This window comes from Labeo rohita, unplaced genomic scaffold, assembly GCF_022985175.1.
Source record: "Labeo rohita strain BAU-BD-2019 unplaced genomic scaffold, IGBB_LRoh.1.0 scaffold_30, whole genome shotgun sequence".
NCBI classification, from domain to species: Eukaryota; Metazoa; Chordata; class Actinopteri; order Cypriniformes; family Cyprinidae; genus Labeo; species Labeo rohita.
The window spans coordinates 1,921,469-1,993,557 of record NW_026129217.1 but is presented as its reverse complement, the minus strand read 5'-3'; the positions used below and the strand labels follow the sequence as shown (position 1 = coordinate 1,993,557).

Genomic DNA, 72,089 nt, shown 5'->3' with positions numbered 1-72,089 from the left:
ATTTGGGTGGGGTTTTGCTACCCACTGGAAAAATTAACTTATGATTTACATCAAAGATCTGAGGTGTTCTGGCTAATTTGAGAGAATTCTTCTCTTTGGAACTTTCTTGAGGGTACTCAGTGACTCTTTGCTCTTAATTGTGAATGTCCAACAAAAACGCTGTGCTTGTTGTTACAAGATACCTGAACCACTACTGTTGTTTTATTGAAAAATTTGATCAAAAATAAAAATACAATTATATATTTATTAATGTATTTGTGTTTTATGTAGTTTTAAAAAGGCAACTGGGATTGTGTTTTTTTGTTTGTTTGTTTTTATAAAGACGACTACTTATTACTTGTTCTTTGTTGTATATCAGGACACATGAGGTCAAAGGGTGTGTGTGTGGCAAAACAAGCTGAAGATCAGATATAGTTTGATGTAACAAAGAACAGTTGTTCTTTTAGACTTTTGGTTGGATGACCTTGCAAATAAACAAGAAGCTTCCAGATACTACAATGCATTTAATTCTTGAAATGCTTCCCAAACAATGGCAAAGGACACTTGAAACAAACAATTTTACACAAAGGCCCCATTGCTGTTATTGTTGTACTAGACCTATGCTGAATAATATAAGAAATTCACTTCAATTCAGCTTGATAGTGTTTGACGTATTTCCTCAAACTAGTTCTTACCAACAGTTTGTCAGGTTTCTTTTTAAATTCCATTTTAAACAGCAATTCATCAGCTCGTGTTGTCGCGTGTTCCCAGGCATCACATGACATTTAAACAAATTTTGAACATCCTGCTGATGGCAAAATATAACTTTAACATAAATATAACTTTTTTTTTTTCTATTGATGTATTCATCTGTGCTTTCAAAGCATATTAAAGAATCAAGTAAAGCCTTTACTCCCACTTTAAAGGCTTTTTATATTCACTCCACATGCATTTGTTACTGTTTTATATGATATGGCCTCTGTATTTTGATTCAATCACTCATAAATACCTATAAATAATAAATAGCATTAAGATTAGCGGTTGGTCGTACACTTCATACTTCTAAGCCAACCTAGGTAGTACCGAAAACAGTTCCAAGATATTTGTGCTTCTTCACTCTATGAACTGTCTTGCCATGAATGTACACAGGCTGCACTTCAGAAGCATTTTTCCTAAAATGAATCACCATCTCTTTAGTTTTAGAGGTATTTACTTTCAACTCCACTCTATTGCACCACATTAATAAACTCATGGAGTGCGTGACTATCATCACACTCTGAACGTGATAACAAGGATAAGAAAACTGTTATATGTGTATTTAACTACATGATAAATATCCTGGGAACTTTATCTTTTATTTGTGTAAGTTAATCGATGACAGTTTACAGCCTTGTGGACAGTGGCGGTTCTACACTGATTGTAGTATTGTAGTAATACTACGTCATCCCGTAACAGACCAATTTTTGCAAAAAAATAAATAAACTGCTCATAACTTAAATAAATATACTGTGTACAAACAAATATTATTTAAGAAAAAATATTTTAAATTATTAAGAATAATAAACAAATAAAATATAGACTAAATGTAGAATAAATCACACTAAAGAAAATTTAATTATTTATTTCACTGTAGAACAGAAAACACAAACTGAAACTAAAATCTGACATTTCTGGCCTTTCTAGATGCAAAGTCATCTATAATGGCATCATATGAGATATGCTCCCCTATTTAATGATTAATGCTTATGACAGCAAGGCCAGTGAGCCGTTCCTGAGACATGGTTGACCTCAGGTGTGTTTAGTTTGGAAAAGCTCCTCTCTGCTTGAGCTACAGTCACTGGCAGTGTAAGTGCAATCCTGAGAGCAGTCCAAAAGTTGGGGTAGATCTCAGATAGATCCTTATCGTGCATAAAAGTAATACGCTCAAGGAGGCTCATGGTTTTTGATGGCAGGTGAGGGACGTTCTTGATTTCCTGCAAAAACTCTCTACTGTCCAAATCAGAATGCCCTTCAAAGTGCAGTGTGGTTCCTAGTGCATTGCACTGCTCTGCACTGTAAATATATTGGCTATAGCCAACATTAACATAAACAATGGAAATAAATAACTGTACTTGCAACAGTTTTGTTGCAAAGCATAATTTTGTGGTTAAATTTTATTAGATCTCATGTTGTATACACTGCTGAAAAATGCCCAAAAATAATAGAAAATGTAATGGATTTAATGGTTATAATGGGAATTGTATTGGTTTTAATGGTAAGTACAACAGTGTCTGCTGGTATATGATGAATTCTATTGGTTGGTGGGATGGTAAATTCTATTGGAAAAGTGTCCAAAACACACTACAATAAGGAATTTTGTAATAGTTTCACTGGAAAAAGTTAACGGTTCATTAGAATCACCATTAGAATTTCTGTGATGGTTTGTATATTAGGCTTTTATTGTGTTTTTTTTTAGCAAGGTAAGCATAGCAAGCATCATAAGCAAGAAGGCTAACAAACCTAAGAGTTAAGGTTATACCACTAATTAACATAATGACATGAATACCTTAATCATACAGAGAGAACATTGTTGCATACCTTTATCTTTTGCCCGTTTCTCCTCATCTTCTTTTCTTTTTTTCCTAAATAGGGCACCTGACAGCTTTGGCCTTTTTCTCTCCATCGCTGTGTTTACTTTGTAATCGACAATCAACAGATTTCCCATCCCCCAACGCTGTCACTCACGACCAGAAGTCAAGACTAAACCAATTCACCCCCACATCATAATCGTTTTTTATTACCTATTTTTATTAGCAATTTCACACAATTAAATAAATAAAAAAGTGCAACTTATTGGTCTGTGTTTATAATTTTTTTTTTCTCTTTTTTGGTTTTTTTCAAAGTAATATTTTGAATGAAATGTGCGTTATTTGTAATAAAGTCAGGTGTCACTGACATAGTTTAGCCCACCTCCTTGTCCGCTTCATTTGGGAGAGGTGAACTGTACTCTGCCATTCATATATTTATTAGTGTATTTGTGTTTTATGTAGTTTTGAAAAGGTAACTGTGATTGTGTTTTTTGTTGAGTTTTTTTTTGTTATTTTTTACAACAACTACTCATTTGTGTAGTCTTTGTTGTATATCAGGACACATGAGGTCAAAGAGTGTGTATGTGGCAAAACAAGCTAAAGGTCAGATACAGTTTGATGTAACAAAGAACAGTTTTTTGTTCAGATTTCTGGTTGGGTGACCTTGCAAAAAAAACAAGAAGCTTTCAGATACTACAATGCATGTAATTCTTGAAATGCTTCCCGAACAATGGCAAAGGACACTTGAAACTAAGGACAATATTTGCAATATATCTAAATTGATATTGTGTGTAGGAGGTCTGTTAATAAATAAATACATAAACAAGCAGGAGTGATATCTCTCTTAGCATGTATTCAAACTACGTACATGTTTACAAAACACAAACACCATATATTGAATGTCTTACACAAACATGTTCAAATATTCAAGCAGTTTGTGTGTGTGATAAATTGAAAGATTCCAACAAGTCATTGCTGCGGTTTGAGAGGAGAAATAGTTCAAAAAAAGTCTGTAGATCAGCTAAAATAGGAAGGTTGATGATGATTGTAGTCTTAGACTTCATGTAAGTCTGCAAAGACAATAAATGTAACAAACAAGTGAACACAGCAATAAACATTTTCTTAAATAAGACACCCTTAATGACGTGTGCAGCCTTCAAATGTGACCTCCGGAGGATGCAGCCTTCCAAATGAGACGCCGCTTATACAGGGCTGCAAGCCTCTGTCCTTGGCCACGAAGAAGAAGCTTGAAGCAGCAGGGGACTTTGATGGGCGAATATCGCCCTGGTGGAGAGCCTCCTCAATATACTCCTCCATGGTATGGAGAGGGGATAAATTCAATCATGGGTCGCTGGCTTACCTGCGATGAGGTCAATCACACAGTCCCATGGCCGATGTGGTGAAAGCTGGGTTGCCCTTTTGGGACAGAACACATCACTGAAGGGGGCGTAGCAGGTGGGTATGTCCACAGATTGTTTCTCTAGGGGACTTTCGATGGCGCAGACAGGTTGAAAGGTAGAGCAGGGACACATCCTGGGAAACATTCCGGGAAACATTGATCGCCCCACTTTAGGATCTCTCCAGTCTTCCAGAATATATTTCAGGTTGATGTTGAGTAAACCAAGGTCGACCCAGTATGATGTTTGTGGTGGAGTGCTCCAGAACCAGCAGATGAATGGTCTCCTAATGACAGGCTCCAACTCGAAGCAGCAATGGTCCCACTTTGAATCTTATGTCACTTTGACAAAGGGGTTTAGTATTGATTGAACTTGGAAGCGGTTTTGGATGACGATCTTTTGAAGCTCGAGTTGGCGGCAGAGGTTCCGAAGTTTCCGGCTGGTCAAGGAGAGCTGAAAGACAGATAGAGTTATCAGAGACAGAAAATTTGACTAAGGCAGTGGTTAGAATTTGAATCAATAAAAGGTTCCTGGATAAAACTTACCACAGGTTGTGAGGGGCAAATGGGACATGAAAGGATGGCATATCCAGCAGCTCCACAGTATAAACAGAGATCCTGAACCAGCCTCCTCTTCCGCTCAGTGAATGGTTGCCATGTGTTGCCAAGTTGCATGGGTTCTACTCACAGCCTAGAGAGGGTGGGGGGTGTGGGGGGGTTCAGAATCCAGCAAGGGAGCAATTTAATTTACCAAAAAAAAAAAAAATTGAATAAAAACCCCACAAGGCAGGCGTATCTCACCAAAAAGTTGTGTGGACAAGGACCATCAGAAGGATCAGCCATCCCTATCGCCCCACCCCTAATGCAAGATCAATGCAAATCTTCTTCAAGTTCAGACGCGGACCAGGCTTTAGGCCTGTTTTAGGCTTCTGCTTATTTTTATTGTAGTCTTAGACTTCATGTACTGTAAGTCAATAAATGTAACAAACAAGTGAACACAGCAATAAACATTAAACTTAGGCTGAAGCAACCAAACGCTTAAAAATAATTACCCCGTGATTCACTCACCCTCAAGTAATTTTTGGTGTATATGACTATTATACACCAAAACTGTAACTGTAACAGTATGACTCAGAAAGGTGATGGTTAGTTGATTTATCTACAGCAGGGAATGAATAAACAAACAGGTGAGTAAAGCAGCAATAAAAGGTAGACATAAAAGGATAAGGGAGATGAAAGGCGATTATAATAATACTGTCCTGTACTTTGCACGTCTGGAGATTGTGGTTGCTGCAAGGAGAAGGAGTAGCAGAATATCACAAGGGAGGACAGATATGATATAAGTTATAATGTAAAGCTTTCTATAGTTATATGCATCATGTCTGTGAGGTATGTATTCGCTGAGTTTTGGTTAATTTTTGTGAAGCGCTCCTGTTGAGACCACAGAAAGCGCATCATGTTTGTGTTCTTTAGTTTATAGAAGCACCGTTTGCAACGTTTTGTTGATATTTTGGGTGCACACAAACAAAAGTAGACCCTTTACAGTTCCAAATGATGCATAATTCTTACCTTTATCAACAAAAATGATGGAATATTTTAAATTGTTTCCCCTGACAAAAAAAAGCAAGGGATCACGCTGGCGCCTCCATGTCCTGCAAAACGGCTTTAGCTCTCTGCAAATATTATTGTATGTGCGCCTAATAGCACACATTTAGGTCTAACGTTTAAACCAACATTGTTTTATACTTGAACTGTTATGTATATCTATAGATTTTATTTTAGGCAAGTCATGTTGATTTGAAAAGACAAAATTGATCAAACAGACTATGATCAGTCTTCCACTGGCTGCTTTGTCCCTACTTTAAAAAACAAATTTAACAAACAAACAAACAAAAAATGCTTCAAATTTTTTTTAGCCTAGCCTAAAAAGGGTGCAAAGCTTCCTCCCTTTATTATCACATAAAAGTGTCACTCATCTCAGTTCATCGCGATCTCACAAAGTTCTGTTACAATCAATAACGCTCTCTGAACTTACACAATGAACTACACATCTTATTTACATCGCGTCTGCACTTAGTTAGTCATGAGATGATTCACGAGCGTGCAAATCTGCACTTAAAAAAAAAAAATCTGGCGCTTTCAGAGGTGGGTGAATTCTGACAAACGTTTCTGATTGGCCATTGCATTCATGAAATCAGCAGATATGTCTGTGATTGGCTACATTGCTCAATGTTGCAAAAACATGTTGCATAGTTTGCCAGATCTTCAATTGCCTTTACCTTTGTTTGAGGGTACTTAGCACCGTCTAGTACAGGGGTGCTCAACCCTGGTCCTGGAGATCGACCTTCTTGCAGAGTTCAGCTCCAACCCTGACCAAACACACCTGAACCAACTCATTAGGATCTGAAGGAGCACTTGATAATTACAGACAGGTGTGTTTGATTAGGCTTGTATCTAAACTCTGCAGAAAGGTCGATCTCCAGGAACAGGGTTGGGCACCCCTGGTCTAGTACCTCTGTACAACCGGGCCTGGGCATGGCTAACCGCTCCAAATGCAGCGTGGCTAACAACAGGATGACTGTGCCCTTTACACAAATAAATATATAAACATATTGGCAAAATCTACATTTGTGTGCATCAGGAGGTTTTAAAATGTGTTCAAACCATTTAAAGCATCATGTGATGTCAGGGAACGTGTGATGACAAAATACGGAAAGAACTGTCTTAGTGGAAAACACTTTGTACATCTATTGTATTAGATCTCCACAAGGCTGTATACTGTCATTGATTATCTTATACAAATGAGGGACAAAGTTCTCAGGATAATTGTCATGTAGTTAAATGCACACATTTTTCCACGCAGTTTTCCTATCCTGCTATCAAATTTAAAGTGTGATGATGGCCACACTCTGACTTTTATAAAGCATGTTGTAATATGTATTACATACAAGTATTATCTATGTTTAATATGGTTTGTGTTTTCCACATCACCATCAACAGTATCAACATCAATTTGTTTCCAGGAGTTATCTGTGCTTTTTTTTCCTTGTTGAGAGTTTGGTGTCGCACATAGATACGCATTCTTATTCTTTTCTCTAATGAAATGAATAAAACTATTTTACACGCGGATTTTTTCTCTGGTGCTGTTTTGCGGTGTTGGTAAATTCACTACTTCATTTTAAATTAAAATATGTTGTTGTAACTTGCGTTACTCAGATTGTAACGAGTAATATTATTACCCAAATTTGATTAGTAATGCGTTATATTACTGTGTTACAGCAAAAAGTAATATACTACTGTAATATTATTACTTTTGTAATGCGTTACTCCCAACACTGGTCCCCAAGGACTGGTGGTCTGTTTTGACGATTGTAGATTTCCCATACACATAATCCATAAATTTGGTACAGGCAAATACAACAGCAAGCAGCTCGGTACGACACACAACCGGTCTACCATCCTGCATACATGCAGCACCAAGTCCAAAACATGAGGCATCACAGTTATTGGGACTGGCTTTTTTAAAAAAAATAAATCATAGTATGACAAGACAGGTGGAGTGGTTAACTCTGTTAAAACCTGGCACATATAGAGCAAGCATCTGTGGCAGGATGCCCAAATCCAAGGTTGAAGTGCTGTCGAAAAACAGGGAGTGCAATACAGAGAGTATGTGATAATGAACTGGATTACAGGGTTATATTGTTTATTGATTTTTGTTTGTTTATGATTTAATGTGGGAGAGCATTTTGATGACTATATTCTAGCCTTGATTATCAGAATGTGTGTTGAATGTGTATGTTTTAATACTGTTGTTGAACTCTCCTCTGTTATCCCGATCTAAACTTTGCTGTATTCAACTTTTTCGTTCTCGTCTCAGGCCCTACAGCAAAAGTACACGTTACAATTCAGTCCAGTGGTACAACAACTAGCCAACAGACCTCTGGTGGCAGCAGTTTTGAGTCTTAATGTGGCAGTGGTTGTAGCGGCATTATGACAGAGTAGCTGACTACATCATGATTTTGCTGGTCAAATAGCTTGTGCATTCTCTTCAAGCTGTGGTCACTAGGTAGGTATTTCCAGCCAGGTGCTCCCCTTGTAAACATCTGGATGCGATCCATCACAAGCTGCCTCTTGGACTCATTTTCAGCCACCCTATGAGCATCACCCCTGCGTTCTGCATAATTCTTTGCCGAGACACAATCTTTTCAGATTCCTGCAATGACAAAAATTTTTTTTTGGAATTTATATCATGACATACAGTAATCATGTTTTGTTATTTTAGCTCTGTTATTAATATTAAGAACCTAAATGCAAGTAACAAACTAAAGGCCAACTACAATAAAACAAAGACAAAAATGAAATAAACATGGCCGTATGAAATCTGTTTTATTTTTTCCTAAATTCCATTTTAATTTTTCTAGACTCAAAAGGTTCTAGATTTTAATGGTTACATTAAAAAATATATATCAAAAAGCATGTCTAATTACTTGAAATCATAAAACTTGCAGAATTGAACAGCAATTTATTAAAAGATTACAAAATAAATAAATAAACGTTTTATTTAAAATAATATGTTTTATTATTTTCCTCAAATTCAGTTTTGTTTGTGAATCTTTGTTTTCCATTAATTTTCTGGATTCTATTTTAATTGTTTCATTACATTTTAATAATCAAAAGCATGTTTAATGAATTTATAAAGGATAATTCGGTTTGACCAAATAATTCGTTTATTTTAGGCTATTTATTTTTTATTTGTATTTTTTCAGAAATACTGTGTTGTTTGAATTTACAATTTTCTGCTAAATATATTTTGGTAAATAATTTGTTCTGGTAAATATTCCTTAAACATTGTTAGAGTATTATTTCGTTATTAGTAGTAATAGTAGTAGTATCATCTTTACATTAAGTAATATATTAATATATTTCTAGCTGTCAAGTTAAACCGAACTTTTATTTTGACGGGTTGGTGTGAACACCTTTAGGGTCATTATTATATAGTTTTCCGCAAAAAAAACTGTAAAATGCTTATGAAGTGACTCTCAGAGCAGTTCTAGAGATTATGTTCTGTGTTCATGTACTTATATATTGAGGCGGCAGAGGCTGAAAACACCACAAGCATCAAGGGTATGTGTGTAATAAACAAAACTGCGCACCTGCGCCATTCACTAACACAGACACGCAAAAATACCTCTCTTATTAAAATGCATTCTTAAAGTACTGGTACCTACTAAAATGTGGAATCGTACCATTTTTAAAAGCAGGTTATCGCGATACTTTTTAAGCACCGGTATATCGTGCAACACTAATCTACCCATATGAAATTCACTGTTTTTTTTTTCCAACCAAAACACTTGGTTAAGACTGTTGGGTAAGGACGCTGGTCTGACTTAACCCAATTTGGGTTTGATAATAATCGTTAATGATATCATGACAGCGCTGGTTTAGGAATGTGCATGTGATAGAGAGTATGCACATAACACAAGTTCAAACAGAAACGGTGTGTTGAAATCCGTGTTTGCGGTGCTTATGGCAGGAATATGTGTAGAAAATAGAAAACTAAATGAAGCTCAGAGGAGAGACACCTATGAAAATGTCTGGAGTGTCGGTAACACTTTATAATAACGTTCTGTTGTAAGGCATTTATACGTGATTAGTTAATGATGAACTAATTATTTACAAAACATTCATAAATGATTAATAGGTGATATGCTAACAGTTTGTGTATGATTTGTTAATACATTTACAACTAATTTACAAGTGGTTAGTTAATGACGAACTAATAATTTACAAAACATGACTGCATTCAAAAAGGATTAATAAATGATATGTTAATGTTTTTGTGTATATTTTGTAAATAAAGTTATAAATCATTTACAAGAGATGAATTAATCATTTACGGATTATTAAGTAATATGCTAATGATTTACAAATATGTCGCTATTTATCTTTAAAACAATAGCATATTATGAAATGATCAAACCGATCCTAAGTAAATTCTTATTAAGTTACTATTTAATATGCTATTAATCACTTATAAATCATTGAAATGTCAACATTGTATACACAATAAACGTGTCAATTACAAACAAATAATGATCAAACCATTATTAAATAATCAGTATATAATTTATGTATGCTTTGGTAAAGTTGATCTGATCTGTTAAAAAGCATAAAAATACAATTATGCTAAAGCTCTTTTTTTCTTTCAAGAATAATAAATTATTTGTTGTCAAGTGAATCAACGTGTGAATGACTTACAGTTAGGGGATTAAAGTGGGTTGTGTTAAACCCTTTCTTTCATCAGCATAGTTTTGGAGTGTGTGGGATCTAGTGATAATGTGAACCAGTTTCACTGTCCACTGAAGATCACATCAGGTGTACAGCGTTAAAATACTCTGTGTCAGAGAAGACATCTGTCTATAGTCAGCCCTTACATTGCAGTACACGTTTTACTCATCATTCGTAGATCTTTCTTACCTGTTACAAATTATCTGTAGGTGTGCACAAGGCATTTACAACCCTTTCTGCATCCCCTAATCTAAAGTGTAAACTACTCATCACTTTTAAATGTTTTACTCATCATTTGTAGATCTTTCTTACCTGTTACAAATGGTCTGTAGGAGTATAGGCATGTACAAGGCATTTACAACACTTTCTGCATCCCCTAATTACTGTAACACATGTACAAATGAGAAAAAAAAATCATTTTTGCTATTCCTCACCTATTACAATGAAATGTGGCAATGTGTAAATCTTCTGTAACTCTTTGTAAAGATGATTACTGCAAGCTGCAAAACAATCACTCTTTGTACAAGTGCAAGTATGAGGAAATAATGCCTAAAGGTGATAGTAAAAAAATAACATTTATTTCAACCATGCAGGTTCAAAATAGCATTTTCTATTGAATGTAACAACTTACAGCAAATGTTGTAAACCCCTAACCCCTCCAAACACATCCACACAACCTGTAACTGGTTGCAGGTATGCAAAATTGAGCATTTCTATAATCTTCACATGACAAATGGTAACTGTGGTAACAATCTTTGAACTCTCAACTGTTTAAGGGGAATTTGGTTCCCCTTACACTAGTATGAAAACATAACACTTGCCAAACTGGCACGGTACCCTACTTTTTACTTTCTCTTAATTATGGGGAGAAGCTTTCCATTCTTTTTCAACTGATCTACCTCTGACAAAAGTGAGGGATCATTGCTTAAGACATCTGAACACTTCTGGATAAAGGTCTGCAGCTTCTGGCCTCTGGAGTAGCCTTGTAGGAGTTCTTCATACTTTGTTTGAGACACAATGGCAAGTTCTGCAATTGCAGCACTAGCAACCACTGTGTTCCTGTCCACTCTAACCGCCTTGTAAGAACACCTCAAGTTCTTCCCTTGCCTGAAATGACGTAAGACCTTTTTGTATGTCTTTACAACGTGCTTTGGATTTACAGCTGCAAAAACAAACAAAAACATGTGTACTGCAATGTAAGGGCTGACTATAGACAGATGTCTTCTCTGACACAGAGTATTTTAACGCTGTACACCTGATGTGATCTTCAGTGTAAGGTGAAACTGGTTCACATTATCACTAGATCCCACACACTCCAAAACTATGCTGATGAAAGAAAGGGTTTAACACAACCCACTGTTATCCCATAACTGTAAGTCATTCACACGTTGTGTCACGAATCTGGTCGGTGCTCTGCGGACCGCTCACCACCAGATGTCACTCTCACCCCATCGTCACACTCTGACTGTTTTACTACACCCCAGACTACATCTCCCGTCATGCATCACACTGATTGCGTCAGCGCATGTGACCAATCAGCAGCACCATAAAAGCCCCGGTCTTTCCCAGTTCATGTCACGGATTGTTGTGATTGTTAGCGTTTCCTAGTTTCCTAGTATCCTAGTATCCTAGTTCCCTGTGTTTACGTTCCTGCCTGGCCATCTCGTTTACGTTTGTCTGCCGCCTACCTTTTTGGACTATCGCTCGGATTGTTGGATTATTCTCTTGGATTGCCCCGTTTCGGATACCGTTCGCCCCTGGTTTCACTCACGCCTGTTTTACGGACTCCCACTGTGCTTAGCCTGCGTTGTTCCTGTTTGCTTGTTCGTCTGACCCTGCCTGCATTGACCATATATCTGTCTCGTCCTGTTAATAAAAGCGTGCATATGGATCCGCTCGCCTCTCGTCTCTCTTTGCCCGTTACACGTTGATTCACTTGACAACAAATAATTTATTATTCTTTAAAGAAAAAAAGCTTTAGCATAATTGTATTTTTGTGCTTTTTAACAGATCAGCTTACAACTTTACCAAAGCATACATAAATTATATACTGATCATTTAATAATGGTTTGATCATCATTTGTTCGTAATTGACACGTTTATTGTGTATACAATGTTGACATTTCAATGATTTATAAGTGATTAATAGCATATTAAATAGTAACTTAATAAGAATTTACTTCATAATATGCTATTGTTTTAAAGATAAATAACGACATATTTGTAAATCATTAGCATATTACTTAATAATCATTTGTGAACGTATAGTCATGATTTGTAAATTATTAGTTCATCATCTAATCTCTTGTAAATGATTTATAACTTAATCTACAAAATACACACAAAAAAATTAACATATCATTTATTAATCCTTTTTGAATGCAGTCATGTTTTGTAAATTATTAGTTCATCATTAACTAACCACTTGTAAATTAGTTGTAAATGTATTAACAAATCATATACAAACTGTTAGCATATCACCTATTAATCATTTATGAATGTTTTGTAAATAATTAGTTCATCATTAACTAATCACGTATAAATGCCTTACAACAGAACGTTATTATAAAGTGTTACCGAGGAAAATCAACAAATCTGTAAATCTGTTTTTTTTCTTGTAAGTAAAGGACAAATCACCGGCCATTGGCAGGTGTGGCAAAAAAAGTTTGTTTTATGCCCTGTACATATATATGAAGAGTTTGGTTCCAAAACGCTATAAATCCATTTTGATTAATTTGAGTAAAAATGTGTTTTTCTTTACCAAGAAAGTGCCTAGATGAAAACCACTATTTTCTGTTTTAAACTTTCACATAGCATCTTTGGGTTAAAAATGTTAGCTTTTCACTAACCACACATAAACATAGTTTTCTCAAAAACACAAACATGTACATTAATGTTGCGTGCATATTATTGTAGCCCAGTTTGTGCTGATTACAATGTATTAAAGGGATCATTGGATGCTAAGTTTACTTTTTCATGTTGTTTAAACAGTAATGTGTGTTGGCAGTGTATGTACAAATCTACCCTATAATGATAAAAATCCATGCAGTGGTTTTTAATTAATCTGTAAAAATAATATCCCCCTTTTCAAATCGAGCCGTTCTCAGATGCCTGTGCCGTCACACCGACAGATGCCGCTCCCACAATTGTTTATTGACATTAACTCTCACCTCAGACCAGCTGTCACAGTCCAGTAACTTTCCATGTTTTGATGCCAGAGCAGGGATGCAAGTTAGACAAGAATATCTCCGATTGAGCGATTGAGGTGTTGTGTTGCTGGATGTAATAATGAACATAGTGGTCATCATTTATTCTCGACATCTGAGCCGCTGAAGATGCAGTAGATTACATTTGTTTGTGAAGGGAATGGGCCTCCCGATACACATATATCCGTCTACGTTCGCGCGAATCATTCATGATCCAGCTTCATTTACAGCAGAAATGAGTATAAGCGTTTTTTATGAATCTTTGCGATCGCCTTTCCTTATAACGTAGTAGTTAAGTAGTTTAGCAGCTAAACGTGGCTAATGTAAACAAGACCGTCTTTCCACAGAGTGAAGAGAGGGGCGGGGTGAGCAGAGCTCATTTGCATTTAAAGGAGCAACGCCTTAAAATGAGATGATTTTTGCAGAGCTGATTTTTTTTTTTTGAAATCACCGCTGCTGAAGTGCTGTACCGCCAACACGAGAACTGAACTCAGTCTTCCTCTAGTAAACTGGAACAGAACGATATGCTACCGCTTGGCTCCGAAGCGAAAAGCTGGGTATGCATTGTACCTGCTGCCTAATTTTATTTGCGCTGTGATCAATCAATTAGGGATAATTGCAGGCTGGAGCAATGGGCGTGCTGAAAGGTATATAAGTTTAGTAGTTATGTTCAGAAATACCAGTTGAACAGTTATTTTTCAAATGTTCTCAACTGCTGTGTGTTGGTTCTGTTCTAAATCATTCAGTGTTTTTCTTTTTCATTTATTTTTTTGTGTCTTGGTGGTTCTTATAGGAATGATGAAGTCTGAAGTGAATTAAATGAAGTCTGAAGTGTATTAAATCATATGTTGTCATTTCTGAAGTTGAAAATTTAAATGTGATATGCATATTTAAATATAATATTCATAATAATTGTAATAACAGAGACAATGTAAAACTCTTTCCCTTAAAACACATACTGTAGTACTGTTACTACTTAAGATTCAATTGGGCAATCATGACCTAATTGTTACAGAATCAGACTTATAACCCAAAGATCACAGGTTTGAGTCTCGGTACCGGCAGGGATAGTAGGTGGAGGGAGTGAATGTACAGTGCTCTCTTCCACCTTCAATACCACGACTGAGGTGAGACCTTTGAGCACTGCAGCAAAAAAAAAAAAAAAAAAAACACCTGCCTACTGCTCCAGGTGTGTGTTCACGACTCACTGCTGTATCTGTGCGCACATTTGGATGGGTTAAATGCAGAGCACAAATTCCAAGTATGGATCTCCATACTTGGCCACACGTTACGTCTTTGGCTTTTCTTTCCTTAAAGACACATTAAAATACAGTAGCATAGTAGGCCTACCTATTCAGCTACAGCTCTGCACAGTTAAAAAATGAGGCTGTTTTTTTCCTAATAAGAATATTTATTGTTGTCAGCCACTTTAACATTGTAAATATACAGTTTGACCATTAACACTGCACTGTGCTTATCAACAGGTAAATAAACTTCAATAAAGATTAAAGGTTTAGTTGTAAATTCTAATGTAAAATGGTTATGTCATCTATCATTTTATGGTCTAGGTTCACAGACAGGGCTTAGACTAAACCAGGATTAGGCCATAGTTCAGTTAGGACTTTTTTTTTTATAACGTGCCTTAGAGAAAAAACACATTACTGGTGTGCATCTTGAGACAAAACAAAGGCACTGATATATTTTTAAATCAGTCAGTGCAAATTTCTTTCAGTTGAAGCAGCTCAGACTTACATTTTCGTTTTAAGGTTTCAGGCTTAAGCCTTGTCTGTGAAACCAGGGGTATATGTTTTTTTTCTTTGATCCAGCTACCATCAGACCTGCTAAAACAGATTCATCTGGATGTTGTGTATGAAGAAGGATACTGGATACTGTGGCATTAGAAAAAAGGGTGTTTTCACAGCATTTTATTTTGATTTTGAGTGTTTGATGGCTTCTGTTCTATGGACTGCTACTACAGCATGGATGAATAAATTGATGTATTAATGAATTTGGGCGTGATTATTTATTTATTTAGTGTAGACCAAAAAAAAAAAAAAAATGAAAAAAAATTGTGTAGACAAGATAAAACTGAATAAATGTTTTATTAGCAATTAAAATTGTGTCTGTTTGCCAAACTGGTTAATGCAACTTAACAGACGGTTATTAAACAGTACTTATTCTACTGGCTCTTCTGATTCTTCTTCTTATTATTATTATTGTGTTATATCAACCATATGTTTGTCCTTGTCAGGCAAAACATTTTTAGTTTCCATGCACTTTTAACAAAAGTACAGAAAAACTGTAAAGCATGGTTCATAACAGTAGAAATTACTGATTCTATAACATTTTTTCTATCCTGTGTATGGATGCACTATAAGACCTTTGCAAAGACGCGGTGGTGAAGACGTCAGTAACCTGCGGCCATTCAGAATGAAATTTCGAAGGTACATTCGAAAGTAATATTTTTAATATCATGATCACTATTTTTACAGTGAAAGAATGGGATTTGGGTTTATAGAATTGTATTGGATTTGTTACTTAAACAGATTAAAGGGGTTAATAGCGTTTAAGATAACAGCCTGCCTTTATATTAAACGGGAAACTCGCAACCAATTGTAAAGACCTTTCGGCACGCCCACTGCTCCAGGCTGCAGATACCCCCCGTCTCCGATCAATGGCAGCTGGATGCAGTCATCGCATGCCAATGTGCATTGGCTCATTTAGTTTACACTCGAAGTGGATTGGTCTCTCTAAGCAAGATCCCAATTAGTCTGTCATACCGACTGAAAGGGAACACTATTTTGTTTGTATCTTTACTGTATTGTATTTATTTGTGCTGTTACTTCTAGTTAGACAGATTATTCTTATTTTCTTTATTTTTATTTGACAGTATAGTTTTTCCCTAAGAATAGCACATACCGAACCATACCGAAACCGTGACTCTAAAACAGTGATACAAACCGAACCGTGAGTAAGTTGAACCATTCCACCCCTAATATATATACATTTCATACAGTTGACTGATGACAAAAATGAGGCAGGGGTACAACTCACTGTGTGATGGACCCTTGAGAACATAGTCAGAAAGTCCCTAGAATTCCAAATATGGGGCAAAAATGCCCGTTTGAGTTTTTAGTCTCATATTTACGAGTATTTATGACTGCTAATGTGATACTGATCTTATACAACACATTGATAAATAAGAAGTTAATAGTGTCATATTTTAGCCACAATGTTCTCTGTTTTGCTAAATATTGCCAGCGAAAGTATAAAGACAAAGGCTTTGTGTGAGTATACATTACATAAATTAATAAAACATCTTTTAAATCTTAAGTTGTAGTTTATTTTAATTGTTGTAATTTCAAACAGAGCTATTACATCACTTTTCTGGTACTTGATTTCTGTGCCTTGGCTGCAGATCTTTTGTGGTGGAGCAAGACCTGCAGTGAATGGTTATGGCGGCATTTGTGGGGGAAAAAATGAAAACCTGATACAAAAATATAACGTAAGATCATTTAGTCACTTCTAATAGAGAGATCAAATGATATTGTGCTGTGACAGTTTTGTATTATATTTGTGCATCTTTGTATGATCTGAAATGTCTGCAGAAAGGTGTGTGCACTAAGAAAGGAGAAATCCACAGCAGCATCCTGGAAGTGGTCTAGAGCCACGGATGACACCCTCCATCACTTCACCTGCCATTGTTCCCTCATATGGGTTAGATGTTGCTGTGGCCTCTTCATCATCATCAGTGAACTAGCAAGAGCATCTCGAAAAAAGACTAAAAGAAGAAAAGAAAATGATGTGACTTTGGTCAAGTTTGTTCATCGGTCAATGGAGCCTGAGTTTCAGAACCTCAAATAATGTCATGAAGCTTCTGAATCTCAGGCTTCATTGACTGATGTTGTACGAACAGAAACCAGCAGGACAGATTTAACCAAAATCACCTTGTGTGTTCAGAAAAAAAACAAAACAAAAACAGACACAAGGATTGGACAGTGTGAAGGCGAGTAAATAATGACTGAATTTATATATTTGGATGAACTAACCCTTTAAAGCCCCAAATAGAAATTGTATGAAATGTATGTAAGCATTTATATAATAGTAGTACCTTGAAGAAATAAAGTTTAAGAAATGAGCAGCTTTTTGGCCTCTCATTTACACGAAAACCCCGTTTTTATCACAGAAAACGATTATTTCTAAAAACTCCGGCCAAAGTGGAGATTTCTGAGAACCTAAAACCCCGTTTCTCCCAGTTGACACGGCAACACATAACCGGCATTATCAGAAATCTCCACTTTGGCCGGAGTTTTTAGAAATAACCGTTTTCTGTGAAAACGGGGGTTTCGTGTAAATGAGAGGCCAAACCGCAGGGAAATATCTGCGTCTTCCCTTCGTGTAAACGGGGCCTTACTTACCTGACTCTTTACCTGTGTTTACTCACCTCAAAGATACTCCAACTCCTATATATATATATATATATTTATTTTATTTATTTTTGCCACACCTGACAATGGCCAGTCATGTGATAAAACGTAAAATTTACCAGCCAAATTTTTTTTTTTTTACTTACAAAAACACCTGTTTTACACATACTCTGTTTGCAGTATGTATGTGGTAAGTATTTTTTTTCCACACCCGTGTTAACGGATTAGAGCAGGGCTATTCAGGGCTATTTAGCTTCATTTGAGGGCTGGATTATCGAACTGAAAATTTGAAGGGGGCAGTCATACTTGTGTGCACAGGCCACCCAAGGGCAAAGATGGCATTTGCCTTGAGGCGGGGCTTCCGTAACAGTAACTGCCCTATTGGCATGACAAGCAGCACATTACCAGGATCTTTGTCTGTTGGATATAAAAGAGGTGTCACTCACCTACATGATCTAGATGAAACAAGCATATTCTACAGGGCCTTCAGCAGCGACACTGAGCAGCATGGAAACAGCAGATCATAATGCAGGTACATGACTTTTTATCATCTATTAATCTATTAACAGCATTTTGAGAGAGATTATTATTTACCGGTTTATTCTATACTAAAAAAAAATAATATTTTGGGGATAGATGCGCAAACATTTGTATGTGTTTTACAGCTAAAATGTGAAATACTTACAATATATATATATAGAGAGAGAGAGAGAGAGAGAGATGGTCACAATCGTATGGATTCTCATGATTTGAAATGCAGAGAATGAAGATAAAAAGATCTTTTGTGAATTAATTTACGGCTTTTGGTATATTATGTGGTTCTATTGTCAGTCACAGCATAGGACTATATTGGGCATTTTGTGTCTCATGACAAATAAAATAAACGGTACATGATAAATAACGGTCAAATGATTACGGAAATTATTCTGCCCACATAGAACAAGACTGTGCTCCATTAGACAGATAACAAACATTTAGAGTCCCAAGGCATACTTTTCTTGGTAAAATATAGGAAATGCAATATGTAAATAAACACTAGAAAACATAATTGCAGTAATGCTGTTTGATACAGTCAAATGTTTGCTATTATTTACAACAATTCTCTTTAATAATTCTTGTTACAACATCAAAGTCAAATCATTTGTTACATTCAAACATCCATAATAACTTGATTTAATGGTAAACTACTCGCAGTCAAATGTTTTCCAGGACTACATTGATTGCAATTTTGAGCTGTACTGTGCCATCATTCATGAACATCCATGCATCTGCGCTGCTTACAATGTAATGCATCTCGATTTCAAAATAAAAGTCCCAGAGGGATTTAATTCACAATATATACAAGTTAAATAGTAAAATAATACACAAAAACTACAATTACAATTCTAAGGGAAGCATAGAAATATTTATGTTAAGGTGTTACAATTTGCAGGAAACGTCACAGAGCAAAATGTCAGCATTAGGTGACTAAGCTGCCTTTAATAAATGCAACTGAAATCATTAACTGATATGATAGTAGAATACAACAGATTTAAAACATTAATGCCATGATTTTAATATTCATTAACTGGAGTTTGTACACATTTGTACATCTATAAAGTTGTTCAAGGGTCAAAGACGAAAAGGGTGTTTCAAGCATCAAAAAAAAAAAAAAAAAAACTGGTACAGCTTTTAATTTAGTTTTTTTCCCCATACATTAGATCAGGGAGGGGTGGCGAACTCTGATCCTGTAGAGCCACAGCCCTGCAGAGTTCAGCTCCAACAGTAATAAAATCTCATCTGCCTGTAGCTTCCTAGTAACCATTCAGATCTTGATTAGCTTGTTCAGGTGTGTTTAATTAGGGTTAAAGCAAAACTCTGCAGGGCTGCGGCTCTCCAGCACCCACCCCTGCATTAGAATGTGTCCTGTTTAAGTTTACATTTTTCTGAACAAAAAAGATCATTATCATGCGTTTTTACTATGTTTGACAAAAGACACACTAAAATGTCATTCAGAGTAACAATATTTATATACCAATCTTGTTGGACATATTTATAACATGAATCATTTCTTCTCCAAAGTGGTTGAATATATGGTATTCACACTTCTGATATGGGTTTCAGAAGAGGGTGTGGCAAAATGGCTTGGTAGCGCCACCTATAAAATTTCAACGGAGTGCGCCTCGCGCTACATTTCACGTACATGTACGAAACTCAGTACACACATGTAACACACCAATACCTACAAAAAAGTCTCCTGGCACAACATCCGAAACCCAACAGGAAGTCTGTTATATTGAATTTCCTGTACAATTTTTGTGCAATTTTCGCCATTTTCAGGCCTCATACTTTAACGAACTCCTCCTACAGTTTTAATCCGATCATCTTCAAATTTGGTGAGTGTTATCATAAGGGCTTTGCGACGCTAACGTGTCCCTGGTAGCCTGATAAAGTTTGCTGTTTCGCTATGAAAAAGGAAGTAGCTGTAACTCAGGCAAACAATGTCCGATCTGCCTCAAACAGTCCGGTCCTGAACACATGTCAGTGCCCATATTCAGTTATAGTCATAGCGCCACCTGCTGACAACAGGAAGTGACATGTTTAAAACTGTTACAAACTCCTAGCAACATATTAAAAAACGTTAGCAAGTTTTAAATAGGCTAGCAACATGCTAGAAACATGCTAAAGCATGCTAGCAACACTTAGCTAATATGTTAAAGCATGCTAATAATACAGTGAAACAGAAAATTACTGTATCTCAGGCATGCAATGTCCAATGTGCCCCAAACCTAACACGTTTGATCAGAGTCCTGGCCTGAACACATTTATGTGCCAATATTCATTATAGTCATAGCCCCACCTGCTGGCAACAGGAAGTGACATTTGATACTGTTATGGATGCCTAGCAACATATTAAAAAGTATCAACAAGTGTTAAATAGGATAGCAACATGCTAGAAACATTCTAAAACATGTTAGCAATACTTCGCTAAGTGATAATACAATGAAACAGGAAGTTACTGTAATTCAGGCATGCAATGTCCAATCTGTCCCAAACTTAACATTTTTGTTAGGAGTCCTGGCCTGAACACATTTATGTGCCAATTTTTTAGTTATAGTCATAGCGCCACCTACTGTCAACGGGAAGTGACATGTTTAACACTGTGATACCCTATTAGCAACACACTAAAATAAGCCATTGAATGCTAAACTTGCTAAAACATGCTAGCAACACTTACTAAGTGCTAAAGCATGCTTTTAAAGCCATAAAACAGGAAGTTGTTGTAATTCATGCAAACAATGTCCATTCTGCCCCAAACTTCACGTTTGATAATAGTCCTGGCCTGAAGATATCTACATGGCCATATTCGGTTATAGTCATAGCGCCACCTGCTGGCAACCGGAGGTGATATGTTTAACCCTTTCACTGGTGAGTTTTAAAATATTCTATTGGACCCCCCAGAGTGAGTTTTTTTTTACGCGACCGTTATTTTAGAACGTTCACTTTATTGTTTCCATGGCGACGCATCATGATTGACACCGCAGCCACTATAGCGCCGTAGGACAGACGTATCGCTTTTATTTCGTTTTTCCTTTTTTATTCAAAATATTCACACAGTTGCTTACCATGTTTTCAACTATCTGATATTCCGATTCACGAATACGTGTAAGTGAGTGTATTTTGCCGTTTTAAAATCTTTATAAATGATCTGGATCGTGATCTATAACGTGACATGGGCGCCGCCATGTTTGTTCGCGCTGCCCTTCAGAGAGTCCTGTCAGCCGGATTTACAGCACGTAAATTCACCAGTTTCTCCCGAAATACATGCAAGTAAGTAGCTGGTGAAGTGGGAAAGGACTGGAGTGAATTATATCATTACTTACATTATGTGTATCTGATATAAATCAAACACGTCGGCAAATTATACTTGAATGGATTGTTATTGCTGCTTCCATAGACATCCGTGTGTATTTTACAAACTCTAAATGTATTGTTTTACTAGTAATTATGTGTATTTAAATTCCTGAAACCTAAAATAAACGTTAAGTCGTTGAAAACACTGCTCAATTGTGATTATATGACAAGCGCAGCAAGGGTCTCTCTCTGGCTCAGCGCCAGCCAACGCGCGAAAACACAGTTTGAATTTGGCAGTTGCGTGACGTCACCGAACGTTCTAAATCCCATATGTGGGACCGTACTCCCAGGGGCACAGAAAATAGAATCCCATATGTGGGACCGTACCGCTCAAAGGGTTAACACTGTGATGGACTATTAAAAGCACAGCAAAATATGCCATTTTGTGCTAAATATGCTAGAAACATGCTAGCAGCACTTATTAAGTGCTAATGCATGCTATTACTGCATGAAAGAGGAATTTATTGTAACTCATGCATGCAGTGTCCAATCTAACTAGCCAACAATATAACCATTTGTACTGCATGCAAACACAATATTGGCCAAAAAAAAACAAACCAAAAAAATTTCTCCAGCTGCATGGTTGGAAAAGTTCTGTGTTTAAGTGCACGCAATAGGCTAAAGCTTGCCTCAAAGCTCCAGCAAAAGTAAGCCTGCCATGAATGCGTCAGGGAAAATAAAAGGAAATATATTGATTAATTATTAATTAATTAATTAAAAATTATTAATGAACTAGTGTTTTCTGTGTCGCAAAGATGAAGTTGACGATCCTAACTCGCCATCTCCTCATTGGACGTGCGTTTAGAGAGAAATGCATATTTACATAGATTAGTACATAATGAAAGAGTTTTTGTTTTCGATTTGAATTATTTAATTCTGAAGTAGTAATTGTCATGCCCACAGATTGTTTTGTTGTGTTTTCTCTCCCCATGTGCTCCCCGGGACTCCCTCTTTTGCTCTTATATGTAATGCGTTCTGGGAAAACCCGTCAGATGTCGCGCTGGGACGTTTTCAGGAAATTCTTTTTTTTTTTTTTTTTTTTTACAGAATTAGGTTTTTATTATATTATTATTATTCTATAACATCTTGCTTATCATCTCTGAAAATATCTCAGCGAAATTCACTTGTTTAGTGCAGAAAATAAAGTTGTTTTGTTTTGTTTTTTGCAGTAAGCAGAAATGACTGTCTTTCTCTTGTGTTAAGAACACGCTGCTGAGGTGTTTTCCCTTAACACCACAAAAACAGTTAACCTATCAAAATAAACTACTTAACATATTAAATAAAGGCGTATCAATTCTCGTTCTCCGCCAGTCCTGTGTAAACTACGGCAAGCAACGTTTTTTTATTTATTTATTTAATATGGTGAGATGGCAGAGCAGTCTAAAGTACTGCAGCTGCTTTCTTAAGCCATTTTACTCCTCTCAGTCTGCTCAGTCTGGGTGATGTCAGTGCCCTAAACAATGTTACAACAGACTATTTCACATCCAGAGATGGAGGATCGGATGATGAAGTTACTAAAGAGGAGTCGTCTGACGACAGTCTGTTTTATGCACAGTGCTCGAACAGTTGCGCTGTGCTCGCTTTTACTACAAGGTGCTGCATTATTCATGCTATCTAAACATAAAATGGAAGATCAAAAGTTCAGAGACTATGTCGATGATAAACAACAGAAAACAGACGTTAATCTGTTTGTGTAATGATGTAGTATTACGCTTCTAATTTAACAGACAGCTCTCGTTAAACCCGTAAAGTAAAAGTGAAAGCTGTTTTTCTCAAAATTCCATTCCTGAAAATCATCGCTATCAGCCAAATTAACCCTCTGGGGTCTGAGAGTGTTTTGGGGTGCTGGAGTAGTTATGACATGCATTACATTGTAATCAGCACAAACTGGGCTTCAATAATATGCAAGCACCATTAATTTACATGTTAGTGTTTTTGAGAAAACAATGTTTATGCGTGGTTAGTGAAAATCTATTTTTTTAGATCACTGAAATAAGACCAAGAAACACATACAGAACATTTGTTCACAAGAGAGAGATTTAAAAAATGGAGTTTTAGACTATTTGTATTTTATTTACAACACAGTATCACCAAAACATACATAATGAAGGTCAAAAGCACATTATTGACTACACTGATCTAACCATAGAGACCTGAACAGACTTTGTGTCATTCCTGAAAACAGTTTTCTGAATTCTAGTAATTATACCTGATATTTAAGTGATTGCTGCTTCTTTCTATGGATTTAAGAAACAAAACTCATCATTAGGAGTCCAGGAAATTGTTTTACAATAAAATATCAGTGTAGTTGAACATCTGATGTTGGTACAGCACTCTTCATGTGGCATTCATGTAGCACTTATCTGTGGTGCAGGTGTCAGATCACTAGGAAAAATATCAGGAGCATCTGTAATATATACATATGATTATGATTTTGTAGTCACAGACTTACACATGCTTTATACTATCCTAAAACTAATTATTATTGTTTAGAATGTTAAACATCAATTCATGAACAGAGTATTAATACTAAACTAATATTATCCTATTGTTATACGATAAATAAATAAATAAATAAATATGATTTTATATTCATAAACACAAGCATGCTTTGTATGTATTATACAATACAAAACCATTTTATGTCTGGGAAACTAATTTATTGTTGTTAAGCACGTCATAAACATCTATTCGTGAACAGAGTATATGACAGTAGTTTGGTCTAAACAAGATGCAAATAGCCGAGATAAACAATAAAGTCAAGTCTTCTGCTTTGTTTACGTTAATGTGGGCGGTACGCCGCTTGCGCCTCCACGTGGCTGATTATAATAACAAAAGTGTAAGTTGTAACAGATCCAGTAAGCTGTTACCTGTTTTCTGTATTTGAAGTTGTAATTTTACTCTCGATCATGAGAGGGCGCAAGAAGTCATTATCAAAGAAAGTTTATCTAGATCAGAGAATAAAAGGAGTGGGAAGTGTGAATGAGGATACTTGTGAGCTGGGAGCGTTTGCTCTCTCCATGCTTTTTCAAACCCATGTTGAGGAACTTTTGGGTTCTACATCTCAACGTGAGTTGCTTTATTGTGTCTGTAGATTTATCAGAGGTTTCTAGTGGAAAATGTAGTGATGGTGAAATGAAGCTTTCCGAAGCACCAAAGCTTTCCCTTCAAATGTATTGTAAAAAGGTTCATTACTCGAAGCTTTCCATCACTGTGCACACTGATGACATCTTGTGGTCAAAAGGTGAAGGTGTTGCATGTTTCAGAGGACCCGTTATTATTATTATTATTATTAGGCATTATTATTATATTTTGTATTGTTTCATGTAATAAAACACTTTGTGCTCTGAAAACAGTTTTTTCTGTGTGTATGTAGTACACAATAGCCTATTAATGAATTTATGAAAGAATGAATAAATGGGACAAACTAACTTGTACAGTTTTTATATATATATATATATATATATATATATATATATAAATCTGCCTTGATCAACACATGCAGCCTTATTCACACAAAGAAAAACACCTTAGTCCTATACCTATGAGTTCATAGGTAAGGCTCATGTATATATAATGAAAAGAAAAGAACATTATTGTAGAATTGTGAAGTGCTTGTGAACTGGGGTATTGACATTTTATTTTGTGAGTAAAAATTACTGATCAGAAGTGTTATACCATGGTTGCTAGTAGCTGGCCCACTTCCAGGAGATGTGTTCTCATGTTTAGCTCTAAAATGTCTCAACATTGAGGATGTGTTGTTATTATAAGAAAGCTGTTGAGAACAAATTAGGCACTCAACCTACAGAAGGAGGTCACATGTAGTGTCACAAGTATTAACATATTGGAATTATTTTCATAAACAGGCATAAAATACACATGTAAATATTTATTCATATTATAATTCATTTTTATTGATATTTGTTAATTTAAAATACCATTCTTAATAATAATAATTATTGTTATTCATATTATTATTATCTTACTTTATTTGTTGATACAATTTAAAAATGTTGCCAGACTTCCGAATGGCCTCTTTTCTTAGCTGGTTCCATGCTGAAGATTCAAATAAACTCAGTCTCAGTTCAATACCGATTACAGAGGTCCATGACACTCGAAACCTGCGCAAGGGGTTCGCGCTATTTTTGAATCAGATTACGAAGCAGTCACGTGGTTGTAGAGGAAAATGAAGCTTCGGACGTCATTGATCACGTGTTTATGGCAAAACGAATCAAGCTCCGGTACACTGCTTCACTGCCAGCTGTTTTGTTTTTTTGATACCAGCTTCGAAGCCTCGGCGCAGAACGTCACATCACTAGGAAAATGTATTTTGTTTACTGAGCCTCATGTTGTATTGTTTGGTTTGGTTTGTTTTGTTTAGAGGGTTTCTGTATCTACTTAATTTTGAGGGCATCTCAACTGGTTACTGTTGCTGACTTACTATTCACTTTGGAATTTCCTTTGAACTACTTTAAAGCTGCAGATGATCTTTGTTGTGGCAAACTGTTGGTTGCTCTTGCTCCACCCCCTCTAACTAGAGTGCACTAGCTAGAGTGCACTAGAGCTCACCAGTGAGAGAGCACCAGGTGAAATCAATATATTAATTAGCAGGGTAGAGCAGACTTCATGCAGAGCAGCAATGGCTTCTTTGTGCAGAGTTGAGCATTTCGCTACAACAAAATGAAGCAGCAGCCGGTGAGCTTTAATATGTATTTTTTGTACTTGGGTTGTTTTGTTGAATTGTGTTATATTTGAATATTATAGGGTTTTGTATTGGTTTGTAGTTTGGTTTGTAAACTAGGTTTGGTTTTCTATATTGAAACTATTTTAAAAGTAAAAGCTATAAATATAAATGTTCAAAGTCATTGGTCACTAAAATTACTCGTTTGAAAAGCATGCGTATTTGGTATATAAATGGATTTGAATGTTTAATTATCTGTTGTGCATTTATATGGTATCCTTTATGCTAATTTAAAAAGAATACATTGTGTATATAAGCTCTGTTTTGTATTTTGATTGTATTTATTTGTGCTCTTACGGTGGTGTTTGTATTTGTATTTAAAGGTTTTTCACCTGCTTGACCTAGTATCTGATTGATCATTGCATCAAAGTACTTTGAAATTAAAGAAGACTCAAAAAAGAAGTCTCATCAAGTGGGAGATGAATTCTGCACAAATTCTGTAATCCGCTTGACAATCTTGGACTTTAGCCTTTCATCATCCTAACAATGATGTGATGAACCAAGGACATTTGTGGTAACTCAAGACTTTAATGCTGGTCGGGCATTTAAAAAGCTTTTGCCACCAAGTACGAATGAACTGATTGCACTACTGCATATGGTCTAGACCAGGGGTGTCAAACTCAGTTCCTGGAGGGCCGCAGCCCTGCAGAGGTTTTTTCCAACCTTGCTCCAACACACATACTATGCAGTTTTCAATTAAGTCTGAAGGACTTGATTAGTTGGATCAGGTGTGTTTAATTAGGGTTACATCTAAACTCTGCAGAGCTGCAGTCCTCCAGGACTGGAGTTTGACACCCCTGGTCTAGACTGTTGTGATGTTCAATGTTAAAGTTGTATGCTCTTCTTAAAAGGGAAATATAATATGTTGTTTGATTGGTGATTGATCCCCCCTTCTTTTTTATGTAAGGTTCAGTATTGGTAACTGTTACAAAGTAACTTGTGGGTGTAATCAAATTAAAAATAATTAGGTCTGACGAGAAAGACTGGACGTGGCGTTGGTTTCGTACAGATTACTTTAACACATATTTGTTTTCAATAAAACTTACTTCATTTAAAAGTAGACATGTCAGGCTTTCTATAGATATATCTCTCATGTCTCTGTGAGGAATATTCGATGAGTTTCATTTTAGTGACGCATTTCTTAATGACGATAACAGAGAACAACGGAGCAGACTGCACACCCTGTTTGTTTTCTTTATTTCACAAAACCACAGAGTGTTGTTGTTGTTATGAGTGTACACAAATAAAAGTAGATTCCTTACAGATTCAATTGATGTATTGCTCTTATCTGTACGATCAAAAATGACGGAGTAATTGAAGTTCTTTTTGCCGTTATCAGAAAAACTGCTACAAACCGCGTCAACGCATTTTTCGACCCCAGAGGGCGTTACATCATTTTTACTTGTCTACATATTTTTTCTGCATTACAAATCTTGTTTGGATTTATTTTGTATCATTACAAGTTTATGATAGCGACATCTGTTTAATCTTGATCAAGAACATTAGATCATTTTAAAACATCAAAAAGCCTTTAATTTACAGGTTAGAACTGCATCTGTTTTGGATTTAGACTTGTTTAGATTTATTTTAATGCAAATCCCATATCGTAACCTAAAATAAATGTGCTCTACAACTATATTCATATTCAAGTAGTTGTGTGGAAAAGAATTAATGTGCATGCATGACAAGGAGGCGCCCACGTGATCGCTTGAATTTTTTCAGACAAAAGGTCAGAATTGAAGACGTGGTCGTGCTGGTATGACGTGCCGGCAGTGATGTTATAGGCTGTTGTCATCCAGTACTGTGTAGTTTTTGTATATAGGCTTCAGACACAGGTCACGTAGGAGACGTTCCCCATAGCAACCTCTAGAGGACGCAGTTTGAAGTTTCCAAAAAAAAAACCAGCAGCTAATTCAGCAGCTTTTAGATCTTGTTGGTCCGATGGAGCTACTGTAGCCCCTCAGCCCCGCAATTCAGCTGCTGTCAGCTCTCCTCTCTCTCTTTTCTCCACCATAGCTGTTGATTATTTAAATGAAGACACTATATTTATAAAATATATTAATTAATTAATATAAATGGACCTTTTAAAAGCCAGTGAAGTGCTTCTTGTAAAGCACTCTTACCAGAATGTTTTTCTGTTGGACATTTGTAGCCTGTTTTTCCTTTTTTGTTAAAAGTTAAATTATTAAGTGTCTCATGTAGGGTTTTCTCCTCTTTGTATTTTATGTGGTGTTGACTGGGAGGTGCTCTGTGCAGGCCTATATATTTTCTTTCTTTGTTTTCTTTTCTGACATGCAAAGCAAAAGTAAAAGTTTCATGCAAGTTTGCTAGATTCAAACAGGACAGAGGCCCATGTTGTTATTTGAAATCAGCAAATATTATATGAAGAACACCACTTTTTCACGTAACGCACTGAAGCAGACCCTGCATAGAGTTAATAATCTATTTTTGAGCCATTGATGTCTAGCAATTCAGCACTACCACCATCAACAACACCTGGTAACTTTGCACATAAGCAGGAATATCTTTAGCAACTTCCTAACACAACTTGAACTGCACCTTCATTTAATTTACAATAATAATGACATTATGACAATATCTTTACAGAAAAATTCTAATAATGAACATGTTATTGCTTTATCATGAGTCATATTTTTCTCTTATCACAATTAACCATGTATTTTGGCGGATTGATCGGTTTTAATTCACAACCATAGTTTTACTACAAATTTCATGGTTAGTGTTGCAGAAGCATGGTTAATTTGTGGTTACCATGGTTTAACTATAGTAACCATGGTTTTTCATTTTCATAAGGGTTGGTATTATCTGCTCTAGCTCCCTCTAATCATATTATGAAACGATCTCTTATAACAAATGAAAGAGGAATCAACTTGGTATGCCGCGCTGTCTGAAACACGTCTCTTTGCTTGTGCATGCTTCGGGTGTATGAGAAAGCAGCGTGTAGGGCTAAGTAATGACTCAGGTTCTGTTTTGTTTCTTCTTCTTTTAGTTTTAAATAGCTTGAACCTGTAAATTGGCAAATTAATCTGCGAAATCACATGACAAACGGTGGGGTCTTGACCTGGTCCGTACGTATCACGGATCGACTGTGATCCGTTTAACTCCATTCTCGAGTCTCTCGCATTGATTTCTCTGATAGAAACTGTTTTGGCAGGGACACGGAACGCGCGTGAGCAGTACTTGTGGCCGAATCGCGTTGCCAGTACAGATTAACAGATTCATGATTTAGACATTTGTAATCGTGATCCACCAAATGCAGATTGAAACTAAAGTAACAAGCCTGGTTTGAAAATGTAATTGTTAAAAAGTACAGATATTTGTGTAAAAATGTAAGGAGTAAAAGTAAAAAGTAGTTGGAAAAATAAAAAGTTAAGTACAGAAACCAGAAAAATCAAGTATTTGTACTTAGTTACTTCCCATCTCTGTCTATGGGATGTTGCCTTTCTAACTAAACTGGGATGTACAGCAGTGGATGCGTTTGTGACTGGTACAGATTCATTGCATTTTTATTATGTTACAGTTTTGATGTGTACACAAATTTAGCACAAAACTAGCAAATAAATTCCTTAAAAGGTTTCCACTGAAAAACAGCCATTTACCATTGATCTGTGAGGCTTAGACCTTTAGATTTTCAAGATTAATTATTTCCCTTTTCATTTAATCTATTCGTAAACATTGACACGTGCAAGCAAAGAGTGTTCAGTGTGCTGGCATCCTGGTGCGGGTTAACAGGTTAATAAAAATGTAACTGGTTAGGCACATAATATAATAATAACAATTGTACAGTTCATAGATATAAATTGATCGATGAATTGTATCGTAATTGCATCACAGAATGATTTGAAGCATCTGCAAATATTGAAACTCTGGCTACAAAAATCATTATCATATCGAATTGTGATGAACTGTCAAATTTACACCCCTAATATGTCGTACAGTGAGAGTTGTTCAGAGATGCCCATTTTGTCATGGTCTTGAGACCAAAGATAGCCTGTGATAATTTTCTGGGAGTGTTAGATATCTAACATGATTGTATGACCTGTGCTGACAAGCCAATAAAACTGCAGCATGAGATGGTGTTTGATCAATGCAACATGGATCAAAAAACATAAAACTACTGACTTTAAGATCATCACACCTCACTCTTTTAAAACTTCCTCTTCTTTTCAGTACACATAAAAAAAAAAACCTTACTGACAAAGTGCAATTCATTGTGCTCTATTTGTTTTCCAAAGCACATGCTGATGATATTTTATTCTTCTATAACAACTTGCATTGTAGCTATGAGTCAATAGGTCTCGTCATCATACAATCTATACACGTATCCAACCCAAGTTTATTAGACCCATATCGCACAGTGTAATTGGTAATGATCTTATAGGATCACTAAAATCCCACATTCTGTAACAGGCTTTAGAGCAGGGGTGTCCAAACTTGTCCTAGAGGGCCAGTGTCCTGCAGAGTTTAGTTTGCCTCAACACACTTGCCTGGAAGTTTCTAGTATGTCTAGTAAGACCTTGATTAGCTGGTCCAAGTGTGTCTAATTGGGGTTGTAGACAAGCTCAGTGTTTCTGATAATGGTCATTTACTAAAAGAATATAAGCTCCTAGCAAAGTTTGATGTCACTTGGCTAAAATCAAAGATGGAAGTACGCACACATCTGCACTACTTGCAGGGCCTGCATTTTGGTGGTTCATAGCGAATTGGATTTATTGTAGCCTGTGTCAAATAGCTTGTCAAATACAGATGTTTTTTTTTTTTTTTAAGGTCAACCGACTGCAGAGCCAGCTGAATCCAGTGGAGAACAACCAGAGGAAGTTATCATGTGTGCTGATACCAAACTCTATCTGTCTCATGGAGTTGATGAGCAGCTAATGATGAGGACAAGTGTGTTTAGGAAAACATCAGGTATGCTCAGTGATGCTAAATCAGAAAAATAAAAAAATAAAGAGAGTTTGTACTGTTTGTACTTAATATTACATTTTTTCTGGAGTCTCGGTGGGAAAATGAAATGGAAAAAAAAAACCCGAAAAAAATATGAAAGCTTAAATTCAGAAAAAAGTTGAAAACTTAACTTAGCTTTTTTTTTTTTTCAGTTTTCATTATAAAAACTACAGAATTATAGTTTTTTTTCTGTACCTCTCACACCATGGTCTGTCTGAATTTGGATTCTGATTTGCTGGAAGGTGTCCAACAAAACCTTGTAATGCACAGGTAGTTCCAGTCAGTTTATTCACAGTTCCATATCAATGCGCTGGTTTCATTCCAACACACATACACACACACAGATGAGAGATTGCGAATTAAATTAATTCTTGTTAAAACTACAATTAATTCAGTAAAGTGAGTGATTTAATTTCTTGGATTAGCATTAAGGACACCGACAGTAGCTAGTAAATTAGGCATGGTGACATCAAGAGACAATACATCCAAAATAATGGTACACATCTGAAATAAGATGGTACACAAACTGACAGTTTACTTGAGCATACTCACTGAGACAGGTATATCTACTTAATTGTGTATGTATTTGTTAGTTCAAGAGCAAGAAGAAACTCAATTCTGTTTAACCTTTTATCTGTCATCTGTCCCTTCAGTGAGACGCCTAAATTTAATTCACTATATTACAAATAATCCTAATCTAATCATGACAAACTATATATATCGTTGAAAATGTCTAAGACTCCTAAATAGATATTTTATTGCTGCTTTTTTTGTTACAAATTTTGTAGGAACAGTAAAAGATTAATTTATGATAAGAGTGCAAAAAAATAACTTTCAGACAAAGTAAAAAGGTATTACACATAATTTCCGTCTTCCTCACTTCTGATGTGACACTATGCCCCTGCATAATGGACAAGGAGGTATCTCTTGCTCTTTCTCCCTATCTTTTGATAATTAATTCAAATAAAAGATATATCTCAAATAAATGCTAGAATTAATTTAGATAAATGTAGGCCTAAGTACTTAGTGAAAGTAACACTTAGAAAAAGAGATCACATTACACACACATTCAGAAGCACATAAACCTGTTGTCAGTGTTGCCTTGTGACTTCCATTAATAAAATAGCCTGCCTTTGCTACTGAATCGTTACATTATACTTTCGGCAATGAGGGCGCTTTGAAATTCACAGGAGCGGCACTCATTCAGAAGCAGGGAATTCACATACGCTCCACATATCTCTCTCTCTTAATTATGTATTCATATAAATGCTTTAATTTGTTCAAATACATAGTCTTATTGCCCTACTTCATCTCTGTCTTTGTCAGAATTAAAGCGGGCAGAATCTACAGACCTATAATAAGCGGTCATTGATGAAAATAATGGATCTTTTTCCTGTATGGTCGAATATTGCACTGCAAACATCAATAACAGGTTTAAATTGTCTTAAATTTGGTAAAAGACCATGGTATAAGTGGGATAATCCATGACTTGCTGTGCATTAAATGCTTTTAATGCCCTCTACTTCATGTTGTTGTAACAGAGCAAACAAGATGTGAAGCGGACGGATTCATACGCAAGCTTTTATTCATAGAGAGATAAATGGTCATAAACAGGCAAGTTCGATACCAGCAAACAGGACAAGACACAAAAGCAGTCCAGAGACAGGCAAGGTCAATCGGTGGGAAACGTAATCCAAGGGGCGAGGCAAATGGGAAATTCGAACAGAGAGTCAATAGTTCAAACGAGAGGCGCAAAGAGTCCAAAAAGGCAAGACTAAGGGTTAATCCACGACAGGCAATAAATCCAGGACAGGCTGCTGGAAGACAAGATGAGATAACAGGCAAGGATCAGGACTAGGATAACCAGACTAGAAGCATAACTAAGCTAGACTCAGAATGGCTCCGTAATGTAGCTAACACTTGGAGAGTGCTAAACGCTAGATAATACTCTGCACTGAATGATAGTTGGGACCTTGTGTTTATACTGTGTGTGATTGGCTGCAGCTGTATGCATAATGGGTGAAGTGGAGCATGGGAAATGTAGTCCAGGGTGTAGTGCAACAGTCTGTGTAGTGTGAGAGTCAATATGATGCGCAGGCGACCTCTGTTGGCGGGCAGACTGAAGACTATGAACAGGATTCATGACAGTCGTGTCTTCGTCATACAATAAAATGGTTTAATGCACAGCATGAACCTTACTTGTTGATTTTTGTTATCAAAATTCTATTTCATCAGTTTCAAGGGAACACAAAACATTTGGATGGTTTAAACACCATATACAGATGTATGAAGCAGGTGAAAAATTCTTTCGTACCAGCTAACATTTAAAAAATATGAACTACTTCATGAATCTGAAAATGTATGTCAGAGCAGCTATAAGAACGATTTACACAAAAATTAGTTCAGCTCGTTTTTCGTGAATAAGGCCCAGTGTATATGACTTTGATCTCAAGTCCTTGTCACCATACAGAACCACATAGGTTAAAAATGTGGGTGTTTTGCCTTACAACAGCCTTAAATTTGAGAAGCACATACTGTAAGTGCTGTGGTTAAATCTTTTTTTTTTACATCCTTGCCATTCCTGTCCTTAAAGAAGATGTGAAAACGCATGCCTTTGTCCATTCAGAATCAGGCACCACAGCATCTACACACATAGACAAGAAAACTGCTGAACAGTTAATATTCCTTGATCTGTTGTTTTATGAGTTCTTATATTCTTTGCTGCTTGTGATTATTGTTTACTATTTTATGTTTTTATTGTCGTGTTCTTTTATATACTTTGTGCAGCATTTTGGTCAGCGTCAGTTGTTTTTAAATGTGCTACAAATATTAACATTGTATATGTATACTTTGTCTTTCAAGCACCCAAAAAGGTGACCTACAAGGTGTTTATATATACTGGTGTTGAGGTAATAAAGAAATGTTTCCTGACGCTGGTTAACTCAAAAAATGTGAGCAGTAACAAAATCCCAGTGAAAAAAAGTAAAGAGGTAAGAACTTAATTATTTTAACACAATATATAAATATGTGACCCATGCTGTCAAAATGAGTGTGAATGCATATGGTCTGTTTTTAAGCTATAGGCCAAAGAAGTCGAAAATGTCAGGTTTAGTCAAGTTTGAAGTTTTCTCAAAAATGTGATGTTTCTTGTTCATTACGTCCTTGTCTACTGATCCCAAATGCTCCAAATAGTAAATAAACATCTAAAATTACACAGCAAAAAACCCAGAGATAAATTAACTCTCCCGGGAGTTTATTTGAGTCCACACTCAATGGGTTAAAAGTAGCACTGAAGAGTGACACGGAATGAGATAATTAGTCACTCTTTAAGAGACACCTGATATTAACAAGCAGAATCATCAAAGGAGAAAATCACAATTTTTAAGCAACCATTATAGTGGTCAGTGTTTGCATTAGTTGGGCTCTTGACACTTATATTTTTAACATTAGATTTTGTTTGGCAGCTGTAACTGAGTCAAACCAGCCAGACAAACCAAGAGCACAAGTCACCATGTGGTGATGACTATGTTTTAACATAACATAGTCGTTGAACTCATTTAGAGTTCAGTATCTGCGTTATGGTTTCCTTTAATGATTATCTTGAAAGTCTTATATATATATATATATCTTACAAGCTGTTGTGATCCAGAAAATCTTCTGAAAAGTGTTTTGTTCAGGCACACACAGACATCAAGAAGCAGTGTATGAATCTCAACAACGGTGACAAACGGCATATTCAGATAAACAGATCAACTCTGAACATCACAAAACAAGCTACAAAAAAGTCATAAAAACAGCAAAAACAAAAGAAAATAGTAAGAATAAAAGAAATTACAAAGACAGTTCAGCTCATAATTTATTCATGCCGCAATGCATGATGGGAGCCATGGAAGAGTTCTGATTGGCTACAACATGCTTTTTTGATGGTCACTGTTGTTGTGATTCTCACGCTGATTCTTCATGTCTGTGTGTTTTATTTAAAGTTTTTTTAAAATTATTATTATTAAATAAAAGTTTCTTAAGCAAAATACATTTTAAAAACATCTGTCTGATTGTAGATTACAGAAACAAAGTCTAATGTTAAAAATGTAAGTGTCAAGAGCCCAACTAAAGCAAACACTGACCACTATAATGGTTGCTTAAAAATTGTGATTTTCTCCTTTGGTGATTCTGCTTGTTAACATCAGGTGTCTTCAATAATGATCAATCATCACTTAATCACTAATTATCTCATTAACTTTAACTCTGCTTCAGTGTTAATTTGACACTCTTCAGTGTTACTTTTAACACTCTTGAGTGTGGAGACAAATAACACTCAAATAAACTCCCAGGATAGTTAATTTAACTCTGGGCTTTTTGCTGGGTATCATTATTTACACATTTTCTGATAGGAGTTCCTTCCTAAATCTTCATTTGCTGCATAATCCATGAGAGTATAATAAAGTATAATAAAATATATCAAGTATATATCAACCTTCTACTGAAATGTTAGGAAACAAAATTCACTGAGTCAAATATGTCATAAAACTAAATTAATGAGAGCATGCACAGTATACCCTGCTACACAGCAAAAAAATCCAATGTGAAATGACCTCTCCTGGGTGTACATGTGAGTCCAAACTCAAGAGTGTGAAAGTGTTAAAATCAGTTAAATTTAACACTGAAGCAGAGTTAATGTTAATGAGATCATTAAGTGATTAAATGAGTGATGATTGACCATTATTGAAGACACCTGATGTTAACAAGCAGAATCACCAAAGACGAAAATCACAACTTTCATGTCACCATTATAGTGGTCAATGTTTGCTTTAATTGGGCTCTTGGCCCTCACATTTTTAATTAGTGAGTACTTCAGAATCACAGGGCTGTTATAATCAACAAGGAAAGTTGAGTTCTTTTAGGTTTAGGCTCTAATTGAGTTCAGTGTTTTAGGTGAAATGATCACTTTTTCCTTTCTGTCTGTTATAAATCAGTATAACATCCAAACAAAATCTAACTTTAAAAATGTAAGGGTCAAGAGCCAAAGTAAAGCAAACACTGACCACTATAATGGTGACACAAAAGTTGTGATTTTGGTCTTTGGTAATTCTGCTTGTTAACAGGTGTCTTCAATAATGGCTAATCATCACTTAATTAAAGTCATTCTATTATGCCTTTTCAAATATGACCTTTCATGCAGTGTGTCGTGTAGCTGTATGTGAACATAAACTATCTGCAATGTTGTGAAGCCGACAGCGCATGATAAATAAAGTTATTGTCTATCAAAAAAAGGACTTGGCTCACAATTGACTGAATGAGTCAGGAATTTGAATCTTTTTCTTTTTTGGCTATACGTCATGAAGTAACATAATTATTTGCATAATGTCCGCCCTCGTTCTACATGAACAACTTGTCCGCTCACAAACAATAAAATTTCCATGTGGTTTACGTCATGTCGAGAAGACGCTGTATCCTACGTAAATTTGTTTTATATTCACTTCCAAAAGATGAATCTACAAAGATTGTATTTTCTAGTGATCATTCAAAATACATAGTTGTGTATGTTATGTTGTGTAACAACCTTCCACGTCTTGCTAACCGGCTAAATCACGCTTCTGTAGTTCTGTTGTTCAGCTGTGGGCCCACTGTAGTCTAAAAATGTGTGATTGATGCAGCTTGACTCTGTCTGTTTCATTAGTTGGAGTAATGATAAAGGATGGCGCACGAAGCGGCGTTCACACTGAATGCGGAAAGCGCTGTGCTATGAAACACATTCATTTGAATTGCTTTTGCCATGCAAGGACGGCTTGTTTCTGCGTCGACCAAAACTCACACGCAGAGGAGCGCATCACTGGCGCGCAAGACACGCACGCCGCGCTCAAAGTTTAAATGAGTTGAACTTTTGCCGCTGCGCTCTGAAGGGCTGCACTGAACCCAAGCCGCCTTAATGCATTATACAGTGTTGAAGTTTCCAACATAGAGATGTGCCCTGTTCGCTTACATAAGCAAATTGCGTGCACTTTACACGGTAGTCCGTGTTAACTTGTCAATCTATGGAACAAAAATAATGCCAAAAGTATTTGAAATAAAAAGCTTGTTGAATTACACAACTGGGAAAAAAAATGCATTGCAATTAACAGTGCTTACATTTTAATGCATTGTATTTTCAGGGGTTGCATTTTTGTGCGCTGCATTTTAACATGGTTGTATATTTAAGTAGTGAATATTTCAATTGGAAACATTTCACCAACTTTTTCCATTGTTAAAAATTCAATAATTAATATTCACCTCACAAAGTCCATTTCCAAAATATTCAGTTTGTTTAATAATTCCAACAATAACATTCGTCAGACAATTTTCGGTTAATTTTATTTCACTTTACAAATTCGTTTCCGAAAATTCAGTGGTTCAAATTCGACAGCTCTTAGCAGCGCACATCCGGGAACTGCAGGAAAAGCAGTAGAGTACCGATAGAAGATCGCCATCTGCTGTTAGACGTCCTCACCAGCAGGTGGTGATAGCGGCTGTAAACGGCTTCATCAACAGGCCTGTGCAAAGCGATATGTGCCAAGATGGACCAAGCGGCGAGTTGATCATCAGCGCACGCAGTGTTTGTTGTAGGATGTTATTTTAGGGCTTTGCAATTAGCAAAACACTTTCTGCCCCCTTTCTACTGGTGTCCTTTTACTCCTCCATAAAAGACCAATTTCACGTGTAAATCGGTAAAATCGTGTAAACTGCGCGCCTAAAAGGTCAAATGCACGCAAAATGCGCAACTTAGTTATTATTCACATAAATCCTCATTAGTTATGTAATATATTAACAATAATAAAAGAATGAAAATACGTGTGTAACAGTAAATTGGATCCGTGCGGCTCGTAAAGTTACTGCTTTTACTGGGTGCCTGTGGCGCATGAACTAACAAGGTAAAAAAAAATTGCATGTTTGTTTTTACTTTTAAACAAGTGAAAAATCATGCCTTTTTTTTGTCAATATATTATATTTTGAGGGAGTTACATAAATGTCCACTGTAGTAGACAAATGCGTCAAAGGTATACAAAGTGAATCAATAAAAATAAATGTGTGGTCTTAACATTTTTTTTTAAATATTCACTATGGGAAAATGGCTTGAATACACACAAGAACATTCAGTAACGACAAGCTATGTCATGACGGCACAGAAATGTGAGGTGCAACAATTGTTACTGGATGTTCTTGTGTGTATTTATATTTAAAAAAAATGTTAAGACCACACATTTATTTTTATTGATTCACTTTGTATACCTTTGACGCATGTTGTCTACTACAGTGGACATTTATGTAACTCCCTCAAAATATAATATATTGACAAAAAAAGGCATGATTTTTCACTTGTTTAAAAGTAAAAACAAACATGCAATTTTTTTTTTACTTTGCTAGTTCATGCGCCACAAGCACCCAGTAAAAGCAGTAACTTTACGAGCCGCACGGATCCAATTTACTGTTACACACGTATTTTCATTCTTTTATTATTGTTAATATATTACATAAGTAATGAGGATTTATGTGAATAATAACTAAGTTGCGCATTTTGCGTGCATTTGACCTTTTAGGCGCGCAGTTTACACGATTTTACCAATTTGCACGTGAAATTGGTCTTTTATGGAGGAGTAAAAGGACACCAGTAGAAAGGGGGCAGAAAGACACTGCGTGCGCTGATGATCAACTCTCCGCTTGGTCCATCTTGGCACATATCGCTTTGCACAGGCCTGTTGATGAAGCCGTTTACAGCCACTATCACCACCTGCTGGTGAGGACGTCTAACAGCAGATGGCGATCTTCTATCGGTACTCTACTGCTTTTCCTGCAGTTCCCGGATGTTCGCTGCTAAGAGCTGTCGAATTTGAACCACTGAATTTTCGGAAACGAATTTGTAAAGTGAAATAAAATTAACCAAAAATTGTCTGACGAATGTTATTGTTGGAATTATTAAACAAACTGAATATTTTGGAAATGGATTTTGCGAGGTGAATATTAATTATTGAATTTTTAACAATGGAAAAAGTTGGTGAAATGTTTCCAATTGAAATATTCACTACTTAAATATACAACCATGTTAAAATGCAGCGCACAAAAATGCAACCCCTGAAAATACAATGCATTAAAATGTAAGCACTGTTAATTGCAATGCATTTTTTTTCCCAGTTGTGTAATTCAACAAGCTTTTTATTTCAAATACTTTTGGCATTATTTTTGTTCCATATCAATCAGCCACTTCAATTGTTTCATCGTCAGACTCGAATTGGTAAGGTAAAATCAATGCCATCTGACCAATCACAGCAGTGAGGGCTCACGGAAAGGAGGGGTTTAGAGAGACTGATTCTTCGAGTTGTTTACGAATCATTTAGAAATTAGATAAAAATAAATCTATATTTATCTATATTTATTATCTGTATATATTTTTGAAGAAAACTAAAGTGTTTTTAGGAGTCTCATAAAACAATGTTAGCAACCTTTAAAATGGCATAATAGGAGGACTTTAATCGGTTAATGATTTCATTAATTCTGCTTCAGTGTTAATTTAACCCTCAAAAACCGAGACAGCTGGCGGCGGCTAAAAATAACCATTGTTATTAAATGTTTAATAACTTTTGAACCGCTAATGCAATTTGAATGCTTTAAAATGTCTTGTAATGTAGACATTCTCCTCTTTTCAGTGATATGGCATTTGTCTTTGGATATTCAGAGGCTCCGTAGCAAACGTGATTACGTCATCACATTTCCTCAGCGTTGATTCATCAGATGAAACCAATGCATTTCATTCCTCTGAGCCAAACAGGAACGATTTTTGATGCTTAGTCCCACCCACGTTCCCAGATTGGTTAAAACTGTCATCTATTCAACCAATAAACATAGGTTTTGGTCTTTCCAACCATCAATTAGCATGTTTCTTTGGAAATTCGAACAACCGCAAAGTGAAAGTAAAACGCTTTGTGCGTGCATGAAAATAAACACAAAATAACACATTTGCTTGCATTTGCTTGACAGTACTCTTTGAAAAAGCGCAGAAATACAAACGACAGAGCCCTTTAAAATATTAGAAACCAAAAACAAGGATGAATCAGCTGTACATGTCGGATAAAGCAATGGAATTTAGGTTTCCGCGTTGCTATGCAATGTCCCGGTAAAAGAGATTCCGACGCAGACTACAGCCAGCGGATCGATCTGGTTGTTATATTATGTAACTATTTCTTATATAGTTTGTAAAGATCATTTGCTCTTTTTATATATATATATATATATTATATAACACTGTTTCTACTGTGACTTTACTCCTGAAACGTTTTTGGACACATCTATATTGTCAATAAACTAAATAGGCCTGTTTTTCACTAAAAAGCGCCCATAGTAATATTGTAATAAATGGCTATAACTTTCTTGGGGAATGTTATATGTAGACAAAATTTTATTTGGAAGTGTAAAACACCTAAATACAATTTTCTAAAGAAAAAAATCCAAACTTCAGGAGTTTTTATTTGAGTACACAGTAAAAAACACACAACTGTTTCTAGTATTTTTCCTAAAATTCTGGAAATTCACTAATTTTTAGAGAAAATAAAAGGAAAATTGGGACATTAAACTTTAAGCTAGCCATAAACTTCAAGTTCACCTGATTATAATGATATATGGCACTTGATGCTGACTGCTAGAATAGGTCTGAAGAAAACAAAGAAAAGTACAGGTGTGTCAGGTGCCCCAAAAGTGTTTTAGGTCTTTAAGGGTTAACACTCTGATTATAACACTTTCACACTCTTGAGTGTGGTCTCACGTGTACTCCCAGGAGAGTTAATTTCACACTGTATTTTTTTGCTGTGTAGAACAATCTGATGGGTAGGATGAAATATTAAGATAACGTCCAAGAGCTGGCCTTATACAGATAGTAAGCACCACAGAATTAAGAAAACTTCATCAGTTTAACAACAAATGTACTCACAATGCAGGAGAAGATGTAAAGCTCTGTCATCAGTGCTCTATTTAGCTGTCTGTGTATAACTGAAGTGAAGCTCGAAGCTGAGCTGATGACATGCAGTATGATATCTGCATGAAGAGTCGAATAGTGATACTGTATGCAAACACAGACATTGACAGACAGGTAGGACATACGATCATTGCAATTGGATTGAATGAAATGATTGGACAAATTTTTCAAGTCCTATGCCTTCCACAGAACATGTTTATTTATATAAATTCATTTAGATCACTTTTCATTAATGATTGCTATCAGAATGTGAAAACAATTTCAACCAGTATAACAAAAAATGTTTTTGGATCAAATCATCAACACAACCTTTAGGTTTAAGACATGCTTTTTCGGCCGATAAATAATAATGCGATTACCAGTAAATTGACGAGCACAAATATTAGTAAATCATGTTGGATTATTCATTTAAATACTTTTAGAAACTCCTACCAGTGCATATACAATCAACAACTAAAATAAATGTGTCCACTCCTTCTCAGTTAATCCTGACAGTAGTTTTTTTTAAACACCTAAGAGAGAGATTTCACTGACCCAGACTGATAGTAAATCTGGCCCATAGTTACCAAACTCCTCTAATTCTCATTTTTAGTCAATAGCACCAACCAACAGAAAGATGACTATTTTGGTTTGAAATTTGATTTGAAAAAATAGAATAAAATAAAATGATCAGGTACTCCTCCTATGTGATTCAGGTGATCTCTACCAAACTCAGTAAATATGATGCCAAAGTAGCAAGCAAAGTAGCATAATACAAATAATGCTAACACTTTAGTTTACGGTCCAGTTCTTTTAACTAGTTGCTTTTTTTCATTAGATCAGCATGCATATTAGTATGGTAATGGCTGTTTATTAGTACTTATATTAATGCTCTATTCTGCATGACCATATTCTACATTTTTAAATATTCTAGCAGTCAACATCAAGTGCCATCATTTTAAACAGTCCTCAAGTTTCTGAGGTTTAGCTTAGTTCTAATTTTACGATGAATTAATCATCGTAAAATTTATCGTAGAATCGTATGAATTTTGTTACATTTATCCATTCTGCATCATATAATGTATGTCTAATAAAAGATGTCACTACAGAACGTCATTGACATCTCTGAAACGAAGGACCTTGGAGACATTGTCCAGGTGAAACTTGAAATTGGAGGTTCTCCATGGTTTTGTGAGCAGATTAGAGTAAAAGCACCCTCTGGAAAATTCTTTGAGTTTCCCTGTTACTCCTGGATGGACAAAAGTGACGTGATTATCAGAGAGGGCAGTGGTACGTTCACACTCAGTTTGTTCATTATCCAGTTGTTAATGAAGGATTATTATTGTTGTTGATTTATGTATTTCTTTGTGTGTTCACTTTAGCACGACTGCCTCAGAATGAAACTGGATTCCTTAAAGCGCAAAGACAAAAAGAACTGGAATCTAGACAGAAAACATTCAGGTTGGATGAAACAGACTTTGTTGTAGTTTTTTTCTTTATTCCCTCAGATACAATTCAGTGTGCTTGACACACAAATACCCATACAGCAAAAAATATATATTTCAAAATATATTTCAAAATATACAAAGAATGGCCAAGAAATCTATTTGTTAAATATATTTCAGAATATATTTACGTACATATATTTTCTACTAATTCATTTTTGGCCATTTTTGTATACACTTTGAATACAAAATATGGTAAAAAACAAACAAACAAACAAAAACTATAAAATAAAAGTAAAATATTCTAATTTAAATAATATGCAAAAAACTGTGGCGCTATATAGGTGGCGCTATAACACTTAAAAAGGGTTTAAAAACACAAGCTGTGTATGGTAAATGGCTTCAAATGGCTAAATAAATGCTCAAATATTCACACAAACATGAGATGTTCATATCATTTGATAGATCTCCTCATGATGAACAACTTTGCCTCAAGAACCTTTGCTGTCAATCAAATCGTTCATTAAATATTCACAAATATGTTAAAAACCTACTTTTGCGAACTAGTCCTAGGTTTTTCACTCAATCTCGATCAAACCACTGCAGTAATATTCTCTGGACTCCCTAGATCAATAATTATTAAAAAAATGTTGAATTTTACCTTTGGTTAGCTATAACAGGGTCATTTAAGAAGGGGCGTTGCCACGTATACCCAAAGGCCTATAAAACCTAAACAAAAACTTTCATGGAGATCGGACCATAGGTGGCGCTATAAAAGTTAAAAAGGCTTTAAAAACACAAGATTTCTATGGTAAATGGCCTCAAACTGTTAAAAATTGCTCATCTATTCACACAAACACTAGATCTTCATATTGTATGATATATTCCCTTATTCTGAACAACTTGCATAGCACATTAAAGGCTTTATTTGCTCGAATCCCGGTTATTGCTGCTTGCAGCTATATTCTTTATGTTGTTTCTACATTAATTTGGAGGTTTAGTGTAAAATTATCACAAAAATGTGTAATTTATGAATTATTTTTTAAATTGATTGACAGACAACACTGTTAACTTTTTATAGATCTTGGTGTTGGTAATATATTATTGACCTCCATCATTGTAACATCAAACTTTATTATTTTCAGTAAAAATCTAAACCTGTTCATTCTCAATAAGAACTTGTGTAAGAAATCAGGTTAATCTGGTCAGTAATGTGTGAAGCTGGTAGTGTTGTTTATGGAGTTGTTTAATAATCCTCTGCCTGTCATATGACCCTTTTTTTTTACCATTTTATTTTAAAGTTAAGGTATCTCATCAAAATAATTCAAGCAATATCTGTTTTGTAAAACATTTCATGAACTTTTCCACAAAGTTTTTTGCACACTAAATACAAATATATTTTTGGCCATTCTTTGTATATTTTGAAATAATATTTGAAAATGTTGTTTGTTGTATGGGTCTAAACCTAAGCTTAATCATAATTTATTCCTAAAAAGCAAAAACTATGCTCAAAGTGACCCTCTATTGTGAGGGGAGCATTGCAGCGCTCAGTATTGAGCAACCTGATTGGGCTGCCCCCAGAGCAGGGAGGAAGAGGAAGACCCGACTGCTCAACAGCACCAGCATCCCACCAAGGCTACAACCTGGAAGTTAACTAGAGCCTTCTCTTGACATTAGAGAGGTACTCATGTGCTCCACCTAGGAGTGGCATACTCGCTGAAGACCCTCAGCGAAGGGGAGCACTGCCATGCTCATCCAATGTTAGGAGAGACATTACAGAGTATCAAAACAAGATCCAGCTTTGAGGTGGATAGAATTGTTCCTACAGAAATGAGTTTAAACTACTCATGTGATATAACATGCATCAGTACCCTCAGCCCTCCAGGGAAGGGGAGCCTTCTCAGGGCAACCAACAGTGGCACTAAACCCCATAGGCCCAATACTTGAAGAGCTTGGGAGGGTTTCTGTCAAAACACCTCTCACTCAAAAACATCCAGAAGGATAGTTAACTCTAGGTGACTCCTCAGAGTGGCAGTTCACTGTTTAACTGGGAAGACACAATGGAAAAAGAAAGCAAAGCTGCTCTATGTCTCAGCAATAAAAGCTCTGACACGAGAGAGCTAATCTAGTTTCCATGAAGCCCCTCAGGGCAAAACATGGAAAGCACGGCCTGGACAGGCAGCTCCCCAGAGCAACGCCATCAGGGTGTGAGTGAGCACGCCATACTGGAGGTTACCTGAATAGAAGGACCAACAGGCCCTGGGGCTGCAGTGATGTAACAGGAATGCAGCGACCAAAGAGACTTCCTCCTTAGCACTGTTAGATTTTGCTGTATTTGGCTGACCAGTGGTTTGAATGGCTCGCCATATGTATTAGATTTCTCTAATACATAAAATAAGTAAGCTTGACCAAAGTTCAGGGGAAAAGAGTTTATTGAAAAAAGTCGTGTAGCATAGCTGTCTTCTAGATCTTAACCCGTGTAAGGGTCCGAAGCTTCTTCCTAGTTTCTTCCTAAGTTTTCTATAACTTCTGCATAGCTTCTCTCAAGCTTTTGCATTGCTTCACCCTAGCTTCTGCATAGTTTCTCCCATAGTTCTGTCTGTAAGACAGAACTTTATACCTAAAGACAAATGGAAACAATAGATACTATCAGGACCTCCCGCTAGAGATCCTGCAATCTACAAGAAGTTCCTGAGAAATGCTGTTTCTTTGTTATTCTAAATGTATGGACCATTTGGTTCACACCTTTACAGAGACAGTTCCTGTTGATTGCATCTGGGGCACAGTCACAATGTAAATGCATTTGTCTAAAATTACACAATCTTTCAGCACCTAGTGATTTGGTTGCAAAATCCAGCAAGCTTTCATCCAGACCGGATCCAATGACAGAGACATCCAATAGCAACCGGGTGTCCGGTGACCAACAGGAAGGTACTGGCAGAGGACCTAACCCTGAAACATAGGAGGAACACACAAAACCAACCGTATATACTGCAAAACAAGCACAAAGCAGCTAAACAAACAGATACCAGTTTTCAGTGACTGAGAAAAAAGGATTGTACTCACCCACCATGGCCAGTATGGTATATATCCACAAGCGCATTGGTAGGACAAGTTCGATGACTAAGTCTGGACCATCAGTCAGGCAGTTCTATGCATCATAGAACATAACCCATATAGGGCCAGTAAAGAGACTGCAGTGCGAATGCAGGAGGTCTCACCTAAACTCAGTCAGGTGGGGTAGAAGGTTTTAAAAGGCAGCAGAACGCACCTTGCTCCGTCTCCCTGAACTTCTCTATCACGTCTCAACGGAAGTACCAGCAATCTCAGAAGGTGAAACCGGCGCATCAAGTAGAAAGACCTTCTCTTTCTTCCTGATGTCCGCCAGGTTTACCCACAGGTGCCTCTCCATAACCACCATAGGTCTGCCCATAGCAGTTGTGGCCTGCTTGGTAGCACAGACAGCCAAGTCCGTGGTACGGTGTAGTTCTGCTACCTCGTCAGGGGAAAGCCCTTAAACTTTATCCAGCCTAATAGGCCTGAAGCACAGCCATCATGTGGAACGAAGCCACAGCCTGACCTGCTGCTGTATATGCCCTGCTATTCAAGCAAGATGTACATTGAAGGGGCTCAGATAGCAGGGAGGGAGCCTTAAGGGAGGATGTTTCACCCATAGAGAGATATCTCTTCTGTAGGAGGCATCGGCCGGAAGTGATGTCATAGGATGTCACCGGCCAATGTTATTGTCATTTTTGTTGTTCCAGCAGCTCTGACACTTAAAATTATTTAATCTCACTTCTTTAAATAAAGATGTGTAAATGAACTGTGTGTTGAGGGTCTGCAACTTACCTTCAGTTTAATTTGTGGCAGTTTGCCCCTCAGCTGCTGAAAAAACACTCTCCACTGCAATACGTGTTGCAGAAGCGCTATCATCTCTGAATATAACGTCATACAGCCTAAAACACACTCTCACATGTTTATTTTGAACATTTTTGGGAGGAGTAAAACTTAAATATATGGTTTCAACAACCAGAAGCATTTAGACGGTTTCGCCTGGAATGCAGCCAGCTCCTAAAGTGGTTTGAGCAAATGGATTTAAATCCATCTAATATGCTTTTCAGGGGTCATTTAAACCTGGAATATTTGTGATCGGATAGCTCTCTGATCAGAGAAAATGCATGAAGCGATCAGGTGTAAACAGGCCTATTGCCATTTGTATGTTAAAGGAAAAAAATGTAAGGCAACCAAGAAACATCATATTTATAAATTCCTAAACGAAACTATGATACCAAAAAAAAAAAACACTTCACCTTTAAATGTTGTTCTTGTTGTAATTGTATAAGTAAATGTTGTCATTTTTCTTGTTGAAGATGGAACAATTGGAAACCGGGCTTCCCTCCAATCATAGATGGCAAGCTGGATGATCTTCATCTAGATTTTCAGTTTGATAAAGAAAAAAAAGCACACTTTACTTGGAATTCCGTTAAACTGTAAGTCTGGGGAATATGTCATGGCCACAGTCCATGATTATTTGATCATGTATTTTTTTTCAGAGTGATTCAGAACAAATGCAGTACCATGCAAATGTAGCGTTCATGTCTATAATTATACTGTATGCATTCTGTTTCAGGGTTTTAGACCAAGGCTTGGACACGGTTAAAGGGTACTTTCAGTCCTGGGAAGATCTAGAGAATTTTGAACATATATTGACACGTTATTGTCTTGATAACACTCTGTTAGGTTTGGATTATTTTTATTGTCAAGAATGTTTGTTGTTATTGTTGTTTCTTTTTCTTCATTAAATATATACAGGGGTTGGACAATGAAACTGAAACACTAGTGTTGGAGGTTTCATGGCTATATTTGCACAGCCTGGTGGCCAATCTTCACTGACTGCACATGCCACCAGTAAGATCAGAGAGTGAAGGTTGACTACGTGCACCCAATGGTTCAAACATTGTACCCTGAAGATGGTGCGGTGTATCAGGATGATAATGCACCAATACACACAGCAAGACTGGTGAAAGAGTGGTTTGATGAACATGAAAGTGAAGATGAACATCTCCCATGGCCTGAACAGTCACCAGATCTGAATCTTATTGAGCTAAGTTTGGATGTTTTGGAAGAATGAGTCAGGAAACGTTTTCCTACGCCAGCATCACGTAGTGACCTGGCCACTGTACTGCAGAAGGGAATGGCTCAAAATCCCTCTGGCTACTGTGCAGGACTTGTATTTGTCATTTCTAAGACGAAATTATGCCGTATTGCCCACAAAAAAGGCTCAACACCATACTAATTGTTGTCTAAAGCCAGATGTTTCAGTTTCATTGTCCAACCCCTGTATATATTATTATTATTATTATTATTATTATTATTATTATTTTTTTTTTTTTTTTTTTATCCAAACATAATTGTTGTGGGAAAGTATGGGGATGCTTTTTCACACCTGTAAACCCTTGACAGTTGACTTAATTTTTTTTTTTTTAAACTGGATAGAGAACGTGATCCAAAACTGGAATACGGATTACATGTTTGGCTATCAGTTTTTGAATGGCTGCAATCCTGTTATGATCAGCAAGTGTGTGGAACTTCCAGACAACTTTCCAGTCACTCATGAAATGGTGGAGGGCTCTCTTCAGAGAGGTCTCACACTAGATGAGGAATTAAAGGTCAGAAACATAAACATGCAATTTGCTTTTCAAATCCAGATTTTGTTTGTTGCATTGTGACATGCTTCACATACTTTAGTAAATGACTTAGATCATTGTTATTTTAACCTACAAATCATTTGTTCTGAACTATACACCTGTGTACTCTAAATAAAATATCTCCACGTTTACAGGCAGGAAACATCTACATAGCGAATTATGAAATCTTGGAGGGATTGCACGCCAATAAGTCAAGCCAAAATACTCCATACTATGTGACTGCACCCATCTGTCTACTGTACAACAACAGACTGAATCAAATTGTGCCAATTGCCATTCAGGTATATGTCGCATAAAGAATCGGTGTCAATTGAAAACCTAAATTAACCTAAATACGTGTTTTTGCTGTGAATTTACTCATTGTTTGTTGTTTGACCAAAATGTCTGTTTGGTTGACACAGCTCAGTCAAACAGGAGGGGACGTTAGCCCAATCTTTCTCCCAAATGATGATGAATACGACTGGATGCTTGCCAAGATGTGGGTAAAATCTGCCGACTTTAATGTACACCAGCTGCTCACACACCTTCTCAAGACTCACCTGCTCTCAGAGGTGTTTGAAGTAGCCATGTACAGACAGCTCTCTGCGGTCCACCCTGTATACAAGGTACATATTTTTCTATACGTGGTCATGATATTTAGATTTAGTGCTGAAAATTGCACTTTCATGTATGACAATTTATTGATGAAGGGCATATCCTCCATAGCAGTTGGCATCTGGCCTAGCTCTGGGCCAAGCAAGAAGTTACACTTAGTCCAAATGCGGCAGGAATTATGGCCGTCGAGTGGCCCAGATCTGGACTACAGACATGAGCCACACATGAGCCATAACTGGCTCAAATCTCAGCCAAATAGTACCTTATAACCAGCCCTGATCTGCGCCAGAACAAGTTTTAATAGTGCTACCCAATCTCATTGTCATTCTCAATTCTTTTCTTGACATAGTAGTCAACGATTCTTCCTATTATAAACCCACTCAACAATTTGATCTCACTATGAGCTCCCTGGATACTTGTGATGTGGTAACACTGTGAAGTAACAGAGAGCTAAAAGTGTAACCTCACAGCACCCTCAATGTGTGCTCACACTATGACCACAATGTGAGGTCAAAGTGCACTCACGGCACAGAGACTAGTTAACCAGCCTGCATTGCAGCATGAAGCTTTTGATTGTCACCATTGTTGAGATTCATACACTGATTTGTGATGTTTCTCCTTGTTTTTACATGATGCAAAGTGTTTGTGGTTTATTATGCTTTTAAAATCCTTCATAAATTACTACACTATTGTCCTATACTGTATAAATTGTGCTGTGATGATTATCACACATCATCAATAACAAACCAATATCACCTGGTTGTAGTTTTCCTTGCTGTAACAGATGTGTTTTTCAAACATAGTTAGAGCAGTCCCAAACAAATATAAATGTTACAAAATCAAGGGTCAAGACCCCACTCTTTGCAGCTCCCACAAAAATCAAAGATAAATTGACATTTTGAAGGACTATATCTGCATAAAAATTTTCATTAAAGCCTTAGTTAGGTTGAGTTTTTCACGTTCTTATTGGTGACAAGATGAAAGTGAGTTCAAAGCAACAAACCTTAAGAGGAAAAAAGCAGTGCGAAATAGGCTCCACTTCACCGAGCTCTCCTGACAACGCTGGGCGACCAGACGAGGCTTTGCAACGATCGACGGACATTACTATTCTGGAGGCCATTAGGAAAGGAAAGGAAAGGACGTGACATGTGGCCAAGTATGGTGATACACGCGTACACACACACACACCGTGAACACACACCCGGAGCAGTGCGCAGCCATATCGCTATCGCTGCGGCGCCTGGGGAGCAGTTGGGGGATCGGTGCCTTGCTCAAGGGTCTCACCTCAGTCATGGTATTGAGGGTGAAGAGAGCACTGGTTATTCACTCCCCCCACCTTCAATCCCTGCCGGACCTGGGACTCGAACCCGCAACCTTTCGGTTACAAGCCCAACTTGGCTGCCCCATTACGTTACTATCTACGAGCTACCAATGTAGAAATATGTCATTCGATCAATACTCGGACTGAAGAAATGGCTTCTACTATTAGAGGGGAAATATCTGCTCTTAAATTGGAAACCCAGGCAGCTATTCAGGCCCTGCAAACTACGACAGCGCAACATGGCTCTACCCTCGCCGATCTAGAGCTGTCGGACACACATACTTCAGATGATGTATCCAAGCTTCAATCAGAGGTGAATGAAGTAAATGGGCTGAAAGATAAGTGCATGGATTTGTAGGGATGATCTAGAAGACAAAATGTGTGGATTACCAGACTAAAAGAAGGGACCGAACGGGGCAAGAAGATGAATACATTTGTTTCTGAACTTCTGAAAGAGGTGCTTTCCATGGATGAATACCCGCTTGTAGATTGTGCACACAGGGCTCTGCGTACATGCCCGAATGACACCGACCCGCTGCATTCTCTCAGAGTGAGACTTCACTATTTTCGAGACGTGAGAACGATCCTCTGGAAAGCTGCAGAATGAAGGGACCTTGTCTACAATGGCCAAAATATCTGTATATTTCCGGATTTTACTCCTGAAGTTGCAAAGCACAGAGCAGCATTCAACAGGGCAAAAGAATTACTCCATGACAAGCCAGGGGTGTGGTATGAAACACTATTCCCAGCAAAGTTGAGAGTAATTTTCAATGGCACAGAGTCTGTGTTCACTGATGCGAGAAAAGCCGAAGAGTTTGCCGAGCTACATTTTGGCGAAAGGATGCTGACAGTAGCGGTTGATATTAACAATGTCGCTCTGTGTAAAAAAAACAAAACAAAAAAAAACAAACAAAAAAAACAAGAGGACAGTGGTTTAGTGTCCAGGATTAAGAACTGTTTTTTCATTTAAAGGTATGTGCTTCTTCACAGAGATGACCCCCTAGGTTGTTTAGAAGTCTATGGTGGCTGTTCACACCAATGTTTTTTGTTCTATGACTGATATTCAGGACATTTGTAATACATTTAGGTTTTCAAAATATTAATTCTGGGTTTCAGAACATACAGTGGGTATGGAAAGTATTCAGACCCCCTTAAATTTTTCACTCTTTGTTATATTGCAGCCATTTGCTAAAATCATTTAAGTTTCATTTTTTTCCTCATTAATGTACACACAGCACCCCATATTGACAGAAAAACACAGAATTGTTGATTTTTGCAGATTTATTAAAAAAGAAAAACTGAAATATCACATGGTCCTAAGTATTCAGACCCTTTGCTCAGTATTTAGTAGAAGCACCCTTTTGATCTAATACAGCCATGAGTCTATTTGGGAAAGATGCAACAAGTTTTTCACACCTGGATTTGGGGATCCTCTGCCATTCCTCCTTGCAGATCCTCTCCAGTTCTGTCAGGTTGGATGGTAAACGTTGGTGGACAGCCATTTTTAGGTCTCTCCAGAGATGCTCAATTGGGTTTAAGTCAGGGCTCTGGCTGGGCCATTCAAGAACAGTCACGGAGTTGTTGTGAAGCCACTCCTTTGTTATTTTAGCTGTGTTCTTAGGGTCATTGTCTTGTTGGAAGGTAAACCTTCGGCCCAGTCTGAGGTCCTGAGCACTCTGGAGAAGGTTTTCGTCCAGGATATCCCTGTACTTGGCCACATTCATCTTTCCCTCGATTGCAACCAGTCGTCCTGTCCCTGCAGCTGAAAAACACCCCCATAGCATGACCACCATGCTTCACTGTTGGGACTGTATTGGACAGGTGATGAGCAGTGCCTGGTTTTCTCCACACATACCGCTTAGAATTAAGGCCAAAAAGCTCTATCTTGGTCTCATCAGACCAGAGAATCTTATTTCTCACCATCTTGGAGTCCTTCAGGTGTTTTTTTAGCAAACTCCATGCGGGTTTCATGTGTCTTGCACTGAGGAGAGGCTTCCGTCGGGGCACTCAGCCATAAAGCCCCGACTGGTGGAGGGCTGCAGTGATGGTTGACTTTCTACAACTTTCTCCCATCTCCCGACTGCATCTCTGGAGCTCAGCCACAGTGATCTTTGGGTTCTTCTTTACCTCTCTCACCAAGGCTCTTCTCCCCCGATAGCTCAGTTTGGCCGGACGGCCAGCTCTAGGAAGGGTTCTGGTCGTCCCAAACGTCTTCCAATTTTAAGGATTATGGAGGCCACTGTTCTCTTAGGAACCTTAAGTGCAGCAGAAATTTTTTTGTAACCTTGGCCAGATCTGTGCCTTGCCACAATTCTGTCTCTGAGCTCTTCAGGAAGTTCCTTTGACCTCATGATTCTCATTTGCTCTGACATGCTCTGTGAGCTGTAAGGTCTTATATAGACAGGTGTGTGGCTTTCCTAATCAAGTCCAATCAGCTGGACTCAAATGAAGGTGTAGAACCATCTCAAGGATGATCAGAAGAAATGGACAGCACCTGAGGTAAATATATGAGTGTCACAGCAAAGGGTCTGAATACTTAGGACCATGTGATATTTCATTTTTTCTTTTTTTAATAAATCTGCAAAAATGTCAACAATTCTGTGGTTTTCTGTCAATATGGGGTGCTGTGTACATTAATGAGGGAAAAAATGAACTTGATTGAATGATTTTAGCAAATAGCTGCAATATAACAAAGAGTGAAAAATTTAAAGGGGTCTGAATACTTTCCACTGTATGTTATATGTGGGGCTGTTCTAGGCTTCTACTATTAGAAGTGTTCAATATGGGAAGTAATGATTGTTTGTTTATTTATTTATTTATTTATTTTTTGATGGTTTTATTTATTGTTGTTTCTTGTTGTTTCCTTAGCGGGGTCGTGCCCTACTTTGAAAGATACAAAATATCTGTAATATCTGTAAAATAACTGTTAAAGTTCAAATACAATTTTAGCACTTTAAGTTGGGAAATTTCACTTGAATTTTACAGTTTTTGTTAGACAGTTGTTGCTGCAAGTCATGTGATCTTTATTGTGTTTTAATAGTGAGAAATGGTGCCATTTGCACCATCTGATGGTGATTTCATATATTATCACTTTTATTTTTGTAATTTTACATACATTTCTATTATATTTAAGAAAAAAAGAAATACTCTATGAATAATATTGTATTTATTTGTATAAAAATGAGAATTATATTGATGCAATACTTAAAACAACCGCTAAATTGTTACAGATTTTAGTCATTTTACAGCATTAAAATGACTGGTGAAATGACTGTTTATTTTGAAAATTTAAATGAATATGTATTTTTGAAAATATATTTATACACTCAAAATATATTGTAAAATAATATATATACAAAAATGGTCAAGAAATATATTTGTTTAAAAAATATTTTAAAATATATTCACATAAATATATTTTCTACTGATGTATTTTTGTATTTTTTGTGAAAATGTATTTCCACATTTAAAATATATTTTAAAATTATACAAAAAAATGGCCGAAAATATATTTGCTAAAATATATTTACGTAAATATATATTTCTACCAATATATTTTTTTAAAAAGTAATTTAAAAAATATATTCAAAAGTCAGTTCAAATATATTCAAGTATTAAAAAAATGCATTTATTAACTGAATTATCTGTTTCCATATTTATATATATACATACATACAATTTATATATACAATGTTTGATGCAAAATCTATTTACTATTTCAACATGTATTTAGCATATATTTCAAATATATTTTGTCCACAAAAAATAAATATTTTGTCCTTAGAAGATTATTATTTGCAAAACCCTAGCCCTAACCCTAGTTTTATTTTTATAGGAGTGTAACGATACACATATTTGTTTTGAACCGTTCGATACCGGTTCGGTACACACTACAAACCGAATGACTGACAACAACAAAACAGTATGACAAACTCAATTAAATGTTTAATGTTTAAATGTATTAAACATAGCATAGTTTAATTTATCTACAAAATGAATAGAAATACATCATGCTATAGCCCTAATATAAAATAACAAATAACTTACACACGGTTTAAATCTAAAACCCTGCAAATCTGCAAACACGATGGAACCAAATAAATAAGAAACAAATGTTAAAAACGCTTCCAAAATCATCTTAGATAAACGGCAAAAGGCTTTCCTACAAAACATAAGAAAAAACACAACAAAATTCCTCCCCGAGGGTCATCGCCGATGCATGTTTCAGTCAGAACTCATTTCACACAGATTTTCAGCATGCCAAATATTTCACAGGCATCGGCAATTCTCTCAGATCGTGTATTTGATGATTCACGCTACGTGATTGTCATTTGCGTGAACAAGCACCGATTTGTCTCTGATTTCGGGCATTTGTCTGCAATTTCGCAAAACCTGCCGGCGAGTGAAAGTCAGGGCTAAAATTGTGCAGTGTGAACTTAGTGTCACACAAATGAGTGTAGGCTACAAAAGTTTATTTTATTTAGTTCTGTTCTTTAATCTATCAATTATTAAAGTGAAATGTATTTCATGTAGTCATATTTACGCTAGTTTATTCCATTTATACACCACATGTGCGTGAGTGATGTGCGAATCCTATGATTTGTGCATATTGGAAGCATAATTGTGCATCATGATGAAACAGGATCCAAATCCTACCGTAGGATCAAAATATCAGGATTAGAGCCTCAGCACGACTTCCCATTTGGAAGGGAAACACTTTTCCTGTTTGAGGTTATGCTTTTTAATATATTTGTTTTATGATTTAATGCACACAATTAAATGGATTGTTTGCTTCTTACAGTTACTGGTGCCTCATGTCCGTTTCACAATTGCAATTAATGCAGAGGCCCGAAAAGGACTCATCAGTGAAGACGGGATCTTCAGTAAGGTAGATTACACCTAATTTAATATATCCACAGGTAAACAGCGTCTTGTTAGGATCCAAAACAATTCTATGCATATGTGACATTTTATATACATATTTTTTTGCTTTAATCAGAATTAATTCACAGAACCACTGTGCTGTGTTATATTTATCAAGCAGTAATAAAAATGGTCTCTTTCTGCAACCTGTCATCTGTAAATGAGAGTCCGAAAAAGGGCTGGGTTTTCCAAAAGCATTGTAAACTGAGTTGATCATAGAGACCATTGTTACGATGCTTTCGAGAAACCAGCCATGCCAAAAAAAAAACAATTTTCATTGGTATCTAAAATGGTGTTGCAATTTTATTTATTGCAATACAAAGGTACATGTGTCAAAAATAATAAATATTTTAATTCTTTTGTTGCTCTGTGGTGTGGCCAGTGAAAATGACTCATTGAAGTGAATCAAAAATTGAGAATCAAATTGAATTGTGACTCAAATTCAATTGAGATTTTAAGAATCGGATCAGGACATCTGAATCCATACTCAGGCCTATGATTACCTGCAGGACGGCAGCTCTCCAGGAGCAGAGTTGGAGGCTTATTTGATTGCATGTACTTGTTTAGCTGATGTCTGCTCCAATATTGTATATTATGCAGTTCCTAAGTATCTGCAACCATAGTAACAATCACAATAAGGCTCTGTCCCAAACAGAACACTTCATGTGCACTTTCAGTCTTATGGACTCACGAGCATCCATTTTGAGACCGCTATGTGCTTTCAACATACACTTCCACCAAACCCGCACATGGTTAAGCTTTGCAGCTAACGTCTACCCAACAAGCAAAATGGTATTATGTTACAAAAGTACAGACCATAAGGGTTTAGGGTGCCATTTGGGACAGGGCCTAAAACTTCACCATTCATCTCCTAGATGGTTAGTTCAGTGGGCTAAATATAAAAATATTTAGGCAAAATATTAACAGAATGATCTGTTTCCAGATAAGTAGCTTAAGTGGAGATGGGATTAAGGAACTGATGAAAAGGGGCTTGGAGACTTTAACCTACAAGTCCCTGTGTTTCCCTGAGGCGATAAAAGCTAGAGGAATGGAAAAAGCACCCAATTACTATTACAGAGAGGATGGCATGAGGATCTGGGAGACATTAAACCGGTAGGTGGTAGAGCAACAACAGTTCATTCTAGTTATGACAAGTGCAGATTTACAAATTAGTCCACATACACTCCAATAAATACATTTGGCATCCAGGGTTTTTTTTATTGACATTTTTTGATTCATTCTCTTATTGATCTTCCTTTAGGTTCGTTTCTGATGTGGTTGAGATCTACTATGACAGCGACGAGGCCGTTCGGAGTGATGTGGAGATTCAAAAATTTGTTAAGGATATTTCCCTCCATGGCCTCCAAGATAAGACTGAAAGTGAGTACAGGTTCAACTTAAGCAGAATGTCAGTGTACATTTGTATGTGCAAGCATGTGTGATTGTTTGTATTCTTGTATATTCTATATCCATGTTTGTGTGTATCAAATCAGCTGTAAATGTACACAAGATAAATGTATATTGCCACTGTTTACAGAGTTCCCAAAGGGTCTGTACAGTCGAGTGGAGCTAGTTGAGTACCTGACTGCTGTGATATTCACAGCTTCAGCACAGCATGCTGCTGTCAACTTTGGACAGGTGAGAAACACACTTAAAGATCACCAGCAAGAGTGTTAATAAATGCTACGCAAAATTCTGGATGATATCTATAAGGCTGACATTTGTGCGAAAACTTTTGCGTTCCAGTTTGACTGGTATGGCTGGATCCCTAACAGTCCTTCCACCATGCGCAAGCCACCTCCTCAAGACAAGGGCACAGTGAATCTGAAAATTATCATGGAAACTTTGCCTGACCGTGATTGCTCCTCTTTGGTTCTTGGAACAGCTTGGAGCCTCACTCGGTTCCAGGAAAATGAGGTTTGACATCTGATTGGATATACTTTCCACTTAGAATTTTAGAGGACATGGCAGAAGCCTTATATAAATCAATATGAATAAGAATGAACCTGTTACTAGCTGAGGGTATAGAGCAGGGGTCACCAGGCCCGGTCCTGGAGGGCCGGTGTCCCTGCAGAGTTTAGCTCCAACCCTAATCAAACACACCTGAACCAGCTAATCAAGGTCTTACTAGGTACACTTGAAACTTCCAGGCAGGTGTGTTGAGGAAAGTTGGAGGTAAACTCTGCAGGACACCGGCCCTCCAGGAACAAGATTGGTGACCCCTGGTATAGAGCATCAAGGCATGAGTTAAAACACAAAATGCCAACGATTGTTTTGAAATGCATGTAGGCATTTTAAAATTATTCTTTGTAATGATCTTTCTAATGACCAACAAAGTTCTGGAGGAGCACGTTCAGCCAATTTAACACAGGTGGATCACATTCAGAGAGTCAATTCAATTAATATGTGAGGAGATTAGTAAACATGAAGTTAGTAAACATCATTAAAAACTAGATAGTAAAGTTTGCAGACGAACTTTAAGTTGGCTTGAAAAAGCCTAGCCAGAAAGTTTTAAAAGTTTTAAGTTGAACTGTTTTTAGTTTAAAATAGTTTTCCGTTTAAAATAGTTGGAAAGATTAAAGTCTGAATGTTTTGAAGGCAATGCAGTCTATTAGAAAAACAGATAATATATGGTGTTGCTGTGTGGTTGCTAGGGTATCCAGGGTGATTGCATGATTCTTGCCATAATATTCATGTAGTGGCTGGTAAAATTGAGTTAAGATTTCTTTACTGATTACATCAACCCTGTGAACAATATAATATATATAATCAGACATTTTTTTAAAAACTTATATTGATCAAACACTTTGCAAAACATATTTAATTAATACACACAGACATGAAGAATCACAACAATGGTGACCATCAACTCAGAACTCATCAAAACTTATCTATGGCTCCCATCATGCATTGCGGCATGAATAAATTATGAGCTAAATTTTCTTTGTAATTTTTTTTTTCTTACTATTTTATTTTGTTTTTACTGTTTTTATGTGACTTTAGTAGCTTAATTTGTGAAGTTCAGAGTTGATCTGTTTATCTGAATATGCGATTTGTCGCCATTGTTGAGATTCATACGCTGGCGAATGATGTCTGTGTGTGCACCTTGTAAGAAGTCCTTCCAAAATATATAAAAAAAAGACATGATTGTGAAATCACATGTTAATTATTCTGTTATTCAATCTGATGTTAATTATTCAAGATAATCGTTATAGCTAGTGGTTAACTGCACAAAATTTAAATTTCACAGTGATAATCTGTGAATAATCTGTTAAAAACAAAAAACAAAATTAGAATATTTGACCTCAATTTTATAGTTTTTATTTGGCAACTGCTTCTGCTAGTCATTGACCATTTTTTTTAAAAGCGGTCTTTAACAATTATTTCCATTAATGGTAAACGTTTGCCACTCTGTGCTGTCATGCATTGCAGATGATGGAGATTTAAAATGAACTTATAAACTATAAAATTCCTATTTGTTAAAAATACATTCAATTATACAGTGGCTGTCATAACATGTTTCATAACAGATTAATTTAAACCTACATTACATAATTAACCCTTTAACTGTCACTCCCCATTTTTTAAAATAGGTATGAAAGTGCACTATCCAAACCTAAATTGTTGTAATTTATGAACACTTTGGAATACAGCAGATTATGACAAGAGTGGATTTAAAAAAAAATTATTAATAAGTTATAGAAGTTTAAATTTACTGAAAAGAAAATCCGCTGTACCATTTTTATTAGATTATATATAAAATACATATTTTACATAACAGGTTTTACCCTAAATTTGATATCAAATTGAAGCCTTATTTCTAAATAAGTTATGTTCCAAATTTGAAGTTGATATGAAAAAATTGAGGTTCCTGTGAAAGTTTAGGGCGTTATACCACAAACAGCCACCGGGTGCCATACAAACTCTATAGAATTTTTTAAAATGCATTTTTCTGTCACAAAAGTCTACATATGTATAAATGTCAATTTTACTTCTATCACAAAATAACCACCAAATATGAAATCCTGAGACTCAGACCTTTCCAATGACATGTTTTTTGTCAAATTTATAAAAAGTTTGGATTCTAAAAGACCATAATGCATTTTGTAATATGACACTTGATACCGCCGCTAAGGGGGAGGAGACCGCCAAAAGATTTTACAGTACAATTTCCATGGTAACACAATATCCAAATATTTCAAAATGGTTTTCATAGGATGATTCTTGGGCTTCTAAGCTTTCAAATGATATATAATTTATGATGATTTCTAAAATATTTGATAAAGAAAAAGAACAACGAATAAAAGAGCGCCAAGTGACAGTTAAAGGGTTAAGACTAACAGGTAAAGTACAATGTAATGAGTTTTTAGTGTAATATTTCGCAAAATGCTCTTTTCAAGACTTAATTTATCTAGTGAACCAACGAACTGTGGACACTGATCACTTGAGGTAAATGAAATGCTATGTGACGTTTTATTTCCATCTTTCTGCAGTTGAAACACTGATTGAACAATTACATGATGTCATGCGATATATTTCTTATTATTTTCGCCACTTCTCTCCACAATCGGGTCTAAGCGCAGCCTCTTTACTTAAAGCTAATAGTAAAGAGGAAGGATGCTGCCATTTGAATGGACCTCATTTACACTGCACAAATGTTAACGGCTCTAATGCGGCCACTGGAGCTGATTGCGTCCACTCTAGTCAGTGCTTATGTTTATACCAGCACATTTCTGAACCGTCCCAGAAGCGGCTCTCCGAGGCGTTTATACAGCAATCTGTCATACCACATCAAAGACTGTCAAAACACCATTTATTGTTAGAATTTTCTGGGGGAAAAATGCTGTATTTGTTCGGTACACATCTGTACCAAACCGAAAGACCCGTAACATTTTTGGTACGAATATGTGTACCATTACATCCCTAATATTTATGAAATCAGGCTTAAAAAGCAGATCCCATTTTGGGATATGGGGGGAGTTCTCTGGGTTAGGGCTGAATTCCAAGCACATAGCCCTCCCTTTCGGACAGCTTGCCAAATATGCATTCTCTTTTTTAAGGCCATGTCCACACTAATACGTTTTCGTTTTGTTCTCTCCGTTTTGGCCTTCCGTCCACACTGAGACGGCGTTTTTGGTCAAGGAAAACTGAGCTTTTTGAAAACACTCTCCAAAGTGGATAAAATTGAAAATGGCGTTTTCGCGTTTCAGTGTGGACTGTGAAAACGGAGGCTTTTGAAAACGATGAAGCATGTTTAGTCATGTGACGCATATTTTACCAATAGATATCCATGTTTATACCGGTAATTGTGGCTGTTATGTGCTATTTACTTTTTTAAACTGCTGCTAAAGATATATTTGTACCCTCTTCATATTACAGTCCTAAAAAGATGACAGAAAATGTACTCACAGTTGCTATTCCTGACTCCTGCAACTAAATGAGAGCTGCTTTTTAGATCAAACATGAGAGCGCGCGACATGGATCCATATATTACGTAAATAAAATGATCCTGCCAAGAATTGTGTGAAAACGTATTATGTCTCTTCCGTCTGTATCATCTCAGTGAGTTTTTACGCATGCGCAGTATGGTGAATTTGTTTTCCTATGTTTCAGTGTGATGAAAAACTTTTGAAAAACGCTTGAAAACACTAGTGTGGATGGAGAGCGTTTTAAAACAAAAACTCCGTTTTCAAATGTATCCGGATTAATGTAGATGTAGCCTAAGCCAGATTTACTATCAGTAAATGGGCCACATTTATTATCAGTGTGTGTCAGCACAAACCCCGTTTGTGGCATACATTTTTTTTTACTAAAGACACAGTGAAAAATTAGAACTGAGAAGGCATGGACATTTTTGATGGTTATTTGGTGGCTGACCTTATTGCATATGCATTCGCATGAGTTTTCCTGTTAGATGCAACATTTGTGGAAGGGCAGTATTTAAAAGATTCATGCAATAAGATTTATGCACCATTTACCGTGTAAAAATAATGACAAATCTTCAGTTCTTTACTCTGAATAATCTATTTTTCTTTCCCCCAGCGGTTCTTGGGCTTTTATCCAGATATGTACTTCACGGAGCAACCGGTGAAGCAAGCCATTAAGACTTTCCGCAAGAAACTAGATGATCTGACTGACCAAATCAAGAGCCGGAATAAAACATTAACAATGGATTATTGTTATTTGTCCCCAGATAAAATCCCCAACAGTGTTGCAGTTTAAGAACATATTTCTAGAAATATGTTGCCAGTCCTGACCGTAGCATTTACAGCCAATGGATACTTGACAGAGACGAACAGCTGTACTTATAAGGCACACATATTTTCAGAAATTGTTTGATTTATGCTTCTTGTTGCTGGAAATTAAGGGGTATTATCTGAGGTGGTGACTGTTAATCCAGCTCATGCCAAGAAAGCAGAACCAGTTATCTGGCATTGCTTTCAAAGAGCACATACAACCGTTTTATTGTTCTCTTACTTTTCTTTATTCATATACATTTGCATAATCATATCTATACTATGGTATTCATTGAATGTGATTAAATGCACTTAAACCAATTATTCTTAAGTCAACAACTTGATTTGCATTGTCAGGTTACTGATTTGGATGTAAACAGGGAAACTGGTTATTTCAATAAGCTGATTTTAGTGAGTTATCAGTGTACTGGTGTGCATGTAAACATGCTCATTGACACGTCTTTTGATTCATTTATTCATTTACATAGTCATAATTACTCCTGACATATTGTTCGTGGTCTTTTGTAGGGTATTGTTTTACTTTTAATGAAACTTTTTACCTTCAGTTACATTGATATCTTACATCTGTATTGGTTTTGATTATCAAGTGTAGACATGTTTTGTTGTTGCTGTGTGATTACAGTAGATGGTGGAAGAAATAACGTACCAGCTTAATTTCTATCGTTATGGGTTTCCTGTTAAGAGGGAGGGTTTCCTGTTAAAGTGCTTTATCTTCAAGGTTAGCTGATGAAGATTTGCCGTCTTGGCAAAAAATATTAGTTTCATGAATGCTGTCAAAGGGATTGTTTTTATATTATTCTTCTCTGACTACACTTTAAATGGCTGTTATATTTGTTTTTCTTTTTTCCCCTGGGGGCTCTCATTGAAAAAAAAAAAAAGCCTTACAGTAGCTTTAAAGAGAAATCATGTTTTCCATTACATATTATAATCACAATGATTTTGTTCGTTGTGATTTCATGACAACCATTTTCTTTTTTCCATCATAATCATTTTTTTCTGATCTTTGTCATCTGATCAAATGCTACTGTGTGTTTACTGTAGCCAAAGCAGTGAATTATACCATTCCACATCTTTGGTCCATTTCTTTTCTTAAGAATATGTAAGGTTCTTCTGATGTTGTCTGATGCTTGCCTTTGACAAATAAAACCTGTTTGATCCAAATTAATGAGGACTTGGAGAATCTTTTCTAATCTTTGTGCTAAAATAGAGGTAAACAACTTATAGTCAACATTTAGAACACAAAAATAATTTAGATTTGTAATTGTAATTTCCGCCACTACAGATTTATTTAGTTCCTCTGACACTATCTGCAGTTTGTTGTTAATTTTAGGTTGTGAATACAAAACTTTATAAAATTCTTCAAAACTTTGTTGTATTTGCTCTAGTTTACAATGTTTTTTCCCGGTGTGATTGTTCCTTATTTTATTGATCTGTAGGATAACAATTTCTGGCCTTCTTTAATTTGGACAAAATCTTTCTAAATTCTAATCTTTCTTATGTCCATATTCACCGCTTTAAGGTTAAGGTACAAAGAGCATCGGAACTGTGCATTAATTACGAAGATTGCCAACTCCCATCCTGTGTTTGGAAAGTTTGCAGCTTCTCCTTTAATTGTGGCCTTCTTCTCTGTTGGGGATCGTGCCTGCCCGTGCTCCGGCCACTTCTCTGCCAAGACATTCGTTGAATCGACTCCATGAGGGTGTTCGGGTAGTTGATGGACTGCACCGGGAATCCTCTTTGTGACATGTCTTGCGTTGCCTCCTCGACCATGTTGTATATCTTCACTCCATCCTCATAAAGCACCTTCAAACGAGCGGGGTACAATGTACTAAATTTCACTTCTCTGTCTTTCAAAACTTTGTGTATCTCTGTGTACTCCCTTCTCATCTGTAGCACTTGAAGAGCGTAATCATCAAAAATAATTATATGACTATAATAACACAAGAATATTACAGCAATATTACATACTGTAGAACACAAAATCCTGTGGTAAATACTATAGAAATGTGAAAGTAATCCCTTACGCAACAAAAATATATTTCTCAATATATTACATGACAATATTTCATGTGTCTTCATATATTGTGAAATTTACATAGTAATATATCATATGATATATGTCACGGGGTGACAAAAGTTGTTGGAATAATTAGTAGATGAAGTAGGGAAATGGGATAATAAGAGAGGATGAGCCATTGGCTCTGGGAAGTTGGGGGTGTGGTCGGGTTGTGCTTTTCTGTTTTTTTTAGGTCGACGTGCACAGCAGAAGGACGGAGAGAAGGCCGTGGAAAGGCGTGTATCGTGTGGGAAGACGAGCTCGGCCCTAGAAATCATAGACGAACGGGAACCGTCATGGCGCGAGCTGCGAGTGGAAAGACGGAGAACGAGTTCTTGGTGCAAATTGGGGAGTTAAGAGAAAATTCCACCGGAGGAGGATAAACGACGCGGTTCACGTGATTACTGCAGCTGCCGTGTTTGTCTACCGGGAGGGGCGAGTCACTCGTTCCCCCGACCAGTTAAGTGCTTTTTCTCCACTTCTCGTCATATTGAGGAGTGTGTTCGTCAGGAACTGATTGCAGTGTTGTTGTAGCGGATCGTGGACGAGCCGGTGGGGGTTTCTGTTGGATCGGAGCACGAGGAGATTGAGGACGCTTGTGTTTCTACGGGGAGGGGCGAGTCATTCGCTCCCCCAGCCAGTTAAGTGCTTGTTTCGCTATCCCTTTCTTCGAAATCCCCAGTGTATTTGTGGGACATTGATTACGTTGTCGTTGTAGTGTGACGGACACGCCGCTGGATTGGGGCCTGGTTGACTGCGAATGAATTCGTCCTTCTTGGGAAAACCTCGAGCCGGACTACACTATTAAAGACTGAGAAGTGCACGCTGTATACGAAGGAAGTGCTGCCTTTGATGATTAGACTTGAACTATTTGATCTGTGCCATCATTGACCTTGGATGAAGTGAGTTTAATGAAGTGAAAGGATCATGTGTCATCTGTAGCATCGATATCTTTTTGTTTGTTGTGTTTATTTTATTAAGTTGTATTGCTTATTACTATATTGTGGGCCTCCTATTAAGGACTGAAGTAGAGCTGATTTACATCGGGAGTAATAGGAACTGGAGTAATTTGTTTGTTGTGTGTGTTGTGTGGGTTCACTTTGCACTTGGAGTGATTAATTGCTGTAGTGTGAGAAATTGGTTAGATTTTCTTTGTGGGTTTCTTTTTCCTCTGTGGTCCCTCTCCTAGACAGCCATCCCAGCCAATATAGTAACAAGATATTGTGTATTTATTTAAGTCAAGGTGTGTCCTTCTATTTTAGGATAATTTCATTGTATGCTACTTACACAATTTTACCTAAACTGCTCATTGTTAATGTCACAAAGGCATATTGGGTGTAAAACTTGCCTATTGCCCTTCTATCTATTGAAGGTTAATTTTATCTAATACTCAGTAACCCTTCTTGACGGTCCTGTTTTTTTTTAATTGTGTAAAATAAAGAGACTTTTGTGGAAGTGGTGCTCCCGTGTCGTAATTGAAGACCTTAGCTGCTCCCCAGAGTATTACAAAGGGTTGGTGTCTTGGCGATTGGTGCCTGCCTGTGACAACTTTTGGCGTAGTCGGCAGGGTGCTTTAAAACTTGGGTTGAGCAGCTAGGAATTCAATTATGCCTGGGGATGAACCACAAGCCCTACGGGCTCCAGTTATGATGATGCCATTTTTTATGGGCGGACCATGGGTCCAGAAATTTAGTGGAACTGACTCAGAAGTGACTTTTGGTGCTTGGAAAGAGCAAGTACAAAATATGCTGACTCTCCAAGGACTAAGTGTTGGACAACAACTACATTTTATTTTAGGAGTTTTGGAGGGAGAGGCTAAGAGAGAGGTTTTAGCCGTGACAACCGAAGAACGGGACACTCCTGAGAAACTGTTTGCATTACTGAAGGGACTGTATGGTGACAATACCCCAGTTGCTGCATTGAGGGCACAGTTTTTTAATTATAGACAGGAAGCTAGACAATCTATTAGGGCTTTTTCTCTCCGGTTGCGTGAGTTGTTTTCCAGGTTGGAGCGGCGAGACGACACCGGCTTGGAGGGAGGAGATGTGCTGCTGAGGGATCAGTTTGTGATGGGGTTACGAGAAGGACCCATTCAGCAAGAGTTGCGGGCTCAAGTCCGGCGAAACCAACAGCTGACTTTTGAGGATGTGAGGAAAGAGGCATTGGCTTTGGAGAGTGAGAGGCAGGATCTGTGGGCCCCCTCTACACCAGTGTTGACCCAGAATGTCGTAGTGGAGCCGGCTGCCGATTGGAAGCAGACGTTGCGTCGTGAGCTGATGCAAGAGGTAAAAGAACAGTTCACTGAAATGTCAAAGACTTTCTATGAAGAGTTGCGCCAGAACCGATCATCGTTAACCAATTACCCTCGTGACGAGTCCTATTTGGCCCAAGTGAACGGAAATCAGAGGATCCCCAGTCGGCCTGTTAAAGATCGATTTAAGTGGGATGCGCAAGGTAGACCAGTGTGTAATGGATGTGGGGAAGTGGGGCATATTCGACGACAATGTCCTGTTCGTCTTAACTCTCGGCGGGATTTTTAAGAGAGCCAGCTACTGTGGGCCAAGTAGCCGGACCTTCTTTGAAAGGCCCTAGTGTACCCCTTAGAGAGACAATTGCAGGAACGTGCCCCTTGGTAGAGGTAAAAGTGGATGGTACACCTGTCCAGTGTTTGGTGGATACTGGCTCACAAGTCACGATTTTTACTGAGAACCTTTGTCGAGAACTGTTCCAAAATAAGCCAGTTGGGGAGGTAGGAGATGTTCCTTGGCTGACCCTACGGGCTGCAAATGGACTAGATATTCCATATGTGGGATATATTCTTGCAGATTTCGAAGTTGAAGGAGCATCGGTACCAGCACGGGGCATTGTTATTGTTAAGGATGGGTGCCTGGGAACCAACCAGGCCTTATTGGGCATGAATGTCATCTCGGCTTGCTGGGAAGAAGTGTGCCAGAGCCATCAAAGGACTGTGTCAACACAAGCTAGGTCCCTAAAGCAAGACTGGGGGAATGTGCTTACAGATTGTCGTCGAATTAAAGCTGCAGAAGCCCAAAAACAACAAAGCGATGTAGCACGAGTAGCTTGTCGTTACGCAGTGACTGTTCCGGCCCAGAGTGAAGCCTTAGTGTGGGCCAAACTGCCAAATCGACTCGTGTACCAAAGGGAAGATGTTTTAGTTGAACCACATGCTGAACTTTCTGAAATAGAAGTGGCGCGCTCCCTGTCAGTAGTTCGACATGGGCGAATTTTAGTGCGAGTACGAAATTTGAAGTCGACTCCAGTAACTTTGTATCGAAATCAGAAGCTGGCTGAAGTGCTTATTATAGACTCACAACAAATCAGAGGGCAACAAAATCTTGCGTTGGTAGAGACAGGAGGTGGGGTAGTAGAAGTGAGGGTAGTACAGACGAACAGAGCACAACTGAGTCGCGGAGGGAGCTTCCCGAGCATCTGAAAGTAGTAGCGTTGGGAGGAGAGGGGCTAGATGACTGTCAGATAGAACAGCTCAAGCACTTTTTGTGCGAATGGCAACATGTGTTTGCTACCCATGAGGAAGACTATGGGTGTATGTCTGTAGTAAGACATCAGATCCCCACAGCAGATGCAGCGCCTATTCGTGAGCGATGTAGACCGGTCCCTCCATCGTTGTATAAAGAGGTTCGTGGGTTACTGCAAGGTATGTTGGAAGGGGGGATTATTAGAGAAAGCTGTAGTCCATGGGCTGCACCCATAGTATTAGTCCAGAAGAAGAACGGGGCTTGGCGATTTTGCGTAGACTATCGTAAACTTAATAGTGTGACTAAGAAGGATGCATTTCCTCTCCCAAGAATAGAGGATTCCTTGACCAGCTTGACTCAGGCAGAGTGGTATTCAACTCTAGATCTTGCGAGTGGTTATTGGCAAGTACAGGTAGATGAAAAAGATAGGGAGAAGACTGCGTTTACTACACCTTTTGGCCTATTTGAATGGAAGCGTATGCCCTTTGGGCTCTGCAATGGGCCAGCGACTTTTCAAAGGTTAATGCAGCGGTGTTTAAATGGCCCCTTGACAGAGTCCACTTTGGTATATTTGGACGATGTTATTGTGTTTTCTCAGGATTTCAAGACCCATTTGGAACACTTAGGTGCAGTATTCCAAGTTCTGGAGCGTTATGGGCTGAAATTGCGACCCGAGAAGTGCCAGCTATTCCGCAGACAGGTAAAGTTTTTGGGACATTGTGTCAGTGGAGAAGGAGCAGCCCCAGATCCGGATAAGTTAACAGTGGTAAGAGAATGGTCCACCCCAAAAACCGTGAAGCAGGTACGATCTTTTTTAGGGTTTGCAAGGTATTATCGACGGTTCATTCGATGCTTTTCTCAGATTGCTAAACCTTTGAATGGGTTATTGGCAGGTAGAGGGCGAAGTAAGCGTCAAAGTTCACAGAGTATTGAATGGACCCCAGAGTGCGAGGCTGCTTTTCAGCAGTTGAAGAAAGAGCTTGTTCAAGCACCTACTCTAGCTTATGCTGATTTTTCGTTGCCCTTCTTGGTGTACACAGATGCTAGTAATCAAGGCTTGGGAGCAGTATTAGCACAACAGCAACAGGGGGTAGAGCATGGGATAGCCTATGCGAGTAGAAGCTTTCATCCAGCTGAACGAAACGACGCAAATTATAGCTTGTTTAAATTAGAACTTTTAGCAATGAAGTGGGCCATCACTGAAAAATTTAAAGACTACTTGTGGGGTGCTAAAGTGATAGTGATAACTGACAACAATCCCTTAGTACATCTTCATACTGCTAAATTGGGATCTTATATATATTATATAATAATATATTATATATGTAAGTTATATATTGTAATATATGGGACAATACTGCAATTATTGCTGTTTTCATATATTGAATAAATATATATTACTATACTATTTAATATATTGTTATGTATATTGAAATATATCCCACATTATATGAAATTATATATTGGAAGAGGCATTGTATATATATATGTAAGTATATATGTAAAAATATATGAGATAATATACACTGTAAAAAATGTAAACGTAAAAAAAACAGTGAAATGCATGGCAGCACAGGGTGCCAAATGTTTACCATTAATGGAAATAATGGTTAAAGACCGTTTTTTAAAAAACTGTCAATGACTGGCAGAAGCAGCTTCCAAAGAAAAACTGTAAAATTAAGATCAAATATCCTAAATTTTCTTAAATATTTTTTTTCTATTATAAAATTATGTTGTATTGTCTGGATTATCATCATGAAACATTCTCTGTGAGTTTTTTTTTTTTTTTTTTTTTTTGCAGTTAACCACTAGCCAGAAATAATACACACACAAAAACTATCACTGCATCAACAACTACAGCCTTTAAACTAAATGACATGCAGCATAACATCAAGTTTATTGTCTTCTCCTGCACAAGCATGCGCATGTACCTCAATGTACAAGATAATATAATCAGATTTATATGAGCACATATGTCTTAAATATGAAAAATATATTGATTTATATTACATAATATATTATATATAATTATTATATTATATATTGTATACATGCTAAATATGAAATAATCTAATTTACAATATCTGTCATATATTTTAAAATATAATAGATTGAATAAGACATCAATATAGTTCACATTAACTGAATGAGGTTTATTTCAAAAGCAGCAGCTGAAGGGACAGTGACCTGAGAACAAACAGAATGAAAGGCATGTCACCATGGTTCCATCTGAAGCTTATGTACACATAATGTACATAATGTGCTCAGCAAACAGCAAGCTGGTTTGCTGGTAGGGATGTGCCATATATGCCATTTCATAATTAGTTCCAGGCTATAAAATCTTTTTTTTTTTCTTCTCCTCTCACCGCTGTGGCTTGTGTCCCGTGCTGCCCGTGTCACGAGAAATCCATTCCCCACCCGTAATCGGGTCTCCATTAGGATCCAGAGTCATTTTATTGGTTCAATTGACTTCTAATGGGTATTATTTTTTAGCGCCTGATTAAAATTCTTGCAATATTACGTTGTATTTTATATAGTTAGAAATGCGTTATAATGACCAATAATGTCTTTTAAATTGCATAGTAGAATTATGTCTTTAAAACATAATAGAACAGCGTTTTACACTAATAGTGAATTATTCTCGTTTTCTGAATATACATTGACAATTAAAACCACTTAAAAACTGATTTACTCGTGCATTATTTATCATACATTATAGTGCTATATAGCATTTAAATACGTTTTTTTTTTCATAAAGAAAGTATTGTGGATAATTACAAATTTATACGTTATTGAATTAGTTTGTGTAGTATAATTACATCATTTTATTAGATGTATTATATGTATGTTGCTTTTTATAAAATTGTAAAACATTTTTGATCAGGCATTACCGCTGGAATCCTAAAGGGGATAATACTCTCTACATTTTACAATATATGAATCAATACAGCCATATATGGTCCATCCATATGGCTATATAATGTAAAATATAATGAATGTCATGCAAAAATCTGATTTGGAGTATTGTTAATCACCCTCTCTGTAAACCTATGCATGAGCTTGCTTAACTCATTAAAACAAATACTTTGTTTCAATAAACATACATGCAATAATGTAATACAGTTTTGTTTGTATATCAATGTATTTTAATATATGAATCAATATATAGCATTGGGTTGTCCATCCATATATTGCTATATATTTTCAAATATATGAGGAAGTTTCTGATACATTGAAATATATTTTCTAATGTACTACAATATAAATTCTAGTATATTGCAATATATTTTTGTTTAAGGGATACCACACAGTACCACACGAATATTACATACTATACAACAAAATCCTGTGGTAAATACTATACAAATGTGAAATTAATACCACACGTTACCGCAAAAATATTACAGGAATATAACATGCTGTACAACACAATCATGTGGTAAATACTACAAAAAATGTGAAAGTAATACCACACATTACCTCAAGAATATTACAGTAATATTACATACTGTACAACAAAATTCTGTGGTAAAATGTCCCAAAAAACAACACAATACTACACAATTACCACACAAATCGTATGTGGTACTTTTGATGTATTATCATACTGAATACCACAGGACATTTTTGTAAGGGTCTCTCTCTGTGAAACATAAAGTTAGTGAATATCAAACGAAGAGTGCCTCAGCATTATTACAAATGTGATACTGATTTTAAGCAACAGTTCATCAATAAACAAGAAGTTAATATTAAGAGACTCACGTTTTAGACAGCATATTGTCTGTTTTTGCTCTATTTCGCCAACAAATAACCATTCCAATCACAGCCACAGTACTGTTATGTGTCTTTGAGCAACATGATGATGTTCATAATAAATCACCCATTAAATCATTCAGACTTGCTGCCACCTATTGGCGGTTTTGATTTCACATTTAAATTTTACATTTTAAAAATACATGTAAAAATCAGTATTCAATGTTTTGTTTAAAATAATAAAATATTATTTATGTGTTTGTAACTGCAAGTTAAATGCATTCATGTCCCTCTGAGTTGAATTAAATGGTGTGTAAATAGACTTACATCTAAATGCCTCAATTTCTTGACTTATACCTTTGTTTTATGTTGTAATGTTTCTAAAGTAATGTGAAATTGTTTTTTGTATTTTTATTATATATATATATATATATATATATACTAATATATGCAATTTAAGCAATAAAAATGTTTCTTTTTCTAAAAAGGAAACAAATTAGTTTTTTACAAATTTTAAGAGAGATGTATCTTATTTTCTCTTGCATATTTAGTATTGCTCTTTAATAAAGAAAATGACTTCTTATCTAATTACTTGAAGGAATAATCTGTAGAATACTTGATTACTAAAATAATCAATAGCTACAGCCCTAATAAAAAAGCGTAGCTGTGTAATCTGCAAATCCCCACCTTATCAATTTGTGGTTGTCATCAAGGTGCCACAGGGATTTTTTGGTCTTTGAGACATTGCCCTTAGAGCAGGGCTCCAGACTGCGACTAAAAATATTAATTTGCGAGTTAATTTTTTGCTGAGGTCACCATTAGTGACTATATAACATATAGCTACTATGTTATGATTTCGAAATTTGCCTTTGTCCTGATTGTTTTGCATCTTTTGAAATGTTGGCATAATAAACTCAGACAATGTGCATCAAAGATAAAATGGAAAAAAGACTTTCAAACAGTCCTCACCTTTGCCGAACAGCAGCGCTGATGCACTAAAGGCAGTTCCAGTTTTGCAGCATGAGAGAGATCGAAATGATCAGGCACAGCTACGCCCGGCTTAGACGATGTGCGTCCACGCCAACACATTCTCCTG

At 36.7% G+C, this 72,089-nt stretch overlaps 1 protein-coding gene across 1 annotated transcript; it reads left to right on the top strand.

The window, feature by feature from the left end:
* Nucleotides 1-34,336: 34,336 nt before the first annotated feature.
* On the top strand, nt 34,337-62,249 carry LOC127160167 (polyunsaturated fatty acid 5-lipoxygenase). Its single transcript, XM_051102816.1, has 14 exons — nt 34,337-34,453; nt 42,549-42,729; nt 42,822-42,900; nt 47,255-47,374; nt 47,515-47,624; nt 48,381-48,553; nt 48,727-48,873; nt 48,994-49,197; nt 55,309-55,395; nt 56,374-56,543; nt 56,692-56,810; nt 56,968-57,068; nt 57,177-57,347; nt 61,473-62,249. Exons 2-14 carry the CDS (start codon nt 42,693-42,695, stop codon nt 61,650-61,652), a joined length of 1,698 nt encoding a protein of 565 aa, XP_050958773.1. The 5' UTR covers nt 34,337-34,453; nt 42,549-42,692; the 3' UTR covers nt 61,653-62,249.
* The last annotated feature ends 9,840 nt before the right edge of the window (nt 62,250-72,089 follow it).

Coding starts and splice junctions, on each gene's coding strand:
- LOC127160167 (XM_051102816.1), top strand. CDS start 42,693: ATGGACAAAAGTGACGTGATTATCAGAGAGGGCAGTG. Junction 42,730..42,821: donor GATTATCAGAGAGGGCAGTG/GTACGTTCACAC, acceptor TGTTCACTTTAG/CACGACTGCCTCAGAATGAA. Junction 49,198..55,308: donor CGGTCCACCCTGTATACAAG/GTACATATTTTT, acceptor TGCTTCTTACAG/TTACTGGTGCCTCATGTCCG.